Source organism: Camelus ferus, chromosome 14 (genome assembly GCF_009834535.1).
Source record: "Camelus ferus isolate YT-003-E chromosome 14, BCGSAC_Cfer_1.0, whole genome shotgun sequence".
Lineage (NCBI taxonomy): Eukaryota > Metazoa > Chordata > Mammalia > Artiodactyla > Camelidae > Camelus > Camelus ferus.
In genome coordinates this window covers 746,038-818,126 of record NC_045709.1, presented here as the reverse complement: position 1 = coordinate 818,126, position 72,089 = coordinate 746,038, and the positions used below count along the sequence as shown (strand labels likewise).

At 34.0% G+C, this 72,089-nt stretch overlaps 2 long non-coding RNA genes across 2 annotated transcripts in view; one reads left to right on the top strand and one right to left on the bottom strand.

Annotated features, from left to right (window-relative positions):
• The first annotated feature begins 37,000 nt into the window (after positions 1-37,000).
• On the top strand, positions 37,001-58,310 carry LOC116668479. Its single transcript, XR_004325584.1, has 3 exons — positions 37,001-37,087; positions 45,369-45,372; positions 58,297-58,310. It is a non-coding gene; the product is annotated as an uncharacterized LOC116668479 (long non-coding RNA).
• An 8,251-nt stretch (positions 58,311-66,561) lies between these two features.
• Positions 66,562-72,089, bottom strand: part of LOC116668478 — a 6,641-nt gene continuing 1,113 nt past the window's right edge. The window contains exons 2-3 of the long non-coding RNA XR_004325583.1: positions 70,189-70,190; positions 66,562-66,573 (exon numbers count right to left, since the gene is read on the bottom strand). This is a non-coding gene — a long non-coding RNA (uncharacterized LOC116668478). The remainder of the gene's footprint in view (positions 66,574-70,188; positions 70,191-72,089) is intronic.

Sequence of the window (72,089 nt, the reverse complement as noted above, 5' to 3'; positions counted from 1 at the left end):
TTGTATATAGAAATGATCTTCAATGGGATTTGCTGAACAGTATCACTTAATCAGTGTCTCATCACTTCATATCTAGAAGAAGTGGCAATGTTTGGAAATACAAATCTTTCTTTCTCCCTTCCCAGGCCTCTTACAGAGAAAAGTGAGCAAAAGACATATTTATTTTTCCACTGATATAAAACTATGTATCATCTTTAAAAAGAAACATCTATAATCACTTTCATCACAACTGATAATTTTTCATTCTACTACATTAATTTGCATAATACTGATGGTTACATGAATATTGTACATACATACACACTCACAGAACTAATCTGTATTTGCCAATTCATTATTGGAGAGCTGCAATTGGCAGGATCCTACATGAATGACTGGCATTACATTATTTGAAAAATTATAAATATTACACATGCCAAAAATTATGGTAAAGGAATATCTGTTGCTAAAAATTGTGTTTTTATTATAAATTCATGATAAATTACAAATGCCAAAGTGATATGTAAAGGAAGAGAAATATTACCAGTAGAGTACATACATCTGGGGCTCAGAAACAACTATTCTTAGCAGGGGAGGGTATAGCTCACGGGTAGAGTGTGTGCTTAGCAGGCAAGAGTTCCTGGATTCAATCCCCAGTCCCTCCATTAAAAAAAAAATAGACAAATAAACCGAATTACCTCCCCCCTTAAAAGAAACAACTAAAAAAAATAATACGAAGAAAACAATTATACTTGTAGTATTAATGTGGTCATGATTAGTACATAAAGTAATTTTAAAAAGGTGCATTAATATGCTATCTTGGTCAAATTTCATTTTAAAAAAATATTTAGTAGCAACACTGAAGACTAATTTTGAGACATTATAGAAAGACTCACTGGATGTCTACTATATTAATCCAAAAAATAGCATGGTTGTTGCAATAAATATAGATGAGTTAAATTTCCTCATTAGTCCTCAGCTCCAGGTTTAATTGAAAAAATATTGGCTACATTAAGAAGAAATTTAGAAGGCAAAATTTGTGGTACTTGGATATGGATTAGGTGTTACTTGTGAAGAGAGACTAGAAGAAGATTGCCATATTGTTCACACTTAAATATGAGCTAATGGACAAATTGTGATAAATTCTGTGTTTTCCATTAATTCAAAATATAGTCAATGGTTTTTCATCCAATTGCTTCTGAAAAAAAATCAGACACTACAACCCAATCTGTATTCATATTAAGAAAATATCTCTAATTATTGAATAGGAACATGAAGACATTATTTTCTTTCACTTTCCTGATGCTTTATTTGAAACTGTAGATTTATTTATAGAAATGGGTAATGTGGTCAGCAGAATAGGTGACTTACTATTGAGAGTGGAAATACTCTGGTCCCTCTCATCAAGATGTGTAATATCATACCTGGCAACAAGTGGGACTTCCTGGAAGTACTAAATCTGATGCACTGAAGCATCATCAAATATAAGATGAGTAGATCAATAGCCTAATAATTTATAAATTTCATCTACCAGATTATGATTCATATAAGTTATTAGAGGATCTTTATAGAGTTTTTTTCGTTAAACTAGATCTGAGGAAAAAAATATAGTGTATCTATCTCTGCTGAAGTGTTAGATTTACAACTCAAGAGTTGACAGAGTTCAAAGGACAAAATCTTCTGCATGGGTTGGGTTAAATCTACAATTACTGTAATACATGACCATGGGGTTAATGAATTCCCCTTTTTGCCCAAGCTAATTTCAGGTCTAGGTCAATAGATATGTTGAATGTTATAATTAAAAATAATTTGCAATTTTTAAATGAGATCATTTATGTAAAGAATATAATGTATTTATTTTGCTGGACAACTTTTGAATTACTAGTTATTTGAATTACTAATTATATCCATAGCTTTGGATTTTTATTATAATCCAATGTAACTGTTATATTTTACTATTACCCAATCTTGGTTTATGCTTAATTATGTTCTGCTTATGAAATTATTTTATAGTATGTCGCAAATATATAAACCTTTGTCAAATCGATATATGCTGACATCTCAAGTATTCAAAAATGCTTTAAGGTTCTTCTGTGGTATTATTACCCCATATTTCACTGCTCTGTATGTCTAGAAACACTTGGGTGCAGAATTTTAAGTGCCATTAGTCATGTCTGGTATTTATATAGTTATATTTTAGAAAATTTGATAAAAATTACAATCAAATGTAGGATTCATAGCTATTCTATAGAGAAAAACCTCAAGCAATATAATCACTTCTCACTATAAGCCTGGGACTAAAGACAAGACTTGCAGTGAATAATACATTTAGAATCAAGCTGTTGAATCAATAGAAAAAAATATCAGAGTATTTTATTTGTGTGATTTAAAAGAACTATTGGAATTATACAATAATATACAAAATGTGATCACTCTATTATAATCTCAGTCTAAACATACTTCTGTTTCAAATGGAGCTTAAGCTCTGGCTACATCAAAGCAACTAATTGAGAAAGATTACATTTTTCAAATAATCATTTGACAATCAAAAATTTTAGTTTTGTAACAACTAATGCCAATAATTCTTTCAGTGATATTTTCATCATTTTCATTGAATGAATTTAATTAAACATTCATACAAAATACCATGAAATGAGCATAAAAAAATAAAGGTTGCATGCGGCTTTTTGAATTTTTTTTAGTACATCCTGCACTATCATGTTCGTAAATTTAAAAAAGAAAAAGAAAATTATTTAATTATAAATTCCAAAACTACTATTCAATTTGAATGTTTCTTTTGGAAATTTAAGTATTTTTAAAAATTTCAACCCCCCCAAATTAGAGGTTACTAATCAAGAAGACAAAAAGATTGATTAAATACTTGAAGACATCCAGAGTCAAGACTTCTGACTTTATATTTATAGCACTGCACCCTAATTAAATCTCTACCATTATATAGTGAGATCCTTAACAGAAAGCACCCTATCTTATTGAGATAACTTTGCAATTCCCATCATTCTGTTTAAAATTATTAGATAATGATCTTATCACTCGGCAGATGGTTGTAATGTCTTTACCAAACTTTTAATAATGACATAGAGTAGAACAAGCATCCTCATTTGTTCTATAACAGTTGGAAAGTTATGGAACAATTTGCTAGTGAATAAACCCAGACTGACACTCTACTTGTAATCCACTTGGCATCCAGTCTTTTTAAATGTGAATTAATTAACAACACTGAAAATCAAGCTATTTTACACAAAACAAGCATTTCTGGCTTTCTCCAGAAGTCAGAATATTTGGCAGAAATTTACTCACATTCCTGGAGAGTAGCAGTGCACTTGGGGCATAAGAAATCTAAATAGGAAGTGGTGGTGCATTGGGTAAATAGGCAACTCTTACTCTGCTCTGAAGACTGCCACTGAATACTACGCACAACAGTGATTATTAACGAGGTGGTTATTAATTAGAACTGTATGACAAAATGTAAACAATAAAATTCAAAGATTTTATGATGATAAGATTCATGAATAGATCTATTAAATACAAACTGCACCCCACTCCTGCTAACTATATCCCCTGAGGTCCAGGAAATATACTCAGAAAGGCAATGAAAGCACATTGGTAAGGGGAGCATAGGCACCCCTGGAAATCTCAGTGATGAATTTCTTTGGTTGCTGGGGATAACGCTGATGAAACGGAGAGTATATTTTCCATGTAAATTATTGGGTACAAGATTGATAAGCATTCAGTTAGCAACACTCATCAGCAGAGGCAAAATATGCACATGCCCATAGTGAGGATCAAGCATGGAGTGGAAACCAGAGTATTTTGAGCCAGGATCTGTGCTAATGGCTAATTAATCATGAAGACATTAGGAATTAAATGTTTTGTCTACTATTTCTTAATCCACATACCAGTGAATAGTTCTGGTGAACAGAGTTCTGAATTAGACAGCACAACAAAGATTCTGAACCTCTCAATTAGCTCTTTTTTAAATTATTTTTTGAAGTATAGTCAGTTACAATGTGTCAATTTCTGGTATACAGCATAATGTCCTGGTCATGCATATATATATATATATATATATATATATATATATATATATATATATATATATATATATATATATATTCATTTTCATTTTCATTTAAGGTTATTACAAGATATTGAATACAGTTCTCTGTGCTATACAGAAGAAATTTATATTTTTAATCTATTTTTATATATAGCAGGTTAATCTTTGGAAATCTTAGACTCCCAAATTTATCCCTTCCCACTCTCTTTCTCCCCTGTAACCGTAAAATTGTTTACTATGTCTGTGAATCTGTTTCTGCTTTGTAGATGAGTTCATTATGGTATCACTCATATGTAGAAGCAATTAGTTCTTAAATGTACACTAACTCCATACACCAAGATCCCATGATTAAAGTGTCTTTGAGAACACATCCTGTACCACTGCCAAGTGATTAACTGCCAGATATTTTCCAAAGGGATCTAAGAGCAGCTTCAAAGGTGAATGTGCACTAGGAAAACAAAAATACCTAGAACGTTTCAGGGATTATATGACACTAGTTGTAAATTAATGCCAATACCTGGAAAACCAAAAGACTACTATTGTCCTCTGGTCAGAATGGAGATTTAGGGAGGTCAGATAATAAATTAACTTTTAGCCCAAGTTAATCTCACAGTATTTCTAATGGATGTGCTGAGCCACCAAGCAATAATTTATCCAGTTCCTGACAACATGGAACTGGATAAATAATTATTTTCCTGGCAACTGAAAACTCCCTCATACTGATATCCCGATCTGTATAGCAAAGGTTATTCTGTTTGCAAGTGTCAAATGGAAACTCTTTGAATTGCCTCACTCAAACAAAATAGCCTAAAGCAAAACCACATCTATTGAGTGATTGCAAGATTAGGGTGATCATTAAATGTTTAAAAAGATGCAAGGTGATGGTTTCTATTATATATATATATAATAGAATATATATATATATTATATATATATATACACACACACACACACATATATATGTATGTATTTTTTTCTCACCTCTAGGAGTAGTGTAAAAACCAGCTAGTTTCTGGAGAATTATTGCATACATAATCAAGTGATGCCTCAAATTGCAGTTACCATTCCATATGTGCTATCCTGTTGTAGCAAATAATCATATTCTCTGGCACTGGCATACAGCTATTAACCTGGAAAGTGGAGTTTTCTCTATACCAATTAGTGAAAATGATCAGTAGCAGTTTGCCTTTATGGAAGAAGGGCACTATCTTAATCCAGAAATATATTAATTTTATTTCTCTGAATTACAAGGTAATCCAGAAATGATCTGTTATATGGATGACAGGATGTGGTGAGATGTGTGATTGACAGAGGTATGATATAAGCACTTTGAAAGCTAAGGGACCTTCTATATTGCACATTTCTGAAGGTCCAATTGCTTGCAGGTTCCCTAAGGTAAAAAACAAGTTGCTGTACCTTGAACCACAATCACTACAAAGAAGCACAACGGTTGCTGGCCTCTTCTAATGTTAGTGGTAACACATTTGACAAGTCAGTGAACTATTCCAATTCAATAAATGAAAGAAAAAAATTAAGGCTGCTAGTCATGAGTAGGTCCCAAAACAAGAAGAGAAAGTTTAGCCTTAGATCCAAGTATGTTCACAAGTATTCTTGCAAGCCTACAGTTTTTGAATTTTTGTAAGTATAGCTTCTCTCTCTCTCTCATTGTGGTAAGAACATTTCACATGAGTTTGCCTTCCTAAAAAAAGTGTTAAATGTAGAATACAATATTATTAAATATGGGCAGGTTTATCTATTTTGCATAAATGAAACTTTATACCCATTGAATTGCAACTTCCCATTTCCCTATTCTCAAGAGTTTGAATGTTTCATATGCTTGATGTAAGTGGAATCACGCAGTATTTGTCTTTCTGTGGTTGGCTTATTTCACTTAGCACAGTGCCCTCCAGGTTCATCCATACTTTCACATATTGCAAGATTTTCTTCTTTTTACAGACTTGTTTTTTGCTTGTGCTTTTTGGTGTCATTGTCAACTCCAATGGCACAAAGTGTCTCTATGTTTTCTTCTGAGTCTTATAGTTTTAAGTCTTATATTCAAGTCTTGTATCCATTTTGAGTTTTTCCTTTCTATGTTAATTAACTAGAGTTATTTTGTTTTGTTTTGTTTGTTTTTAATGTATATGAGTGTATAGTCATCCCTAGGTGTCTGTGGGGGATTGGTTCTAGGGCCCACCACAAATAACAAAATCCATGGATACTGAAGTTCCTTACATAAAATGGCATGGTACACAATCTGTAGTTGATTGAATTTGTGGATGTGGAACCCATCCATATAAAGAGCTAACTGTAATGAAAAAACTCCATGTATAAACATACCCGTGTTTTTCAAACCTGCATTGTTCAAGGCCCAACTGTATATAATTGTAAATATCAAGATAAAAACCACAATATAAAAATCATTTAGGGAAAAATGTTATCCATGCAATTTTTCTCCTATAATACCAAGCATGGAAGGGGAAAAAAATTTGACTTGTTTTCTTAATATAAAAATAGTAATCATAAGTTCATTTGTCAGCCCTTTGGTTTTATTAGCCATAAAAATATTGCTTTGTTTCAGATTTTACTAATAAATATGGACTGGAGACAAAGACTGTGTATCTCTAATTAACAGTCATCCCAGAAAACATTTCTTTACCAAGAGAATTTTATTTACTCAGATGTTTTATGTAGTGTAGCAATTAAAATCTTTTATGATAAAACTGAAGGCAATGAAAATTCCTTAAATCATAAGACTAAAAAATAAACATAACAGCAGATTTATGAAGGAACCTCATTGTCAGATTTACATTTGTACTATATCTTATAAAAAGTTATCTCCTTTTTTGGGACAAAAATAAATTACCTCAATGTTATTATGGAAAAATTTTATAGACACTCAAACTCTAAAAGTTTAATGATATCTCCCTGTGCATTGTAATCATCAATCTTTCATTGGTTCTAATTATTTGTCATATAAAACTCCTTCCAATCTTCTCTCTGGAAGCCATTTATATATTTCTAAAACTTTTATTTGCCAAAATGTTGTTTCATTTATCTATCTACCTCCTCTTTTACGTAGAGTATTATTAATAAAACACTGACTCTCGCTGAATATTTGTCTTAAATTAGCATTAGCTGGATATTTTTTTCTATATCATATTGTGGCAAAAATCATTCCAAACTAATGACTGCATACCCTGTCAGCACATATTTATTCCGTTCCACTGCACAAAGTCACTGAGTATTCCTGACCAGACATTAGCAAATTAAGAAGAGAGAGAGACAAATTAAGACTCATAGAAGAACCTGACTCAGTTTTGGTACCTACTGCTGCTTTGTTGATAGTCATTTATTTTTGAGATTATCTTTGAATACTCTGTGATATGAGTATTTTGACTTCAATGTCCAGTTATAAACTCTAATCCTAGCAATAAATTTATGAAAAAGTTTAATATAGTTGAAGGCAAGACAGAAATTTATGAATAGCTAAAAACTTCATGGAAGATCCTGACAAAATATATTTCTTGTGAGCTTAATAAAATGCATTGATTTGAAGTAACAATAATCTTAGTTTTAATTGAATTATTTAATTTTTATTTTGGATATTAAGACTATTAATTCTTTAGAAATTTACTGTAAAGTCTATTTGATTATAAGCACATTTTAAAGGTTTTTTTGGCACTGTAAAAAAGTCCTAAAAAAAGAAAAAAAGAAGAGCATTGCATTTTGGGTTTTTTTTTAATGAATAAAATGTCTATTTATGAAAAGACATAAGAAACCAGCTTCACTCAGGAATGAGTAAATGCATTTGTTTGTTTGTTTATTTTAATTTCATAAATCTGGTGAAGGCCATTGTGTTCTACATTTAGGAAAATCCCCTAAACTTGGCTCTTAAGGCTTCTCCACGGGAAGTCAGCTCTCAGCTGCCTGCTCTTTTGGGGTCCAAACCTCAGGTTGGAGAGGTGCTGGAATCCCAACTTTGGGTTGTGAAACCATCACCTCCATGCAGGCTGGGTTACACTGGGTCTTCCTAGTATGATTGCATATGGGGGCTTCTTGGTGGACTCCTGGACCAGAGATGTATCCCCTTGACCTCTTAATGCACAATGATGCTGATGATGTCAAAGAGAAAATTTGCTGGGGTAGCAGGGGTCTCTGGACTTCCTGGGTAAGGCTCCTGTCAGCTTGTACATGGATGAGGCTGACTACTTGGACAAGTGCCTGGTCTTTGCTTAGTTGGGGGCTGCCTGAATAGAGAGCCCCCAGAGATCCAGGTCACTGATTTTGGTCACCATGACTGTGTGGCTGAGATGGTCGCACTGCACAGACTCTGTCTTTGTTGTCACCAGCCTGTTCAGCTCATCTGCCTCCCCCAGTGCTCCTCTCTCTCTGCCAGCATCTTTAAGTGAGGTAAGAAGACCAGGAATACTCAGCAAATTTTTTAGATGATTATATCATCTTGGTTGATATAGTCAGTCACACTCACACTCCATTTCACTTATACAAGCAAAAGTAATGTGAATTTTGCCATCATCTAATTATTCACGTCTGTTGGAAGGAAAGATGGTTAAAGAGACAGAAAAAATAAGGTATATGGAAAGAATGAATTATATGCATCGAGTAGCTAAATTGAATTCACTACATATTTATACTAGACATATCATCATTTTCCCTTGGCATTCTAAGCTAAATTATATCATTATATTATTAATAAACCTAAATAAAACATAGCAAGCAATTTTTCATCTGCATTTTGAAAACTCTATATACTTTCTGAGCATGCTTAAGAAGAATGAGAATTACTGATAGTGATAATAATGCTAAAAAATAATACAAAGATGTGCTTTGCAGGATTTATTCATTGCCATTGTTCTCTGTATTTTGATGAAAGGTTTTAATATATATTTTAATCAGTTGAATTTCCTTAAAAATGACAACCATGAGGGTGGTTTGATCAGAGGGAAAATAAGAGCTAAAACCAGAAAGTTAAAAACATTAGATATAAGGTAATGTTATATCAACGATCTCTTTTATTTTATCTGAAAAGAGAGATAATTTACATGAGTGCCAAATGGTTATATAATTTTTTTATTGAATGGTTAAAATATAAAATATTTGAAAGTAACCTACAATAATTTTAAATTCTATTTATTAATTCATATTTGATTAAATGATTAATATGAAAAAGTCAACTTTAACAAATACTAATGAACTTTTGAACTGTATCTTGAAAAAATAATAGGTTAAAAAAAGGTTATTATTGATGCTATGTTTTTCAATGCTTCCAACATAAAAGACAAACATTGGTAATATCAAGAATGGAATTGAATCAATTTTTGATTATGTTTTTAAAAATAATTCAAGTAGTAAAAAGGGTAAAATGATTTTATGAAAAGAATGTATACAAAAGACTAAATAGAGATATTCAATAGTTTTTTAATGTGAAAACAACATTCAAAGAACTGTTACTTATATCTCTAAGATTTGGATAAGAGACTATATATATTCTTCGAAAACATTTAGGAATAAATTTAACCAAAGAGGTGAAAGATCTGTATACTGAAAACTACAAGGCATTGATGAAAGATGTTGAACAAGACACACAAATAAAAATATATCCATGCTCATGGACTGGAAGAATTAACATGATTAAAATGGCCATACTATGCAAAGAAATCTGCAGACTCAGTGCAATCCCTATTAAAATGCAGTGGCATTTTTTAACAGAATTAGAAAAAAAAAATCTTAGGATTTTTATGAAATCACAGAAGACCCCTAGTGGTCAACCAAAGCAATCTTGAGAAAAGTTGGAGGCATCCTACTGCCTGATTTCAAGCTGTATTACAAAGCTCTAGTAATCAAAACAGTATGGTATTGGCATAAAACCATGCACATAGATCAATGGAACACAATAGAAAGCCCAGAAATAAACCTATACATATTTGGTCAAATAATTTAAAACACAGGATCCATGGAGAAAGAATGGTGTCTTCAAAACATGGTGTTAAGAAAACTGGATAACCATATGCAAAAGAATGAAAGTAGACCCCTACTTTACCCAATACAGGAAAATTGACTCAAAATGGATTAAAGACATGAATATAAACGTGATACTGTAAATCCCCTAGAACACAGAAAAGACAAACTCCTTGACATCAATTTTGATTAGTCTTGGCATTGTTTTTTATTTGTTTGTTTTTGTTTTATTTTGTTTTGTTTTTTAGATTTAACACCAAAAACTTAAGCAAAAAAAGCAATATAAACAACTGGGATTGCATTAAATAAAAAAAATCTGCACAGCAATGGAAACTGTTAAAAAAATGAAAAGGTAATCTGGAGAAAGAGAGAGATTAATATTTGAAAATAAGAGATTAATATCTGAAGTATATAAAGGAGCATACAACTCAACAGCAAAATAATTAATAATAATAATAATAATAATAATAATAATAATAATAATAATAATAATAATTTAATTTTTAAAAGAACCATGGGTCTTAAAAGACATCTTCCCAAAGAAGACATACAAGTGTAAACAAGGATATGAACAGATGCTCAACATCACAAACCAGGGAAATCCCAATAAAAACCACTAATTATTAGAAAAATGTAAATCAAAACTACAATGAAATATCACCTCACACCAGTCAGAATGGCCATTAATAAAAAGTCCACAAATGAGAAATGCTGGAGAGGATGTGGAGAAAAGAAAACCCTCCTACACTGTTGGTGGAAATGTAGTTTGGTGCAACCATTATGGAAAACAGTATGCAGATTCCTCAAAAATCTAAAAATAGACTTACCATATGATCCAGCAATCCCACTCCTGGGCACATATTCAGAGGAAACTCTAATTTGAAAAGATACATGCACCCTGATCTTCAGAACAGCACTATATACAATAGCCCAGACATGGAAACAACCCAAATGTCCATTGACAGATGACTGAATAACGAAGTTGTGGTATATTTATACAGTAGAATACTCCTCAGCCATGAAAAAGAATAAAATAATGTCATTTGCAGCAACATGGATGGACCTAGAGATTGTCATTGTAAGTGAAGTAAGCCAGAAGGAGAAAGAAAACTATCATATGATACCACTTATACATGAAATCTAAAAAAACGGCACGAACTTATTTACAAAACAGAAACAGACTCACAGACATAGTAAACAATCTTATGGTGACTGAGGGGAAAAGGGGTAGGAAGGAGTAAATTTGGGAGTCCAAGATTTGCAAATATTAACTACTATATATATAAATAGATAAAAACAAATTTCTTCTGTATAGCACAGGAAACTATATTCAATATCTTAAAATAACATTTAATGAAAAGAATATGAAAAGGAATATATACATGTATATGTATGACTGGGAAGTTATACCCTACACCAGAGATTGACACATTGTAAGTGACTATACTTCGGTAATTAAACACACACACACACACACACACACACACACACACACACACACACACACACACACACAATGAGTTATCACCTCACATCTATTAGGATAGCTATTAACAAAAAAGTAACAAGTGCTGGCAAGGATGTGGAACAAAGCAATCGTATTCTGCACTTACACACGTTCCTTTAACTTACTGTTGTCAAAAGAACAAGGTTTTTTTTATAAATAAAAAATAGTGTTAATGAAATGAAAAATAATTGAACATATATCAGAAATGAAGTGAACTATTTACGTGCATTTTAATTCATATAATGGCAAAAGTAAAATTCCCCTTTATTTTCAAGAAACTGTTTGCAATCTTCTGAAAACTATATCTAAAGTACCTTGATATATCTCTCTTCTCTTTAATATAGTTGGAATTTATTTTGAAGATGGGCTTAGCTTATCTGTGACCTAGGTCATCTTGAAAAGTACAATGTGCTCTTCAGGAGCTTTTAAATGTGATTTACCACTAAAAGAATACTGAATATTTTTATATGAACTTAACATTTAAAAAATCTTCCTAATTTTTAAATAATACAAGATAGTAAGTGGACCCTAGAAACAGATATGTTTAAATCTTCATCTTAACTCTAAATTGTTCAGTGTCATTCACATTATTATTTCCACAAGGAAGACCAAACTCCTGGTCAAGGATTAATAGCCTGATAAACTATTGATTATTTTCAAAGTCTCTCTAAAGACAGTTTATCCAAGTGTTCCAAGTTCCACTCTATTTAAGCCAAAGTACAGAATCAATGAAAACCAGACTTATAATTTAGAAGAGTAGTTATAAAATGGGTTAATGATCTATAGAACATTTACTGCACTCACTGTCTGAGGTGACAGTGATATCATACAGGATTAATTTGTATTTGTTTTTATTTAAAAATATATGATTTACTCAAGGGTTATTACATTAAAATTTTTCTCTTAGGACTCCTGCCTTTCTCAGTAAATGTATTTTTGAAAAATACACAGTCTAATTTGAAAAAATTCTATACCCATTGTTATCATATTTCTAAAAGTAAAACTGGGAGGATATCTACTTCATTTGTAATTTTACTCATCACTAGATAAAAGTTTTAGCAAGCTCTTTGAGAAAAAGGTAATGTTAATCATATTCTGAGGACAAAATGCTAGCTCTGAATTACTGTTATTATTATCATTTTTACTTACAACCAGAAATCCACTTAATCAGTCACTGCTGCAGCATAGATTTCTTTCTGTGAAGAGAGAAGCAGATGTAGACCTCCGAAGGCAATGTAGAGGTCAAAAGGCCATTTAGAGTGTCAAGATTTCTGTGCTCTTATGTGAAAAAAGATGAAGTCCCACCTCCTACCACTTAGACAACTTTTCTACTCTGTGTATTGTCATAATGGCCCTTTATGACAATTTGAACAAGTCTGTTGCATGAGAAACTTGTATACTTAAGGCTCGCTTCTGTGCAGTGTTGCAGTTGCTTAAAAAAGAAAAAAAAAAAATCTATTCTCCTTAGGATTCCAAGTCTCCATAAATCTAGATTTGACTTGATTTCATTATCCTGTACATGTATTAAGCAGGATGTAAGCTTCTCTAATAAGATAGCTTTTGTGTAATCAATAATAATGGTGGTATTTTTCCTATATCATATCAGGGGAGCTTTGACTCAGATTTAATATTTTTTCTTCAGTGACTAACTGTAATACTGAGCATATGTGGTGCAAAAAAAAAATTCAGAATGTGTTTTTCTTTTTTACTTCTAACCAATAATCAGCTTTTCCAGTGGACTTATTCCATTGCCAATATATATGGAAACATAGAACACTGCTTACTATGTGATCAGTTATAAATAAATAAGAAACCTATTCTCTATTTATCAAGATACTAACTCAGAGAGAGGTCAGAGGGTAACTTTCTTAATCCATGTTCTAGTGCCAAGGATGGAGAATTAGGTTAATCCTCCAAATACATAATCAGAAACCAATATCCTGTACAGATGTGACCATATTTTATCCTGTGGAGTGACGTACAAAGATAAAACCCACATGGTCAATCACTATTAAGACACATAACAATTATTCAGAAGATAAAATAAAGCATCAGGAATCTGCATGTTGATTACTAAATAACTTTGTTACCTTATCTGCCTTTTGCTGCCATTGCTGAATGGATAGGACAGTGTAGGGTATAATCAAAACAACTTAACTCTTCCAGTGCTCTCCATAGCACTAGTCTACACTGGACATATTAGATATTCACCTTAAAAAAAAAAGTGTTTTTTTCCTCTACCATCTACATATTAAAGCTCAATGAAAGCAGATATTTTTACATTTATAATCACTGCTATTGTTCCAATAACTGTAATAGTGACTAGTAATTAGTAGGAGTTCAATAAATATTTGAAGAAGGAAGGAAAGAAAAAAAAATTCCCCAATTTTGTGGGGAAAATTAAACAACAAACAAGTGCCACATTTTAAAAGAAATACTGCAATAAACATATTTTATAGTTAAGTATATAAATATGTTTGCAATGTATATGGGGAGTTGGATTAATTGATTAATTTCTGTGCAATTCTAGACTTTATTTACATTGTTGCCCTTTGTATTACATATGTACATAATCAGTCTGAAAAAGAAATAAACATCTATTCAAACCAGACTAACACTGATGGAATACTAGACAAAATTCTGTTGGAAAGATACATGGATGTGTCACAAAAACCAAAACCAATGGCAAAAAGAATAGTCAGTTTTACAAGAACTGAGAACTGGAAAGTCAAGAACCAAGATAAGTAAAAGGAACAGTTGCATTAAAAACAAATCTCATTTTATTTGATTTTTATATTTAATTTTGTTTTCTCATGGAATTTTACTTGTTTCAACATAACATCTTTTTTTTAAATTATGGTTTCCATCTGTCTGGGGCAATATCATGTTGGTTTATTTTCCTACTTCTCTCTTTGAACAAATTAGTTATGTTAGGCAGTTGGACAAGTTGGGGACACCAGGAAGATAAGGTGGAGGAGAGGGAGGGAGGTTTGGAAAATGGTGGTATGTCTGCCTTCAGCTTAAAGAGGCTTTACTTCCTCTAATTGAGAGCCAGCAAGAAACCAGTTGGAACCTGACAGCCACAACTGTGCAGTGGCAACAAGGATCTAACCTGACTGTGACCCAATGCTCGTTGTAATATAATTAGCAGTTCAGTGTAGGTTCCCCCTCCCTCCCTCTGTAGGCTTTTCTGTGTGCATCATGGGTAAGGACATGTGAAAAAGGATGAGTGTGACTAAGGACTCCAAGGCAAGAGCTGTCCTTCAATCGAGAGATCCACCTCTAAGCAATGGTATAAGAGAAGGAACAAACCAAGACCTCAGCTATCTTCTCTTGGACCAGCCTGCCTTCTGCTAGTGGAGCTGTAACTTTCACTTTGCTAATAAAATCTTCAAAATTTTTGCTACTCAATGTTTTTGTCTCCTGTCTGAATTCTTCTCTTTTGAGCAAGACAAGAGCCAAGGATTTTTCCCTTCCCCTTTTGGAGTTACAGTTATACTTCCCACATGCTCATAGAATAAAATTGTCCCAAAGAATGGCCCTGACTAATTCAGCCCAGGCTACAGTTATTTACACTGGTCACCTAGTAAGATGAAACAGAGAATTATATGGGCTATTGCCAAAGTTGTATTTATGCTGGGACGAATGTACTTATTCTTATGTGTTTTATTACTTTACCCTGAATTGTAAAGATTGGTTAATTCCATTCTTCTCTATGTACTGTAAATTCTCTTGTCTGAAGAAAATGGCCCTTGCATATGATTGCATTATTGGATCTTATCTACTCACAAGATAGCTTTCTATATTTTCAAATTTAGTAGAAAAAAATTACTATTAGCGTCTCAAAAATATCTTCAAATGACTATTTTGGTTTGTCCCTAGATTAAGGAAAGTGATTTTTATGTTCCACATCTCAGCCACACACCAAAATGATGAAATCATTAACTAACATCTTTCTTCTTGAGACATCTTGCCAGTTGGTCAGAGCATCAATACGAAGGGGATATAAACCAATAAACAACATACAAGTCAAAAAATACAGCTTGAATTTTATTTCCTTAGAAAAACTTGAATAAAATGTCTAAGACACTCATCTTTTTACATGCAAAATGAAGATAACATATTCATTCTACCTGCTTGAAGTTAGGAAACCATGATAAGTTATATAAATGTAAGGTATAGTTACTATTATTCATCTTGTTAAACGTGACTGTGTTGTTATTTTACATCTTTTTATACTTATGGATTAATATAGGAGAGTTAAAGCTTTATAATTTTTTTTGAGGAAAATGACAACATATCCAAAACTGTTGTAGTTTCGCCTAACCACATCTACAAGTAATCTTTGTTCAATAGCATATTATGTGCAATACATTTTAGTTACAAAAGTTATTTCTTTCATTAGTAAAAATAAGACAAGAGCAATCAGGTTAATTGGTGACTTTTAAACACTAACTAGGAGCACTTTCTTTAACATAGTCAAGGTACCTATTTACTTTTAATTATTTACGTTTATTAGAACTTTCCAAGTAACTATTAAAGCCTTTGCACCAGTCTCCTATCAAACAGATAGTCCTAGTGATATTATTGCCAGGAAGGGGAATTCAAATTCCATTATCTCCCATTATCTTCCAAGGCATTTAGCTTCTGCTAGCTTTAATTAAGTTAAAACCTGTTTCCCTTGCATTACTGATTAAAACTAATCGAGTTTGTTGTTTAATCCTGTCTAGAAAGTCTTCTCTTTCTTAAACAGGTTTATTTACAAATAGATTGTTTTGGAGGGGAAGTCTCTACAATATTGGGACTAGATTTTATTTTGTCAATTTTAATTATATATTCTTTGGATTTATCTCATTGGGACAATTTCACATTCAAATCCTCAAGAATTTTATTTATTTTTTGTATGATTGGGCAGTGAGGATTGTTTAACAGTGATTAAACTTAATCTTTTCATCTTGATGGAAAAAATTGGCAAAAATGAAAAAGCATCCATTTTCAGTTATTTCGATTCAGACAATAAAGATTGGCTTGATTTATCTTTTATTCATTTATTATTTAAAAATGTATTATGATGGCCGTAAACAAATTATTAACAAATGTTTAAGGATTTTAAATTGTAAAATATTACTAAGATATTAAATATTCTATCCAATATTTGCCATAAATATATCTAGAACTAAACTTTGTATGAACCAAAAAAAAAAAAAGAGGTAAAATAAATGACTCTTTTCCTTATTCTGAGTTATGAAAAATAAGACCTCAAGACCAACAAAATGCTGTTCCAAATTTACAATTGATGCTGTTTTACAAATTTTTCAGTTCATGTAGCTCAACCATTGTACTGTAGCCAAATCTCACAGGAGTTCTTTTAATCTTCTGCATCCGCTGAGAAGATGGCAAGAATATAATCCTCAAAGCAGAGAAGGGCTAGGATAAAATGCAAGCACCAAACTTACTCGTCCGCGGTTCACAGTAGGCTGAAATCAACAGAGAGTCAATCTAGGGTTACTTTTGCCTTCAGCTCTGTCCAAGGGCCGTTAGACCTCTGGCAGAAAATATAACTTAGAAATAGTCAAGGGGAAATAAGATCTAATTCAGACCTTTTCAAGCTAATACTGATTTAATTTTCCTTTCACAGCTATGGTGGTACGAATACTACCATAGGATATAGATATAATGATATCTTGGCAGTTTGAGATTGAATGCTCAGTTTCACACTCAATTTTCTTGCCCCCAAATGACCATACCTTATTGTCCTTTAGGATGTTACTAAAAGATAAATGTGGATCTTGTGTGAGCTTACTAGTAGGTACAACTAATTGTATAGCTTACCTAATGCAATAGAATTTTATTGAATTGTATCCATTTTGGCATTCACTTTTTTAAATCTTTTTTTTTTAATTTAAGTATATATAAAATAGATGCATTCACATTTATTACCAAACAAGGGTTTGTGTGCTTGACACACAGTGAGGCCAAACAAACCAAAATGTCAGAGTTTAGAGTAGAGAAAGGTTTATTTCAGGGCCAAGCAAGGAGAACAGGAAGCTTGTGCTCAAAAAATCCAAACTCTGTGATTGTTTTGGGGGAGAAGTTTTATAGGCAAAATTTGGGGATGAGTGTTGTAATGACTTTCTTCTGATTGGTTCATGGTGAGTTCAGAGGGTGGTGTTCCAGGAGTCTTGGGCTCAGCCTTAAGTTGCCATCCTCCACATGGATGAGAACCTTAGTTCCAACAAAAGAACTCAGAGATACAGTTCTGTATATGCCTTGAGTAGGTACCAGGATCCTGCTTTTATAGCTGCACCTTTGGTTTTTAATTGCTCCTCCTTTGTTTCTGGATTCCCTTACTTCCCTGACTAACAACTATCTGAATCTGTCTTTTGAAACTCAGGAAAGGTCAAGGAGGCTGAATGAAGCCTGTTTCATACAAACAAGAAACAGACAGGATTTATACCAGGGAGGGACCCACGGGGTCCTGTTCCATTTCACCTTGAATTTCTAATGTGAGAAAAACTGAGTTTCTTTAGTTGAAATATACTATCACAAAGAAATATCATTAATAATCTTAGTCATGGACATGATAAATATGTAATAGAAAAATTAAAGAATGACATCTTAATTTGGTAGCAGTGTAGCATGTATGATTATGTCTACCCTATGCTTGATAGGGAATGAGAAAAGGTGGCTTATAAAAATGTTTGAGACTATTGCATGGCAATACACTCAAGTGTGACTGTAGAGATATCAAATTTTATCTCTTGAGAATGTAAAAAAACTTCCTTTGATACTTGGACAATGGAACAGCAGTAGACTATATCTAGTGGTGTGTTGGTACCTTGCTCTCAGTCTTCAATGTTGTTTGATATAAATGAATTTTTTTTAGTATATATTGGTATGGGCTATGGGAAATACCAGTGCTATTTCAAGACTGATAATAGTGATATTATCAGGAAAAAGGAAATTTCAAAATTTTGAAATGTCATATAAGGAGAAATAAAGCAGTACAGTGACATTCTAGTTATTACTGTTTTGTTTTTTTTAAAGGAGAGAAATTCTGTGCACTAAAAGGAGAAATTGTTTTTGGTGGGAGGTGGTATTTGTCATCTCAGAAAGTTAAGAAAAACGATGAGAGAGGCAAAGAATTGGTCCGTATCTAACATTTTTCATCAAGTGGCAAAAGCTTGAGCATGGAAGCTGTCAGTGAGCAAGGAATTTCAGAGTTTAATTATTTTGAAAAAGTATTCTTTCTCATATAATTATTTTAAAAAGGACTTTTACATATAATGATTGTTAATGATAAAAACTTAAAAGATCAAATATACAATGTGTTCCTTAAGCACATAAAATTATGTGGATTTGCCTGACCATTAAGCAAAATCATTGTTTTGTTTTAGAATGCTTATGGCTCCCCTCACTGAATATTTTAAAATATATTTTTTCAGACTTTGAAGATATTACTATAAACACAGCAAAATAAAACTGGATTACTACAAGATAATTTTCAGCAAGTCAATGATGCAAATAAATCTTCACAAACAATGGTTCATATATTACTTCCTGTATCAAAACTATATTCTCTGATTTGCCATTTTGCATTTTAAAATATTTATTTTTAAGTAATGTACACATTATAGATATAAATACATCTCTAAAATCACCTTAAGAAATATCATTATGAATAGGCAAATATTGAAAATTATAGTCTCGATTTGTTGGTAGAACTGATGCAGGAAAACAGATGTGGAGCATGAGGAGGGCTGTGTCCCAGGTCTCGGTTGAGCCCCTGGGATGTGCCCCGCCAAGCATGGGTCCTTGGCTTCGCGCAGGAAAGAATTCAAGTGCAAGCCATCATTGAGTGAAGGTAGATTTATTCAGAGAGATACACTGAAAGGCAAGAGAAAGGCCATGAGGTGTGGGGATTGAGTGCTTAGATTAAAAGTAGGTACACACTCCATAGACAGAAAGTGGGCCATCTCCAAAGAGGGAGAAAGAGGAAGAGCTGCGAGTCGTCATGTTGCTGGCTTTCATGGGCTTGGTGGCTTCAAATGCTAATAAGTGGAAGGAGCCAGTCTAAGGGGAAGGGGCTGGGATTCCTAGGAATTTGGCCATTTCCACCACTTTGACCTTTTGTGGCTAGCCTTGTGACTACCATGGTGCCTGTGGGTGTGTTATTTACCATATTAATATATTACAATGGGTGTATAATGAAGCTCAAGATCTGCTAGAATTTAAATCTCTCATCATCTTGAGCCTCAAGGTCTACTGGGAGTTGAATCTTTCGCCATTTTGATGTTAATTGCTGTAGCATTCTTTGAATGGTTGTGTCCTGCCCCCTTCCATCCTGTCTCAGAACCACATTTTCTGCATTTCTCATGAAATGTTTTGCTAGGACATGTAGTGCTCTTGTGTTCACGTTGTATTTCTCAGAGCCATCACAGCTAGATAATTCCCTGTGTATCACTGAGTGACGAAGATCCTGTGTTGAATTTTAATGGCTCCAGTTCTAAGTAGTTCAGTGCAGAGTAAAGATCTATCCTAGATGGACATTCCTTCGAGCAAGTACCACACACCGCAGTCATTCAAAAGCCTCCGAGGCCAGTGGCGCAGCAGTATAGGGCTCAAACTGGCAACATGCCTGCAGCAGCATTGACTTTTGATTTTTGCTGGTGCTTGTTTTCTATTTTTAATGTTACACCTGTGTGTCAGAATTCAGACTGTCATATAGTGGCCAGACCCAAATGCAATGAAATCCAGGCTCTACTATAACCCAGCTTCATTTCCCTTCCTCACCTTAAGCATATAACTTATCTCTAAGAATTGTGATCGCCAGATCAGTGCTTAATGATTTATATACATTTTGAGGGGATGGTGAGAGGAAGAAGAGAAAATCATCTTAAAAGGCTAATTTGCAGTGAATAAAAGTGCTACTGAGATGGGGGGGTGGGGGGCAGGGCACAGCCACTCAAGGCAAGGCAGCAATTTAACACCAAAATGGTGGAAGATTCATCTCCCAGTTGACCTTGAGGGTTAAGTTCGTGGGAGGTTTGACTTCTAGTAGATCTTGGGCTCCCTTAAATGCTGACTGTAACAGCCTGATAAATAACATGCACTCAGGCGCCATGGCGGCCCCAAGGCTAACCGCAAAAGGCAAAAGAATGGACGTGGCCCAATTCCTGGGACTCCCAGCCCCTTCCCCAGGGTAGTTGGAATGGTCCCACCTGAAGGCTATGAAGCTACTGAGCCCATAAAAACTGGCAACACCATGCCTAGTGCCCCTTTTTTCTCTCCCTCCTCTGTGGAGACGGCCCGCACTCTGTCTATGGAGTGTGTACCTACTTTTACTTTAACCTCAGCACCCAATTCCCACACCTCTTTCCTTGCCTTTCTCTTGCCTTACACTCTATGCAGTATGTATCTCTCTAAATAAATCTACCTGTACTCAACTGTGGCCCTCACTTGAATTCTTCCCTGTGTGAAGCCAAGGACCCGCACTTGGCAGGGCACATCCCAGGGGCTCAACCAAGACCTCAGACACGGCCCTGCATCACTATGTGTCTTTGAGCCCGTGGCTCTTGTCTACCTGTGCTTGTTGACTGATCTCCATTTCTAATACTCCTGACTGAAGATCTTACTGTGCATTAAAAAGTAAAGCAGAGTATGAGACATTCAGAATGGATCTTTGATAATCTCAGTAATGAAAGCATGAGGAAATGTCAACACCCCTGCAAAAACTATTTACTTTTTATTAAGCATAATGGACTAGAGATCAACCAATAACTTAGTGTAGCATTGAGAGAAATAGTTCATGGAATGGCAAGCAGAGAGTTATATCTTTAGATATATTTGAATGTATATAATTACATGAGACAAGAAACACAGCAACATATCACCCACATGAACTCAGCTTAAAATAAAATTCTGAAAGATTGTTACCAAAAAAAGTTCATGCGCCCAATTCGCAGGGAGACCAAACAAACCAGAACATCAGAGTTTGGAGCAGAGAAAGGTCTATTGCAGGGCCAAGCAAAGTGAACAGGTGGCTCATGCTTGAAAAACCCAAACTCCCTGATGGTTTTCAGGGAGAAGTTTTTAAAGGCAGAATTTGGGGTGAGGATTGCAGGATGTGTGACTTCCTTCTTATTGGTTGGTGATGAAGTAACAGGGCGGTGTTCCAGGAATATTGTGCTCAACCTGAAGTTGCCACCCCTTGCCTGGGTGGGGGACTTAGTCCCTGCAGAACTCAAAGATACTGTTATGTATATCCCTTGAGGAGGAACCAGGATCCTGCCCCAAGGCTGCGCTATTGTTTCTCGACTGTTTGCCTCTTGATCCTATATATCCTCCCTTCCCTAATTAGAAACTGTTTGAATCTGCCCTTTGGAACTCAGGGAAGGTCAAGGAGGTTGAATGAAGCCTGTTTCCTACAAACAAGAAACAGGGGACATGGAAAGGATACACACCAGTTTCCAGTCTGTTTCACGATCAAAATAATTGTCTTAATACCCAATTACAAAAACATAAACAATTTTACCATATCTTTATTCCTCAATTTTTCATGTGAAGTTTATTTAGTATTAATTTAAAGATAATGCTAATTAGCTTAGTAATTCAGTTTCCACTCATAAAAACTCAAAGCTCAAGAAAATAAAAGAGGAAAGAAGATGTTCAGAGGGAAAACAAATTATACAATAAGGAAATGATCACTGACAAAAAGAGAGGAACACGAAAAATAAAAGAAGCAACAATTAGATGATTCTGCACACCAGGTTAAGTGGTTCCACACCACACCGTCGACCTCAAGGCTGTAAGTGCAGAAATTTCAGCACAATTACATAATTGCTTCTCAGAATAACAGCTCTGAATATTCAAGAAAGATTTCTATGCTTTTCTCTGAAAAATTTAGAGGAATATAGTTTTCTCTATATATGCATTTATAAAATGGAAATCATTTTTGTTAATATCATCTAAATTTGAACATAAATATTAAAATGCCTAGCTGAATAATGATATTAAATAGAAAATTTCACAAAGGGAAAAAAGAAGGGAGGCCAGTCCAAAATTCTCTTAAAATTTATTTACAAAAAATAGTAAATTTGAAAAGGTTTCCAATTTATACATGATACTCTATAACATCCACATTTTTGTAATTAGAATATTAGAATAATTCATAAAAACTTTTCTCCTTGCTTGGCCTTGCAATAAACCTCTCTCTGCTCCAAACTCCAGCATTTCAATCTGTCCTCACTGTGTGTCAGGCACATGAAATTTTGTTCAGTAACATTCTTCCATGTGTAACATGTTACTAAACTTTGTTTGATTTTCTTTTATTAATGTCTCATGCCAATTTGTTACCCCAAAAGTTAAAGACCCCCAGTTCTTCTCATATCCTAAAGACAACTTTGCAATCGGGAGACAGTGTGCTATGTAGCGAAAGATTTTAAAAGATTTATTTAAAAGGACAGGACAGGATAGGAAAGGAAAGGAAAGGAAAGGAAAGGAAAGGAAAGGAAAGGAAAGGAAAGGAAAGGAAAGGAAAGGAAAGGAAAGGAAAGGAAAGGAAAGGAAAGGAAAGGAAAGGAAAGGAAAGGAAAGGAAAGGAAAGATACATCTCCAAGTATGGGAAGTAGGCTGATGTGGGGAGGAAAAGCAGTGAGTTTTGTCTCCCCTTTCTCTTATAACCTCACTTAGTCCCTCACGTGGTCTTTTGATTGATTGACAGCTCTTGTCCCTGAAGTGCTTAGTGTTGCTTGGCCCCTATGTGCATGTCCTTACCCATGGTGTACACAGAAATACCCATGGGAGGTGAGAAACCTAAACACAATGTTAATTATAATACAGTGAAGATTGGTCATATCCAGTTAAGTCCTTGCTGCTACAGTGCAGTCGTGGCTGATGGGTTTAAACCAACTTTTTTGTTTGTATGTTTTCACGGGCACTCGTTAAAAAAAATAAATAAATAAAGCCCCTTTATGCTGGAGGCAGGCGTAACATCATCTTCAGGACCAACTTCCTTCTCCTCCACCTATTTGCCTGGTGCCCCCACTTATATAACTACCTAACAAATTTGACTCTTAGACCAGCCAGAAGAACCTAGAAGAATAGAGGAAAGTTTCTTTCCCTCCCCTACAAAAAAAAAAAAAACCTCCCACATGTAACCCCCTGAGAAGAAAGCATCTTGAGCTGAGGGTATTTTCAGGGGAACTGTGTTCTGTTTTCATATTAAAGCAGAACAGAGGTAAAATGTGCAAAGACAGAGTTATTAACTGCAGAGCAAGACCCTGGAAAGTGGTGATTGCTTGGGAAAATCCAGTGTTGTCATGGAAATCTCTGTAGCAGAAATCCCCCTCAAGATCACCTCATACAAGTAGGATGCCTGAGGCTGGCTCCAGGCATTGTTCCACTAAAGGGAACAAACAATATGATCAGGCCTTTCATGCCTTCTCCTGGTTCTGTTTTCTCTCTAGACCCTGGTTTCAGGCTTTTGTGCTGTAAATGTCTTCTTCCCTGTGGTTAAGGGAGAGAGTCACCAGAAACTACTTCAAGTGAAGTCACTTCACATTTACAATAATGGATCCTAAAATGCAACGAGTAAGTTTTCTTAATGGTTCTTGCAGAGAAAACTTGGGAAGGAATTTGATTAGTCTGACTCCTGTCACATGTGTCTATCTGAGCAGGTATCTGTGGTCTGGGGAATATGACACCATTAGACAGTCTGGAGTTAAATGCTCTCTCCTTGAATCTGTTTAGGAACAAGGCACCATGGCTGACACCTCCACCAGGTCCAAAAATGAGACAGGAGCAATTCTGCAAGAGAGGAAATGCCATGGCAGATACAAGTTTTGTGCAACTCTTTGTCTCTTGGAACAATGGTCCTGAAGGGAAAAATAAATGTTCCAAATAGGAAAGGATATTTGGCACTTTACGTAAGACCCCAAATGCATGTCTTATGAAAGCTACTGAGAGATGAACCATGTAAGTTTAAAAATGTATGAGAAAACAGAATTAAAAACAAATAAGTTTGATTTTTTTAATAACCATGGTATTTCTAATAACCAAATTAAACTACAATGGAAACTGTGCAGGACCTTGTGGGATCCTCCTGGGGACAAATCCTTTCCATGTCCCCTGTTCCTTATTCATAGGAAAAGGCTTCAGCTTCCTAGACCAGCCCTGAATCCCAAAGTGAAGATTTAAACAGTTACTAATTAGGGAAGGGGAGGGAGGAACAGTCAAGAAACCATAGTGCAGTGATAAAGTTGAGCCCTGGTTCCTCCTCAAGGAATATACATAAAAATATATATTTGAGTTCTTTTGCAGGAACTAAGGCCCCCGCCCAGGTGGAGGATAGTAACTTCAGGCTGAGCACAAGATTCCTAAAGCGTATGAATTTTTAAATTTTGTATATATGTGTATATACATATGTATATGTATATACATATGTATATGTATATATACACACACACACACACACACATATACACACACACACTTATTTATTAAGCTTACCTGTTAATGGAAGAGAATCTGAAAAGAAACTATATATATATGTATGTATATTTATAATTCATTCACTTTGATGTACACCTGAAACTAACATTATAAATCAGCTACACTTCAATAAAAAAATTAAAAAAAAAAAGATTCTTGAAGCACTGTCCCAAGACCTGGGACACAGCCCTCTTCATGCCCCACATCCGTTTTCCTGCATCACTATTACCCCATTGCCAACCAATCTGAAGAAAGTCACACAGACTGCTGTTTCACCCTAAATTTTGCCTACAGAATCTGTTCCCTGAAAATCATTGGAGAGTTTGGATCTTTGCGCACAAGCTGCGCATTCTTCTTGCTTGACCCAGCAGTAAACCTTTCTCTGATCCAAACTTGGGTCAGTTTGATTAGTCTCACTGTGCGTTGGGCACATGAACTTGCGTTTGGTACCACAATGTCAATAACCATTACTTCTGATTGATATTTATTGAGCACCTATGGTATGCCCAGCATGTTATCTAGTTTATCTCATTCAATTTTAAATGGAAGCTCAATGGGATAAACTTTATTATTACCCCTATATAACAGATGGGGAGACTGAAACATTTCTATCTTTATTAACTTGCCCAAGTTCATAACTGGTGGGGAAAAAAAAAAAAAAAAAAAAAACGAGACAGAGAGATAGTAAGATTCACAGTCAGATTTTACACCAAATGTCATGTTTTTAACTAAATAGCCCGTTACATTTTTAGTTCCTCAAAGCAGGAATTGTGCTTTTTAAAATCTGTATGCTCAGTGCCTATAATTTCATCCGGCACACTGTCTATGAATACGTGCTTGTTTAATGACTACATAAATGTGGATGCATCTTTCAACTTGGAAACCTCAAACTTTCCCTTTTGAAAAATTCTCAGCATGAAGCTTCCTAAGAAGTAAAGCAGTGTTCGCTTCTTACTTATAAGCCCACAGAAAGAAAGCACAGCAGGTATCTTCCCTTAAAATAATACTAGATTCATTTTTCCCTTCTTGCCAAACTCTGAACTGAGGGACTTCAGTACTGCATTGGCCCTTAAGGCCAAAGAAAAACCTAACTGAGGAGTTTGTATTCCAGTGGAGAGGAGGAAATGGGTAATAAACAGTGAACACAGTGTAGGAATGCATTAACTACTATATTAGAAAACAAGTGCTAGATGGAAAAACACAGACTGGGTAGGGGGACCAGCCACGCGTGGGGCTAGAGAAGGGAAGGCAAGTGATGATATTAAACCAGTCTGTACCACCCACGAGCGTGTAGTCTTGGTTACTAATTGCCATTAAAGGGTCAATTCTTATAAAAATACATAAATTTTCTTAGCTTTGATTTAAAAAATTCCTTTTAGTGGTCTCATTTTTGCTTTATATTTTAATTTAAACTCATTTTATTGTATCAATGCAAACATAATAGCATATCTTATAAAAATCTTATGAACTGGAAAATAATTATCACTGAATTTATAATGTAGTGCATGTATAAAGATAAGAATTCCACCTAACATTTACATAGTAGTGGCTGAGATTTGAACTGTTTAAGTAAACTCAGTTTAAATGCTAGCACACTGGATAGAAAAAAAGGAAAATGTAAGTTTTAGCCATCTTTTCAATGCTGAATTCCTACTGACCTTAAAGAAAGAGAAAAGCATTATTTTTTGTTTCCATCAAAAAAAGTAAAACAGATATATATTCTCATTCTGCAGGGCTATATAATGAATTAAGGAAAGGGTTAATATTTTCATTTTTTGAGGACTATAGAAATATCATATTATTCATTTATTAAAGAAAACATTTAGCCCAGGAAAACACAAGCTGGTAAAATGAAAAAAAATCTAGGGAATCATAAAAAGAATCATAAGAAAAATCACAAGAATGTTCTTTTGTTATTTTCTCAAAGAATAGTAACTGAGAAAGCTCCTTAGTGGTTTATGGTTTAGACACTATTAACAACAAATTTGTAATTAGCACATAGTGATTATATAAATACAGATGCAATCACTATTTTTGAGAAACTTGAAAATATAGTTCTCTTAAATATTTACATCTTATCTGGCAAATTTATTTACTTTATTAAGTTAAACTGGGAGAAAAAAAAAAACTGTAGATAACTAAAGAAACGTTAGCCAGATGTTCTGTGACTTCTGAGTTAGGGAAACTTAAATGAATGTTCTTTTTGTGTGTGTGATTTATTATCACGATCATCATTCATCATTTTAAGCTTACCTGCCAAGTTTTTTTGTTTTTAAAAGTGACTTTTCATATATGAATATGTGCTCACTATCCAGCTTACCACCATGTAAGGAAACATGTTAGAATTACAGTTCACATAAATTGGTATCTCTTCACAATCCTAACGATGTCCCTGATTATTATGAGCTCTTGATAAAATTTAGAAGGATTATCTGAATGAGTAAATTTATGCTTTAAAATTCGCATATTTCTCAAAAATAAATATGAGGAAGAATAGCATTAAATTTCAGAACTCTAAATTCAAAGGGCATCTCTATCACTTATTAATGACTTTTTGAACCTCATTGAGCTTCATTTTCTTAACCTCAGAAAGAGCAGAATAATACCTAACTCACAAAGGTGTCCTGAGAATTAAATAGGCAATGTAGCTGAAATTGCTTTGTAAATTTCTAAATATATTATGACCGAATGGAGCTATTACTTTCCCAACCAGTGAGCAAGTTTTTTTTTTTTTTTTTCCCCTACAAAAAACGTAGTTCTTGGCATATAGGTGGCGTGGAATAAAAAATTTTGTTGAATATTGAATAAAAGTCCTCTGTCAGAAATAATTCTAAACAAAGCTCTCTGATAAATGTTTCACACACACACATTTTTTTTCAACAACTCATGCATGACAGTTTGCTAAGTATAGAATATATATGGCAAACCAGCAGTTGACTTTAAAGGGGAAAAACATTGGAAAAAAAGAAAATAAAAGGTTACTGCAGAGCAGTTGATCCATTCTGTCAAAATGCCAGATGTCTCTTATTCTTTGCTTCTGGATATTATGAAAGCTGGCTTCAAGGCTCCTGTGCCTAGCTCTTCCTCATTTTCTTTTTCTCTCCCTGCCCCAATCAGCATGCCGGCTGCATTGCTCAATTACTGGACAAATGTAACTTCCTGTCCTCCTCTGCTCAGTCACTTTTATAGCAGCACTAACAGATGTGATCATTAAGACCCTCAATGAGAAATCATGAACTAAGTATATTCTTTGCCCTTCCTGCTTTTCAATCTTCTTTAAAAAGATAAGCCATCTGCTTTAACCCTCTTAAAATTGCGAGTTTCTTTATAACGTCAATCTTGCATTGATCTTAATAACAAATAGATATTTAAACCCCAAGTTCAGAAGGTTAATTTTACAGAGCTATTTGCTGGCACTGAAATAAATTAAATTTGAGCACCATAAGCTGGATCTCATATTCTGGTAATAATATATTTTAATCATATAAACAGTAAGGATTGTTCCTAATAAATTTTACCATATGTAATTTTAGCAAAAAATACTCTTTAGAAGTATATTGGAATGCTTCTGGAAACACTAAATAAATATTGTGTTTATAAAAACTTCTGGCATAATAACATTACACAGGCAGTTGGAAATACTAGCTATCTTTATATTTACGTGTAAAAATGAGGAGTGCTAGTCTATTAAAACTAAAATACCAAGCTGAACTAAAATACAGGGACATGGATCTTAAATATATATAGTAGATTATTAAAATAAAGGAAAACCTCATTAATTCAGAACTTATGATAAGCAATAACATCTGTATTTTGTATTCCATTAATGCCATTGATATACAAAAATAACTTGAAAAGAAAATATGTTATTATTCCTTCCCATTAATACTGTGAGTCCTGAAAATAATAGTACTTTTTCTACAAAATGAGCTAAGAGCTTTGAGGGCTGGGTATAGAAAGAAGAGGAACTACTAATTGCTCCTGTATTTGTTATTGCTGTAACCGACCATGCAATGGCTCCTACAAAGTAAGACACTTGAGTATATTTCTCATAGCAGTAATAAAAAGCAATTTTGCTTGTATTATCCACTGTTACAATGGAAAAATCTCAGTTCCCCTTCTGCATCTCCTTTTTCTTTCTTCTCTTTTTCTGTTCTTTTTCTTTTGAAACTCTAAGTCTGAGAGGACCTGAGGGTTTCTTTGCACCCTAGTACTGCCCAGAGCAAGGCAGTCCATAAGTTTTTGGCTTAAACACACTAATAACTCAAAAAAGTTTATCTCAGGGCAAGACTTCTCTCCTAAATAATGGATATCATCATTTTAATGTCTCCATGAAATACTGATTCCCTGTCCCCAAAACTCACTCTTTATGTTCTTATATATCTTAATAAAATATAACTTTACTCACTCTCAGGTTGTTTTGTTTTATCCTTTGCAGCTATTCTCTTCTAATATAGGACACATTTCTACATCAATTTGCCCATCTCCACTATGCCCTTGAATCTACAAGGGAGCTTAATGCACATTTCTGGAATAAATGGGAACGAGAATAAGAAAGAATAAGACTGCTGATTGGGCTTTAACAATACAGAAGTCTATAAAATACAGTCCTAAACATTTTCCTATGCCACTGTAACAAATTTAGCAGCTTAAAGATGACTGATGACTTTTTTTTGTATCTTCTATTTCTATAGGATAGAAGTCTGATACAGGTCATCTATTGTTTATAAAGTCAGCAGGGCAAGGTTTTTTTCTGGAGACTTAAGGGGAGAAACTGTTTCCTTGACCTTTCAACTTTCTAGAGAATGTCCACATTGCTTTGCTACTTGTCCTCTTTCTCCATCTTGAATTCCAGCAACATGGCATTTCTTTTACCATTCTGCTGTGGTCACATTTCCCTCTAATTCTCACCTTCCACCTCTTCCTTACACTTTTAAAGTCCTTTGTGATTACACTGGGCACACCTGGATAATAAGGAGTAATGAACCTATTTGAAAACTGAATTTCATCTATAACTTTAATTCTCCTTTACTGTGAAACCTAGCATATTTGCCTGTTCTGGGATTAGAATGTGGCCATATTTCAGAAAGAGAAATATTTCTGGGCTACCACAAATAGCCAAGAACCTGATTATAGTATGAAATATGAAATCTAGTAAATAAAATAGTTGAATGTTAAAAATCATAGATGGACTATTGTGTTTTAACATAAATTTGGGGGACAGTTGCCCTCCCTTAGAGGAAAAGAGTATGTTAGATCATAACTTAACACAAGCTTTCAAAATAAACACCAGCCTAGAATTGTGTGGGAAAAGTGGAAAAAATCATACAAGAGTATATTTATAAATACTTGGAATTAAACAGAATATTCAAAATATACAAATTAATAGATGAATCATGAAGGGAAATTTATAGAATGCATAAGTTAGAAATTTTAAAAATCATGGTTGGTTATACACATGATTAAAAGGCACAATCACAAATACGAAGTATAATTTTAGACAAGATTTTGAAACCTTTAATTTATAAAGAAAATTTGAAGTTTACAGGAAAAATACTGAGAAAACATGTACCAAAAAAAAAAAAGTAAGTTATAGAAAAAGAAATTAAAAAAAAAAAAAAAAACTAACGAAAGAAGTTTAGCACGGCAGTCAATTAAATAATGAAAAGAAACCCCTCCCTTTTTTATGGGCTTTAAAAGACAAACAATTTAAATATGATAATACTATGTATTCATTAGACTGTAGAAGAATAAAAACTAAGAAGTTAATGTGGAATTTTTATCAGACTTTCATGATATATTTTCAAATATGAAAACACAGTAAAACGATGTTTTTCAAACCAGCTGTATTTTTTAATACAACTTGGTAAAATTAACTTTACAGTAATTTTAGTTGACATAAATATCTACCAAATGTCTCAAATGGGGTGGAGGTGGAGAGGATTCTGAAGTAGTATTTTTGCTTTTCTCTATTGTGGGAATTACCCTCTGAAAACAATCATAAAATTTATTACTATGATAATTCTTACTACTGTTAAGGACAAGAAGTAACAGATAGGAAAGGGGATAGAAGGAATGTGTAGATTAAGGGTTATTAGTAGGAGTCCCGGGGGCTCTGAGGCTGCTCTGAGATGCTTCCTCCAACTGCATTATCAAAACAACCAGCTTAAGGAGAATAATAGGCTATGCTACTTCCTGCTAAGCATCTAAATATATAAATAAATAGAGTTAATTTTTAATAACCAAAAGATCTAAAATGCATATAAACATCACTGTGACTCCATAACAATATCTCCTAAAGTTTTTAAGAATATTCTTTCATACCTAAAAATAGATTAAACTGACTTTCCTCACTTGCAGTAAACACTTTTCAGAGTCTACATATTCTGATGTTGGGCTTGGGGTTTTATTGGCAAATAAATAAATAAATAAGTCAACAAAACTTATTTTAATCCAATTTTTTTCTCTATAAAAATGGTATGATGTTGAGGGAAAAATATCTATAATTTGCCCTAAATCAAATTCACTCTAGAAACTTCCAAAATGTAAATGATTATGGAAAAGAAAGACTGTTTTCATTCAAGTCAGACATAACCTGGAAAAGTTGTTGATAAACTTCAGTTTCCTTAATAGCATCTGTCCAATGCCTCTTGCTTGCTTTCTTCCTTTTCTGTCTAGTACACTTCATTCTAATTATGAAATCTACCCTTTCAGGATCACCGTTTTCCTTGGCATCTGTGAAGAATTGAAATTCATTTTTAGAACTAAGAATGCCTAGAAGTCATAGGCAGGTTGAGATAACAAGTTGGGTATTTTGTCATTTTTCCCTGTTATTTATTATTTTGCCCTTATCTCCCTGAGCAAAATAAAGTGCACTGCTTCCAGCTTTTTCAGCCACAATAAGAATGGATAAAGCTTTTTGAAATAATATGTTCCCTAAAAATTATGTTAGAATAGATTTGGGGGTTTTTGTGTTTGTTTATTTTGGGGATTTTATTGCTGTTCTTTTATGTTTGTTGAGCAAAAGACGAGATGAAAATGGCAAGAAACCAGAAAAAATTGAATTTTTGGACTTTAAGATCTATACCGTGTCAAAAGACTTACAGTTAGTAAACATCTAAATTCATCCAAGTGTAGTCAATTGTCCATGATACGTCTATATGTGATACATAGTCCAATGCTATAATTTACATACCTTTTACATATTTGCATAATATACATATATTACTTTATCTTAATAATTAAATAAATATGTTGTCAGGAAGGGAGAAATTTCTGTTCCCTCTTTTCTTCTTTTTGGTTCTTTTGGCTGGTCAAATAATTAAAATGACATAAGACAGATTAACAGAGGAAAAACATATTTAATTCCATTTGTGTGGGAAACCCACATGCATGTGAAGTTCCAAGACAGAAATGTAAAATGAGGTATATATGCCATCCTGATCTAAGGAATGGAACAGGGATGTGGGGCTTCCAAGGACAGGCAGGTCATTCACAGAATGATAAAAATATGTGCAGGTGGTTGTTAGTTCTATGTTTGCCTTGCCATACAGATGAGACCATTTAAGTACAATTTATCACTGGCAATAACTCTATTATAGGGAAAAAATGCCTAATTTAAATTCTTCCAGGTAATTAAGGGAGGCACAGCAGTTTCTTTTGATCCCCGGGGTCTTCACTGTCTTTAGCTCACAATCACTCACATGCCAGAGTGTTACATCTTGGTGAGGGTTGTTCTGAACTCTAACAATATTTAAGTCTAACTTAACTTTTCTTCTGTCTTTACACTTTAATATGTGGATTAGTCCTAAACTAACTGAGCACTTCAGTATTTCACTTCTCTGGGCCTTTCTTAGATGCAAAATTGCAAATGAGACCAAGAGAAATTTAGAGTACCACTTGTGTGACCGATGCAAGTGACCTTAGAGAGGAATATCCCATGGGCTCAGGCAGGGCTACCTGTACATCTCTCCCAAGAGATGTTTCTTTGTGTTTATAGCCAAGAAAGACATTAATGAACCTCTACTTCTTTTCTTTTTTACAAATCCAGAAGAATTCTTTAGTTTTATTTCCTTTTTTTAAATACCCAACTCACCATTTATATTTTTTTCCCTTGGAGTATCACTAGATTCATGGATCTTATTTTATTCAATGTGTTTTAGTTAATTACAGTGATTGTTCTTTTCTTTTAATTTAAATAATTTATTTATTTTTAATGGAGGTGCTGGGGCTTGAACCCAGGACCTCATGCACACTAAACAAGCACTCTATCACTGAGCTATACCCTCTCCCCAGTTTTATTTCTTTTTTTTTTGAAAAGGAAACTTGATTTTTTTTAATATTACACATACCTATAAGAATAACTTTTTAAGAAAAGCTACTGACAAGTGTTTCCATATAATGTTCTTTGTCTGAAAGTGATTTACAGGTAGTAGAGATAATGATCAAATAGGCGGATTTCTGTGCACTCCCTGGGTGACTGTTCCCTGATGTTTGGAGGGCTGTGACACTCCTAACCAATTGATCCCGAGGTACTTGACTTATGAACCAGCATCTTTCCCCTCATTAGCCTTCCACACTGCAGGCTTATCATCCCATCCAAGAGGGCTAAAATAATCATTATTACATATCACATTGACCATGTCACACAAGTCTTTAAACAAGCTGGTATTCTCCCTTCAAACCAGGTTTGAATTGGTCACCTGGAAGGCTAGGACCTCCTGGGTGATTGTTTCTGCCTGTCTCATCTTCCCCAATGAGTTTCTCTTCTACCTTCCAATTTAACACGATATAATGACTGGCGATACCTAGACCTCTCTGTTCTTTTCCTCCCCTCTCCACAGTCACCCCAACGGTTTGGATTTTTATCTTGTATTGTACAAAAGAATGAAAGAATGCTTTACAGTTACTAGCAGCCTGTCCTCCAAATTATTTTATAATCTTTGTTATTTTCAGGGAATTATATTCACTCTTCAGAGAAGAGCTGATAATACTCTTCCTTCTTTGCCTTAACTATAAAATTTATTAAAACATTTTTTTTCTCCAAAATGCTCAGTGGAATAGGTTTCTTTTTGTGGTGCACATGATTTAGCATATCCTTCCCAGGGGGCACACACAGGTACCCTACCCATAGGCCAAGAGATGCCTTTTCTTTGAAAAGCCAAATTCGCTCTGTGCTACTACAGAGACTCTTTTGGGGTCATTTAGAAGCAGGTAAAATGTCAACTTTCTTTTTTTAAAAAAAGCTTCAGTTATGCAAAGGTCAAGTTATCTCTGCATTTAGACAGAATAAATAAAACATTGTACTCGTTATGTTTATACTGATAAGACATCCAGCCTCTGAAAACAGTTAAAGAAAGGAAAATGTAGAGAAATGATGAAATAATAACAATTCATTAGGGATTTCTTTCATTAAAGTATAGAATATATAAAGGTGAATGCTATAGATATAGATGATAAAAATATGTTATTAACAATGATGCAGACATAGGTATAAAAATATAAGACAATGGTACATATATGTGCAAAGTCATAGATGTATATCGAAAGGGTGAACAGTTAGAGAGATAGTTTAGAGAGACAGCAAAAAAGGGGATAAGAAAGAGGAAAAAGGAGATGATGAGAACCACAACAAGATGTAAATGTTAAACTAAACTTGGTAGAGGAGGAAAAATTATTTTTTCTCTGCTTTCTTAACGTTTGTGCCTGAGACCCGCCCTTGTACTCAAAGATTAATGAGAAAAACAAAGAGAAGTTGATTCACGTGTATACCTCCTGTATACATGAAAGATACCTGGGAAACCTGAGTATGACCCAAGTCACCACCTTAAATAAATGTCTTCAGCTAAAGACAAAAGAACGGTTTTGGAGGTCAGTTAAAGGAAGGTGTCAGAAAAACCACAGTGAACAAAGGTACGGCAGTTCAGTAGATTTAAGGCTCTGCCTTTTACATTGATGAGAGTTTCTTAAGATTTAGAATCATCCTTCTCTTTCTGGTACAGAGAGGGAGACATCCTTACAAATAGAGATGTTCCTTACAAAAAAGTAACTTCTGTTCTTTTTTTTACTTTCTCTTGTGTCTACAATTTGGTAAAAATTATCAGTTCAAAATAACCCTGATGCCAATATATGCCAATCCTTTTATTTTAAGAAGGCATGTTTTTCTGCCCCTCAGCCTTATAATTTTATACATGGGGAAATAGGAGCCAAACATTAAGAGACTGCAGCCATGCTGCAGGCATGGCTAGGTAAAGGCCAGCAGAAGTGTGTCTCTGTGTTATACTGAGTGTGTTAAAAAAAAAAACAAGTCAACTGGACCAAAATGGAGTCACTTGTGTTAAACCCCATGTCACAATCCAAGATTTAATTATAATTTCAAGATCTCCCAGTAATGGAATCTTAAACCAAATGGAATCTTAAACCAGTTAATCAGAAATTACCTGGCCAGCGCTAGCAGGCCACAGCCTGATAGACTGCAGGCATCCTCGACAAAAAGTGACCTTCCCACAGCCAGTCCACTTTTTCCTACTAGAACTTCCTTGTTCCATTGCCTTCTGCCCTTAAAAGTCTTTCATTTTGTGTGGCTCCTTGGTGCTCCTTTCTGTCTGCTGGACGGGATGCTGTCTGATTCATGAACTGTCAAATAAAGCCAATACAATCTTTAAATTTTACTCCATTGAATTTTGTTTTTTAACAAGTGTAAGAGCAGTAGTCCTGGAAGCCAGCTGCTGGAGTTGGAATCATGACCGACTTCCCTCAAAGCATACAACATTTGCTAATATAATTTTCAGCTAGTTACTTAACCTCTTTGTGCTTCAATTTCCTCATGAAATGGGCATTACAGCAGCACACTTCTTTCATGGGAATGTTAGGAGAATTAAAGGTGTGAAATGCTGAGTGTGTTCTTGGCCTTTTGGGCACACCCTCAGTACTGTCCTCATTAACTCTCTGGACACATGAGTCTCAATCTACTTTTTATACCCATTTAAGGAATACAGCTTCTCTATGTAGTTACATACTTGGAAACTTTTCATCAAGAACCCTGCAGAGGATCAAAATATTGAACTGGTCAAAAATCACTAAAGGCTTTACTTAACATTTAGCAATATTAACTTAAAATATGTAAAAAACTTCTTTTTGAAATGATATTAAGAAAAAATGACTATTTTCAGTGAAATGAAATTTATATTAACAGTTAATCATATTTATAAAATGTTAATTTTATGTTACTATAACCCAAATTGGTAACTTTCAAGTTTAATTTTTTTTATATTTTTCACTATTTGTTGGCAGAGACAGAACATGATCAGAATCAGCATGAACTACTATCATATAGAGTGATAATCTGGGCTCAAACCTTTTTTTTTAAGTGTTTCTTTTCCCTTCTCTCTCTTTGCCAGCATCCTTTAAGATGAATAATACTTTCTCTAAGGCAACATTTCTACATCTAAAGCCTAATAGGCCTTTCTCTTTCTTTTGTAGTCTTTGTTAAAAGCCTTTATAATGGAGAGTACCTTTCTTTGTGTCCTGCATTTTCCCTTATCTGAAGAGAAGGCTGCCTGCAGGCAGTCCTTTTGAGTACTAGGAGGTTGCTATAACCTGCTTTGTGATTAGATTACCAGCAATCTGCTTCTTTCCCACATAATGCATTTCTAAAACACTAATGAAAGAAAAATGAGCCAAATAAGAACTTTTTCCCAGGTTGGGGTGAAGTGGCAGGTGGAGCTTTGCTCTGTTCTCAGAGAGAGAACAAGTATAATATCTCACTTTTACTTCAATATTATTTTGGGATATTGTATGTGATTTTATTTGAATTGATTTTTTTCTTTTAGTTTAGGAAATGCAGTGGACAGGCTTAAGAAGAATGCCAAATTGAAGCTAGTAGATTGCCAAAGTTGTTAAAGTTAATGATTTATATCTTTCACAGAATTTTTTAGCTTGTGGACTTTCTCTAATATTTATATTGTCAACTGAAATAAAATTACACAACATGAGAGTTGTGAGTTGAGTTTTATTTGGGGCAAAAAGAGGACTATAGCCTAGGAGACAGCATCTCAGTAGTTCTGAGGTGGGGTGTGTGTGAGGGTGCTCAGTATTATATATGATTTTACTGAAGAGGGTACGTGCAGTCAAGCACACATTTAGACAGAGGCTTGCTGCTAAGCACAAGGAGCAGATGTCACTGTTAATAATTTTAGTGCTTTTTTAGATATGAAGAGATGTAAGAATTGAGGTCATAAAGTCTTCTGAAAATATCTAACTATCTGAAGGCTTGTTCTGCCAGTTTTCCCACAGCATAGGGTGCCTCATTCCTGATCTCCACCCTGAACTTTTTTTCAGGGTGTGTCGAAGGTCTGAGGGTATAGTGGCTTTTGATTTAATCCAGGCACAGTTAGATGACAAGTGCCAGCATGATCCAATCCTTGTAGAGTCAAATGGCAAGTGCCAGTTTTTAGTTAGCAGTATCATCGTTGCTTAACCTTTAGAAAAATTTTTTTTTCTACTACTTGGTGAGAGTTCAAAAACAAAATGCAATAAAATACACAAGTAATTTCACTATGGATAACTACTCTACCAAAAATGTCAAAACACAGGTGTTACTGGTTTATGGTTAAGGGGAACATAATACCCCCAAATATGCCTCACTGACATATGGATTATTTTAAGAAATAGCAGAAATAGGAAAAGCCCTGAAAACACAGTAGAAGTTACTTACATTTATAAGGGAAATCTTCATTTATAAGAATGTCTCCTTCTTTGTACCAGGAAGAGGGGGAGGAACAAATTTCTAGAAACTCCTATCAATGGAGAAGGCAGCTACTTAAATCTATATAACAATTTTACCCTTGTTTACTGCACTTTGCCTGATAACCTCCCATACCTGGCTCCTCCACCACATGTTCTTTCATCTTTATCTTGCAAAGGTATTTAAGGTAGTGGCTTGGCCTATTTGGGGGAGTTATTTACTTTTTCTGGGTATCTCCCATGTACACAAGAGGTATATATGTTATTAAACTTGTGTTTGTCTTTCTCATGTTAATCTTTTTTATTACATGGGGACCTTAGCCAAGAATGCAGAAGGAAAATTATTTTTTGCTTCCCTACAGTTGTACCATGAAACTAATGCACAAAATGTTAGTTTTTCAGTTGATACACTGATGTTCAAATTCTACACAAAATGTTAGTTTTTCAGTTGATATATTTATATTCAAATTCGGCACGTGGAGGATTGAGAAGTGAATGCTCACAAGTGGCATTTGATGTTCAATTTCAAGAAGAATAATAGTACCAGTTTTAGGGGAGGGAAATACCAAATATTCTTGGGTCAAATGATGAAATTTCCTTGAGAGTATGAAAAAGAGCTTGAATTTTATAGAACCAAAGATAAAGTTAAAGAAATGCATTAATTGTTTATACAAAAAATCTCCTTTCCCACCTCTATTATACACAATATATATAATATAGTTTAATTTAGTTTATTGTTTTTACTGTTAATGGTGAAACAATTCAGGTGAAGATGGCAATGGAATGGATTAAGTGTGGATTTGAAATAGCACAAGGTACCAAGAGAGCAAAATATTCAGATGACTCTGGTATTGTATATCGTTAATCACAAGCACTAGATAATCAACTGCCAATGGTCTCCCAAATGCAGTGGTGACTTGACTCTGTGTTATAAAGAGGTACCGAGTGCTACCTCCTCTCATTCTTTATAGTCATCACATCATTTATCTTGGTTAATTCTCTATCCCTCAGACATATTTCACAGTGTCCCATTTTTAGCCTTTCCAAACATCATGATATATCACTGAAAAATACTGGTAATAATTTTGTCATTCAGACTATTTCCCAAATATTGCTGGTACTCTCCCCTTCCATGGGCATGTATTTCATGTGTTACTCTTTGTGTTTTGCTTTCTATTAAGTGTTTTTTTTTTTTAATTGAAATATAGTCAGTTACAATGTATCAGTTTCTGGTGTACAGTATAATGTCCCAGTCATGCACATACATGCATATATTCATTTTCATTAAAGCTTATTATAAGATATTGAATATAGTGCCCTGTGCTATCAAAATAAATTTGGTTTTTTTAAATCTATTTTTATATATAGTAGTTAACATTTGCAAAGCTGAAATTCCAAAATTTATCCCTTCTCATGGATTCCTATTGGTTGTTTGACTATCTTCCTAGTTACAATAGGAAGAAATATTCTCTGGAAGGCTGGGACATTTAGTTCTCACTGTGATACCCTGCAGAGCTCTTTTCTCTCTGAAAAGGTAATGTTCAAGTTGGCCCATGCCCCATCCACAAGGGTGTCAGAGAAACTAAGATGAACACCATCCTCAAAGATACAGGATGGATATACAGTGTGAGGAAATAAAGAATGAAATTGAGTTGTGTATATATATATATATATATATATATATATATATATATATATATATATATATACACACACATATATATAAGTATAAGATGTGTGACATTTATATAATATAAATATGTATATATTATTTTATATAAACATGTATAAAATCAGTGATATCTTAGAAAATGAGTTTATGATTACTGCTGCACATATTATCTCTTTAAGTGAGTAAAATGCATTTCCTACAAGGATTTTCCAGGATATAACTTTGGGTAACAGTGACTTTCTGCCCCTATATAACAGAAATCTCATTTCCTCCAGTTTCAAATAAGATTTTTCTCACTATCCTGTTTAGCCATTACCTATAAAATTTTCAAAGTTCAAAATTTTACCGTGTGTTCAATGCATTTAATGCTTTCATTAACACTCTCTTCAAAATTACACCTTTTCCAGATTCTGACTATGGAATGATTTTAAAGCTTACTCCCCCCCATTTTAGTTATTTCCTTTGGCAGTCCCCAACTCTCAGGTGCCAAATTTTGTATTATTCATCCATTTCTGTGTAATAAATTATATTAAAACTTAACAGCTTAAAACATTACCCATTTATTTTTATTACCCATTTATTAAGTGATCTGGTTCAGCTTATCTGATTACTTCTGGCTCAAGAACTCTGTCAATGTGGGCTGTGATCTCTTCTGAAAGTTCTACTGTAAGGACAGGTGTCCTCTTCCAGGCTCATTTATGTGGTTATTTGAAGATTACAAGAATGTCCAAAAGGCTGCCTTCCAGCATGGCAGCTGGCTACCGCCAAGGTGAGTGACCCAGACAGAACTAGAGAGTATGTGGAAGTTGTAAGCCAGACTCTTACCATAGCCTAATACTGGAAGGAGCATACAATATAATATGATTTCTATCACATTCTACTAGTTTCAAGTATGTCAATAAGTCCAGCCCATACTCAATGGAGGGGACAGCACAAATGTGTAAAGATAACATCTGGGGGCCATCTTAAAGTCTGTCTACTACAATTTTACTGTAATTTTGATTATAAACTTAACATATAAACTAATTTGGGGAATACTGACATCTTAAAAATATTTTTTCTTCCATCTAAAGGTAAAGATTTGAAAATCAGGGAAACACTCCCTAAATGTTCTGTGATTTTCCAATTTATTTATTTATTTTTTTTAACCTTCTGGAACTCTTCTCAAGGTTATAAAACTCTAAAATCAGTCATTTCCCAATCTTCCTTCCTCGTTATGCTGCTGAATTAGACCACAAGCATTTGTTTTATGATACTCTCCCTTATTCATTATTTCTCTAGAGCTACTGATTTTCTAATTTTTATTCCAACCCTATATGAAATATACCAAAAATAGACTGCATCAAGGGCTTCTTTTAATTACTTGCAAAATGGTGCAGTGTGAGCAAAGGAAAAAACTAATAAACATTTAGAATGACCCTCTAAACATTGTAACACACTTGGTTACTATGTTTCCCATAACAGCCAGGGGCTGTTAACATGGAAACTTTCTAACTTGTGGTTCCAATCTGGAGTAGAGTCTTAGATTCTGAAGACAGTTTCAGAAACCAAAAGCCTACAAGTATTAATATAGCCTTCTACACACTAAGGAATAAAGAATGTCTCTATATGCTAGGAAAAAAATTGATTTTAGATTTCAAGGATCATGTAAAACCACCATATGACAAGCTTCATTAATTAATTAAAAGGTTAACCTGTAACACTAAAAAGATACCCACTAAGCAGGCAGTGTAATCTTAAGTATTCATTGACTCATCAAAATGCCATAATAATAATTTATAAAATAATAATGTTATTTTATTTATTTATTTATTTATTTATTTATTTATTTATTTATTTATAATTTATAGAATAATTACTCTTTTATAATAATAAATTAACTTATAAATAATAAATGCATTTATAAATTGTAAAATATATATTGTGCAATTTCTATACTTTATTAATTAAAAGGGCATATCCAAAATGACAGAGTATTTTGTGATTCAGTCCCTAAAAACTAATGAGACTGAATTCAACAATTCCTTTTTTTTTCATTTTAATGATTTTTTAAAACATTTTTTAAATTGATTTATTGTCACTTTACAATGTTGTCTCAAATTCCAGTGCAGAGCACAATTTTTCAGTTATACTTGGACATACATATATTCATTGTCACATTTATTTTTGCTGTGAGCTACCACAAGATCTTGTATATAGTTCCCTGTGCTATACAGTCTAATCTTGTTTATCCATTCTGCATATGCCTGTCAGTATCTACAAATTTTGAACTCCCAGTCTTTCCCTTCCCACCCTCCTCCCCCTTGGCAACCACAAGTTTGTATTCTATGTCTATGAGTCTGTTTCTTAATGATATATTTTTAAGTTCAGATCAATTATAAGTGAAATTCATTGCTTAGAACACATTTACAATTTAATTTATTTCACATTTTTCTATTTTTAAAGTATGCCTCTTCTAAAATAATTTGACATCAATTGAGTTTAATTGAAGCTTATTTCACTAAAATTTTTGGAAGAAATATTTGTTTTTATTACAGCAGTATTTTGCCTTTTGATATGAAAGATCCCTTAAAGCTTATTATACAACTGAATCCCAGGGAAGTTCAGTCACTTTGACAAATTCACATACAGAATTATTAGCAAGTCTAATATTAAAAACAAATTTACATTCATACAATTCTTCCTAATCCATACTTTTGTGTATATTAATTTATGTGTAATTTTTATGAGGAAATAACAATAAAAATTAAATGCTCTACAAATTGCTTTATACTATTAGCTGGCAATATGTTCAATCACATGTGAACAATGAGAGAGAAATATCCTCACATATTAGTGGGTTACATTATTTGATATAGAAGAACATGGAGTGTCTTTGAAAGACCCTCCTATTGTGCATGATGTACGTCATTATCAGCTAAACCAAAGACTACAATCACAGGTGAGTTCATGCACACTAGAAATTTCAGAGATTTTCCATTATTTCAAAGTACAAATTCCATCATATTGTTCTACATACAATTTCCAAAACACATTTAAAAAAAAAAAAACTGTAACCTATAAATACTGTGTACTGTAGATCTACAAAGCAAGTAAGCATTGTGACTACTATATTTATTATGGTGTCAAAGTTGAAGTTAATATTTTACAAAAATTTTCAGACTAAGAGTCCTACATGCTTTGTACGTGGTTCAAGACATGGGTTAAGTTCTGCTAATAAGTAAATTATAAAATTAATTCATGAGTCTCAATACCTTAATTTTCACTTCCACCTTTTATGTCTCCCAATATTTGTAAGTATTTCATAATTTATAGAGAGATGTGGTAATCTTTATTAAATTAGTAAAACTTCACTCTCTTAGAAAGAAGCCTGTATTTTGCTTCATAATACATAAATAAAAAGAGAAAGTCCTTTTGTTTTTTTAGAAGCCATGAGTAATAAATTTCTTTAGCTGAGAGCATAATAAACAATTTCTATCTTTTGTTGCCCACTGGAACCAAAGTGAAGCTATTTAGACCTCATGAAACAAAACAATAAGATATTTATTTTTAAGTACCTTATAATGCAATACATTTTCCTCAAAACTAAAGAGCATTTTCCATTTTCTTCATGATTACCTTATATCTTATTCTTAATATCAACGTAATACAAAAGGTAAAAAGGTTTTATATTTCCCCAGGAAAGATAGAAATATTTGCTACTTATTTCCACCCTAAAGTTGTATTGTCATGTCCGATGTACTCTTTAAAATGCTTCTCACAAAGCAGAATCGAGAATATCCAGTTTCAACATACACAAATCAGTGGGTAAAAGATGTTAAAAGCGCTGGCCACATAGTGTGTTCACTTTCAAGAAAAGTACCTCACTTACTTTCATGTCAGACACTCGGTTTCTCTAACAGCTGACAGTTTCCAAATTGTACTTGTTGATTGGACAAAATGAAATCTTTTCTGTTAAGTTTGATTTAAGAAGCGTAAGGTGGAATTTTATTAAACTAGATCTAATGGGACTGATGTGCTTACTTGATACCCTCAAAGCTCAATTAATATCTTTAGTGGTATTAGAGCTAAGCTTTAGAATAAAGAATATTTCAGATACCATCTGAGCAAGAAAATGGCATTCCTTCTGTCTGAAATAAATTAACAGCTGTATTTCTGAATGAAATGCTCATTTGGAATATATCTTTACCTTTTAGGAACTTTCCTTGCCTCTTGAAAACATTTTTTTATGTTAATGACAGCACTAGTTCTTAAAAATTAACTCTAGAATTTGGCACTGCAAGTTCTTTTGATTTGGTCCTGCTTATGACAGTCTTACAACTGAGCTATAAAGAGTATTTCAAGTTCAATTACAAGTTACAGCACAACGTCCACCCGTGGAAGGCAACCTTGGGAAAAAAAAAAAAACATAAACTAAGAGTGAGAATGAGTTAAAGAGCCAAAGGCAAAAAAGAAATGAAGATTAGAAATAAATAAAATCTACCAAATCAAGGAAGCAACCTGTGATAAACCAGTTTAAACAGGTTTATAAACCTAAGATGAGACGTTCTCCTGGGAAAGAGACACAAGGAGCAAACAGGTTTAGAAGAGTTGAAATTCCTTGGTAGAATGATGAAACCAGCATTAATGTAACCAGTTCTTAGCAAAGCTGCATTGGTCTTTGTTGAGAAATTTGTTCAATGCGAATTTGGATAAGCAGCAGCAAGTGATGAGGAGGGAAACTTAACAAGAATCAAGTGATAAAAGGCTGAATATGCTATTAAGTTTTGATGGTAAATTGAAGCCACTACAAGATTTTAATATTTTATATGTTTTGAAGTATAATATTTATAATTACATTTTAGTTGTGTATATTTTAGTTTTTATGAAATTGATACAGAAATGATATTAAAAACATGATTTAATAAATAGCTTTATAATGACAAGCAATGGTATCGTACCCCATTCATCACCCCTGTGCTCTGTAGAGGACTGTATTTTAAATTGTTTAATGTATTTTTATCTTTCTCAGTATCTCCATTTTACTAAATACAATCATATATTTTCTGTCTGTTACAGTAAATAAGAATTTTGCTTATTTTAATACTATTCACCACACCCAGCCAACACAAACTACAAGGTAGATATATAATTAATGTTGTATCTTATACTATCTCCTTTCCAAATTTAAAGAATGCGTTCACATTTGTTTCTTGATCTGCATAGTACCTAGTCTTGTTTTATTAACTGCAGAGCTGCCTAATTAATAATTAATTATTAACTAATCAAGTAATTGCCCTACAATTTTCTACAACAGCTATCCTGGGTAGCTTACTTTACCTTGTTTTGCCTCTGTTTTCTCAATTATGAAAAGTTGGTAAGAATAGAACATAATTAGAGTGGCTGTTCGAATGCTATGATTTCATACATTTAGAAAATAAAGTACAGACACATAGGAAGTATGTAGTAAATATTAGTGTTGGGATTTCCACTCTTTTATTGATTTTAATTAGCATGTCTTACTACTAATCATGGATCATGTTTTAGTTGTTAGTGTTTTCATCTGTGATATGTGACATAGTGATGTATCTAACAAAAGTTTGGCCCTGAATTCCATTACATGATGGTTTATCTTATAGTCAATTGACTCTTAATTTCTGTGAAAATGTTGTCTTATTATTACTGATATTTTTGAGTCAAATTTGAAATAAGCAATATTTTGCATATTATATATACAGCAACATTATATTGTCACAATGTAAATAGTTTGTATAAAGTTATTCAAAATGCTGTGATTGAATTTTCTTCTTTTCCACTTGTAGTTTTTAAGTCTTTGCACCTTATTTCAAATTCTGAATCTTTAGAATGCCCTTTTCCTTGGGAGACCTTCCTCCTGGAATTCCACCATCATTCTGATATCATTTTAACTGAGTTCTTATTAGGAGAGTGGCAGAGAGCTGTTCATGGAACATCATTTCACTACAGCTCGGCTGATTTGATCCTTTGTTACTTCAACTCCATAAGGAAATTTTTATATTGCTAAAAGACATCATGTCTAACATGCCAAGAAGTAGATTGTGAAAAAATTTTAAGACTTCTTTATATGTATAAAATGTCTTAATTTTGTCTCTATTATGATTCAGTATTTTAACTACATTTTATAATTCTGTGTTAAATATCCTTTTTGTGTTTTTTAATTGCTTTTTATCATCAATGCTGTTAATGGGAAGTCTAATTCCAGTTTGATTATTATTTATTTTCATAGTAATCTGTTTGATAGTGGGTTATTTGGGAGATTATTTTGGTTTACTATTTTTTTTTTATGTTTTATTCCAGGAAGCTTTCATAATCATCCCTCTATTTGTGCTTTGAAATGCCACAATGTATGCATAGAGATTTGTGTGTGTGTGTGTGTGTGTGTGTGTGTATGTGTGTGTATGTGTATGTGTATGTGTTCCATGAACTCACTGATCCCTTTTAATAAAGAATTTTATCTTTTGGTTCCATGAAATTACCTTGCATTTTCCTCTCTGTTTTTTCTTGTTCTTCCTAAAAACCTGCCTATTAATAGACTGCTCTATCAGATACATTTATGTCCTACATATACTATTATTAATATCTTCCCAATTTTTTTGATTGTTCCACTTCAAGGAGGTTCAGCTAACCTGTGGGTTTTAATTGGGGACAGACATGATCAAATTTGTGTTTTAAAAACGTAACTGGTTGCACTGTGACCCTTTTTACAAAGGGCTTAGCAGGGGAATTGAAGATAGCCAGAGAATAAGCTCAGATTAGTTTCATCCTTCATAAATCTTTCTTCTTTCCCTTTCTAACTCTGAGAATGCTAATTCGTGCCCCACTGATGAAAACTTTAGCAAAAATTCAATTTGTATAAAATACTTCTGATCGATCTAGAATTAGTATATGTAGCTTAAGCTAAAAAAATGATTTCTTGTACTAGTAAGAATATATCTATACATAAACTTGTAAGAAATGTGTGTCAGATAATTATATCAGCTTAAATAATATTTTAATACTATTTGAATGTCTAAGTAGGAAAAAAGAAGCAATTTTATTGGAAATCTGCAATCTATGGTATTATATGATGCTGAGAATAAAAGTATAAATCACAAGGAGTTCATAGTGAATTGAGGCACTAGATATGTGAATGAATAAATTTAATGAAATATTTAAGTGCTTTAAGAGAAACATATAAAAGTAATCCTGAAATTCAGGAAATTGATGCAGATGATTCCTTGGTTTGGTTTGTGGAGTTCAGTTAGGAGGTGAAGCAACTTCTGAATTAGTTAGCCTTTTATGGATTGATAGGAATGTATATGAAGCTGGAAATCAGATACCATGAATCACCCATATAACTCCCATGATAATCATAACCCTCATTAATTAAAAAGGTATAGCAAACTCAATATATTTTTTATTATGTTCCCAGGTTCTTTCACTGATGGGTTTATGGAACATAGTGTGGAAAACTCTATTTGAAGAGTAAAGGTGAAACGAATTGTTAAACAGCCTTGAATGTCAGGTTGATGTCTGAATTTTATAAAGTTGAGTTCAGGTGAGTTATAGGAGATTTTTTAAAGAAATGTGGTATTATTATATCTAGAGATATAATTTGCTATATTATTTCAGCTTACCACAGGAACCATGTAATTAAAATTACCCCTAAAACATAATTTGCCATCCATTCAGCTTCTCTTACTAAATCTAAAGAGAAGAATCAACACAATCTTGGAAATAGGCACCCTTTTGACATTCCTGCTTTCAACTTTGATCTCCAGATAGAATTGCAAAAAAGAATTGATGATTAAATCTCTTTTAATAATTAGAATCAGATTAGAACCATTGCAAAGGATGCCTACGATGATACGGTTTTATTACTGTCTGTATAACCAAATGAGAGTTTCACTCTTTAACTCTCAGTAGAGTTGATTTATGCTAACACATTAGCATTATTTTCCTAAATATGTATTTGAAAGAAGATTGCCATGTAAGGCATTGCTGGACTTCATCTCTGGAGAAGAGAAGTAAATATCAACAAAAATGCTATAGCCTTGACAGAATCAGGAAGAAAACATCATTGTTCAATATGCTATTGCCTTACTTTACTAATAGATTTCATATGGAGATATTAAGAAAATATAATTTACTGCAATTTCATAACTGGATGTCAGATGGCATTACTTGGGCTAATCAAATGCAATTTTCAATTTCTATCTGCCTACTGTTTATTCCATCTGTTTGCTTGGTTCTTGCCATATATCTTAGCATGTGAAAGCCACTTATTCTTTTAAATTTTAAACTTTAACATTTATTTTTAATGTGTGCTTTGCAATTGTAAACTTGGGGAAATGTCGCTAAAATTTTTAAAAGTTGGTCCTCAGTGAATATATTTAATGCATCACATTTTATAACATAAGTATGGGTAATACAGTATTCTGAAGAGATTGTTCACTGGATGTCCTCTGGCCATGAAAAGTCTAATCATCTCCAGATTCAGGCATTTATGCTGGCATCTGACAGGAAAGGACTTTTCACGTTTCTCCAACTGTGCCTGGGATCTGCAGGGCTTGTAGGAGGTGAGAATGAAGGCAGGGAGATTTGTCACTATTGACTTCAGCACACTGGAGAAATATTGAATTTGGCTGTTGAACATTTCCTTAGCAGCAGCCTCTGCTCAGCGTTTGGGATCATCTCAATGCTCTCTGGTTAAAACATTCTAGCAGAGGACTTAAAGGGGCTATTGTCTACCAGGAGGCAGTAGAGAAAGCTTATCCCACTTTAAGTGTATGCTATTTTTAGTATTTACAGTTTATATGTTCACTATTTGGTGTACTTTTAAATTTGGTTATTTTATATCTGTATACTATAGCAATTTATCACTTTTCAGCTCTTAATCATATGGAAAATGTTTAAAATAATTTTTATCTAGGCAATCAATTTGTATTTTCTCTAATTTCTCTATAGTCAATGGTTAGTATTTTTCTCCTCTAAATCCCCCAATATTAATTTTCTTAAGCTATTCTTTCACTTTTATATTGGATAAAGATGAAATTTATTAATAAATGTATATCATCCTATATGAAAGAATAAACACTGTGCTAGGGTCAATTTCTTCACAGTTATATCTTTAAAGGTCAGATAAGTCAATATTACATTTCAAACAGATTATTTTCCTTTTCAAATTTAATATGATATGTTACCAGTGTAAGTGGGGTATTTCAGTCCACCCAATACTGAACTGATTGCTGTGATAAACATAGGAAAAAATGTCCTGAGTGGTTAAGGGTATATAAGGTATTTTAAGGATAATAGCTGACATCTCTAACAGACAATCTGTCTTCAAAAAAAAATGTTTTCTGTAGGGCTTCTCAGTTTTTCTTTCCCCCTGATGAATAGGAAACCACATTTGAGGGACACTCATTGAATTATTTTCTATTCAGTAAATTCAAATTATAGATCCATGGAAATTTAGATATGAAAGACTACACATTCAAGCCTCTATGTTAGACTAACCTTGAACTACTTATTTAAACTTTTTAAGCCTCAGTGTCTTCATTTACAAAATGAGTAAAATAATAGCTATGTTATAATGGTGCTTGTGTGAGGTACACAATGAATGTGATACCCAGTGCCTAGGATAAAGAGTTAAACATATTAAGTGCTCATCTCATGGTGTTTTCCTCTTTTTCTCATTCTCTTTGTATAGGGCAAGTGGTGTAATCTAGTGAAAAATAAAATAGGAATATTTCATAAAAGTTCAGCAATGAGAATGTGTTTATCTTGGTTCTGGGTCTTCTAAATAATATTGAATGCCAGCCATGTAAAAACATAACCAAATTACCCATTGGATAGGATAACACTGAGTTTATTCATATTAAGTAAGGGAAAGAACTTATTTGTCTTATTTTAGTAGCATCTCTGAGAGAAGGAAAATAAATTTGATATATCTGTGAGGTTTTAGAGACTGATTTAAGGTGCTTTTTTCAAACAAGGGATTTGGTTCTATAAGGATCATAACATAATGGTTCAAGATTGGGGGGCACAGCAAAATGAGGATTTTGATGACTTCATAACAATCATGGAAAGAAAGCAATTGTTTGCTGATGTTCTTTTCAGAGTTGAACAGTTTGATGTTCATTTTGGGGAGAAGGATTATTAAAAGGATCAGTAAAATTATTCTGAAATTTCCATTCTAGACAAGACTTTTTTTGTAATAAGAAAGTTATGTTGATAGAAACAATGGAAAATAAATGTTATGTTAATGTAGACAGTTAGATTCTTGCTTTGGAATGGATTTAGGTCTCATTGTCTTCCCTTGTAGTCATTCTGCAGCCTGAACGAAATGATGTATCATTAATACATAGGGGCAAGACTAATTCAGCTAATCACAACATGAAGTATCATGTTCTCGCTTTAGGTTTTCTGTTATGGTTGTATGATGGTGATATATATATATATATATAATATTAATAAATTATATATTATTCACTCTAATATATATTTAATAATATATAATTTTAATACATAATTCTTATTCATTTTTTATGTATAATTTTTTGGTACAGCTGTGAACATGTTGAAGATAATAAGCTGAAAATTTCAACATAGATAACTAATAAGATGAGGATTATCATCAGAGTTTATATCCACTTCTCAGGCAGGTCCCAAGGGTACCAGAATAAACCAGGAGAATGGATCCATCCCATCTACGATCTGAAGTGCCTGTAGAACCAAATATGGGGTAATTCACAAATTAATCAAATTTTATTTCTTTCTTTGATTTTTGAGATCTTATTGTAATAGTAAAAATCCTGGTGAATATTGAAGGGATGTAAAAAGGACATTCTACTTTCTTTAAAGCCAAAATTATTTCTAAATTGACTTTCCTATGAACCACTGCTGTTCAGCTTCATGAATCTCCAGACTGAGAGGTCTTGACTCTGAATGGTATGGTCTAACTCTGATATTCTCTAATATATAGCACTTTGGACTCATCTTACTTTGTGGGTACATAGCTTAAGGAAAACATAAAACATTCCAAAATTTCCCTTGGATGGTTAGGATACTGGTTCTCAAATCAAAACCCAGTTTTTTTTAATCTTTCATAAACTATTATCTAATATCATTTTTTCCCCAAAAGAGTAAATTGATGGTAAAAAATTGGACCATGGTTGATGTCAATGAATATCTTGGGGAAAGGAATTAGTTTACCAAGTTTGTGTCTAGTCAGCAAGGAGAAGCCAATTGTCTTTTGTGCTCCAGATGTCTAAGGCCAGACATTGGAGGTAATTTTTATTGGCCAAAATACCCCTGTAAAATTTCTAGATAGTTCTGTAATGTTAGGGCACTACCCATTTAGAATGGCCTAGTGCCAGACAATTAACTTGTAATGGTGAGATCATTAGGTAGCTCTAAAGCAAAAGAGAAATTTGTCTTATAAGATCTGTGAAAATGAAACAGACTCCAAATATTCACCATCTGTTCTCTCTTTCTCTTCCAAGTTCTGTTTCTTCAAAGTTCAGTTACAAAAGCTAATTCCCACATAAGGTCCTCAAGTCATATTTAATCAAAGAAAGTAATCTAACTTTTTGTGTATGATCAGGTTTTTAGAGTTTTAGACTTTGGGATGTCTGTTGTGTTTGCCATCTATAAAGTCATGCATAGGTAGAATCCAATTAACCAGGAAATTGACTGATACATTACAAATAACTAGTATTAAAGGAAGACGGGTGGTTCTCAAAAGAAAAAAAATGTGTGCACAAATCCAACAGTCAGTTTGTTGTATGGTGAAGCCTGTTCACAAGCCAATTGTAGCCAAGTATTGAACTTATGCCAAAAATTGTATAAAGAGTTAAAAAGCAATATTAAGAATTGAGGCTTGCTTTATGGTTAACATAATTAAAGGCAGCCTTAAACAAACAGAAAAGAAGATAGCCTAGCAGATGGACAAAAGAATGAAGATGATAAAATATAACAATCTGTGATTTTGCTCAGTGAATCTTCAGTGAAAGCTATTGATGACAAATTGAAATTACAATGTAGTAATCACAGTTTAGGTATAGAAAATTGGAGTCGAGCAGCCCATGAAGATTTGGTCTCAGAGAAATCTCAGCACCACTGTGAATTATAACTTTCTTTGAACTGTTTCAGACCCAAGGACACCACCAGCTGTATTCAGAATACCTGCCAGCTGCAAACTTATGGTCTAAAGTTTTCTCCTTATAACCATGCAACCATATATGATCCCAACCAAACCATACTAAACAAGCACCCTTACTTGCCAGCTTTGATTATATAACAACTTGTTTAACTAATTGTAATTATGTGACTTTTGCCTTTAAATGCCTCCCCTATTTTGTAGTCAAGTGGAACATAATACAAGTGCTTTTTGACCCTGTGTCTCCCAGGCTGCAGTCCTAACAAACCCTGAATAAACACCATTTTATTTCAATCAGATCTTCATTTCTGACGTTTTAGTTAACACTGTCTACTTCTCATGTGGTTGTTGAATTGATCCAAGTGTCTTGGATGGAATCTATCTCCTTACAAAGATCATATACTTCTGGAGTTTTCCAACTAATCCTCAACCCAAAGGCTTTAGAAAGGATTATCTTTCAGTGGTTCAAGAATGCTATATATGCCTTTTTAATTGAGAGACATAGACCCCTTTCCATCAAAGTCTGAAGTCTGTCTTTGATAACTTTGATATCTTTATTATCTTTATGTTTCAAGAATGGGTCTCCAGGTTTCAGGTTATGCAAGGCTTGTTTTAAAAAAAAAAAAAAAAGTTGAGGAAAGCCTTCTCATAGCCATTGAAAGCAGCCCTGGGTTCATTGCTTAAGTCCCTTGTAATTTTGACAATGTATTCTTGCAATCATATGGTGTCTAGAATTGGAGATGATACATCTAAACACATGTATCTGCCTGTTACTCTCACATAAAGGGAAAATTAATAATACCCAGAAGGAGCTGATCTCATGTCATTAATCCAATGGGAATACTTTAAATGCATGAAAGTTGGAGAATATTTGAGAGATTTGCTACTTTCACTTTCAAAATTACATTTGTTCTTTCTACTTTTCTTAAAAGTTCAAAACTTCGTTAAGTTTTTGTTGCAACATTTCTATAAAATAAACACCCCTGTCACTAGAGAGCACTTGAGGGACAGAAAAATATTTCTTGTGTTGGTAAGACAAAATCAAGTAATTGCCATTTTTTAAATGTATTTTTTTTTATTTTCATTATTTTTAATTTAAATTTTTTTTCAAGTTAATTGTCACACTCTCAGACAATAAAAGGATACAATCTATTTTCACAATTTGAAAATTATGACAAACACATAGACAAAAATCACTCAGGTGATATGTAATCCATTTAGAGGTACTCAAAGGATTACTGAGGTCTGGGCTCTTGAACCTCATCCCTACCTTTACAATAGTACCGAAATTATGCTGGTAACAGATGAGACATGCACCATAGACACCCCCAGAAATTCTAGCAAAGCTTTCCTCCCAGTGTTGATTGAATACAGTAACCATTTTGTTTTGTTGTGATAGGAAATTTCATGTAGAGTCTCACAATCCCACTTGTGGTACCATTGCCCCTCAGCAGTTTTTTTGTTGTTGTTGTTGTTGTTTTTGATGTTACTCTCATTCAACTCCATTCATATTTTTCTCAGTACCTTTTTCCCCTGACTCTAGGACCAACTGCTGGTATATTAAAACAGTCTTTAAAGCTTTTAAAAGATTTTACTCTTTGGGTATGTAAGTAGGAGGTTAATAAGTCTGGTCTCTTTAGCAAAATGAGCAGCATGTCATTTTCTGTAGACTCCAGAGTATTTCCTTATTTTCATTTCTTAAGAAAGCTTTAGAGAACACAAAAGTTCTTAAATGGATTGACTACTCTTAGATGAAGGCAAGAATCTTCCTTATTTTTAAAAGCATTCCAGAATTATGGTCCATTTTCAAAAGCTTATCCATTGACATTCTAATCTCCAGTTAACTGACAAGTTTTGGTGAGCTTTTGGTGGAATTCTGCTTCCGGGGTAGATTTTGCCTCTAGGGCAAGAAGTCATATTCTAGGGGTGAAGTCAGATCGATCTATCAGAGGGTATACACACAATGTTTTTCTGTTTCAATCTCAAGATATGACTGATCAACTGAAATTATTGTTCATACTTTCTAAAGGTTTCCTAGTAAATCTATCAGAAACACAGTTCATAAACAAGAGGTTTTAAAATTATGAGCTTTCTTTTTCATGTAATGAAATAAAATTTCAGAATTTGAAACATTCCAATAATGAATAAAAATGTGTGAAGGAGCAAATAATTGAATTTCATAGGAGGTAAGCCTGCTTGCTAAGAAATGTGTATTTTCAATGAGTGACCATTATAAAACATGAGGGGATGATCAAGTTGAGATGTGAAAGTGAAATTGCTAAAATGAAAATGCTGAAATGAAATCGGCAGAAGCCTCTGCTTATTTAACAGCTCTGACTATTACTTTTGGACAAAGTAGATGATATGGCTTGTGATGTGGGGTTAAAAAGAAAATGTAATTAGCTATTGGTTTATGGTCATTCCCAAAACATTAATCAAGAACACTGAGGGCTAGTATCTGCAAATCGCAAACTCTGAATTTATCCCTTCCCACCTCCTTTCCCCCCTGGTAGCCATAAGTTTGTTTTCTATGTCTGTGAGTATGTTTCTGTTTTGTGAATAAGTTTGTCTTTTTTTTTTTTTTTTTGAGATTTGCAGATACTAACTAAGGTATATAAAATAGATAAACAACAATATTATACTGTATTGCACAGGGAACCATATTCAATATCTTGTAGTAACCTATGGTGAAGAAGATTATGAGAACGAATGTATGCATGTTCCTATGTGACTGAAGTATTGTGCTGTACACCAGAAATTGACACAATATTGTAGACTGACTGTACTTCAATAAAAATATACTAAAAAAAAAAAATAAAGGCCTGTCCACAGCTTTCATATATAAATAGTTAGAAAGGTTTATGATAATTAAGTAAGCCCATATTAGATGTTTGAAGAGCTAATTTAACTCTTATACACACACACACACACACACACACAAATCCTCTTTAGGATTCCAGAGAAGAGGCTTACCTAACAAGAAACTTGAGTAAGTCATACACTGCTATAGTAATTTCAGAAAAACTGGAGCCCATTGCCTGTAGAAGTTAATAAAATCTAGGAATTCCTTTGTCATTTTGTTACTGATCTGGGAAAACTATGAATGGCCAGTAGTCAGCCAAAAGTAAGAGATATATCTCCTTGGGATAAGTTATGCTCTAAGTAATATGAACTTAATTTAAACTTAGTTTAAGCACAAAGGTACTGATAAGTCAGTGTTCAAAATAGCCATTACCTCATTATGAAAAGAGATGTCTTCAGAAGTTTCAAGAAGACAACTAGGAGAACATTTAATTGAGAAATTCCATTGGCCCAGTAAAAGTCTCACAATTAAGTTAGTGGATGTGGGCTCAGAAAGAAGGAAGAATATTTCTTGTTTAAAGATTAGAGGTAACAGGTTTGGGCTGGGACAAAGGGAATGTCTGAGGAATATGATTGTTAGAGATAATCACTATCCCTACCTTTTCAAAAATACATTTTTTTTATTTCACTGATTTTCTATTTTTTTACTATTACTTGAACAATTTTAATTATTTATTTATTTTTGTTGCTATAACATTAACTTTCTTCTCATTTTCTAATTCTTGTAGTAGAAAGTCAATTATTGATTTTAAAACTTTCTTTTTTTTCAATATAGACACAGTTATAAATTCCCCTGTGAACACTGTTTTGCAGCATCTTCTAAAGTTTGGTATGGCGTGGTTCCATTTTTTTCATGTCAGAGTATTTCCTAATTCCTCTTGTTATTTCTTCATTGACCCTTTGATTATTTAGGAGGTTGTTTTTAATTTTCACATATTTGTGAATTACCAAAATTCACATCTGTTGTTAATTTTTTATATTTTCATTGTGATCGTAACACATAATGCATATGATTTTAATGTTTCAATTTATTGAGACTTGTTTTATGGTAGAGATATCTTCAAGGCTTCAAGATCCCTCAAAACAGTTCTCTCTGTTGTGCTACTGGTTTTTGTTTATCATATTACTGAGGTGGGAAGTGAAAAAGTATGGGGAATAATCCCAATATAAAAATTACAGAAGTGGCTGTCTTACCGAGGTTTAGTAATTTCATTGGATAGATGACTTTCAGCTCAATCTATGGCTTTGATTAATTGCCAGAGTTTTGCTATGGTTGATCATACTTGTCTTGCCCATAATTTCGTTGTTATAGCAAGTCCACTGAGGTACTCACTCATCTGATCTGGAAGTTGCTTTCCCAAGGTGGTCTTTCAATATTTTAGGAAAATTCTCTTTTGGAGTTTAACAGAGAAGCGGGAAATTGTGGTGCTTAATTTTCTTAGTACCACCTTCACTGATCACGAACTTATTCTATTTTATTTTCTTAGTTAACACAGGAAACTTTAAAAAAAATCAACATCTTTTGTATACAATATCTAGTGACCTTGCTTATTGACTAGAGTGGGAATTTTTTTGTTGTTCTAATCTGTAAACCCGTTACTTGTCTGAATTATATTTTGTTTTGGTTCTAAGGCTCTTTCATAATGTTTAACAAAGTATTGTATGTTTACAAGGTGGCAATTTCTGATTCTTGCTTTTTTCCTTTATCAAATTTCCTATTTCTGACTTAAAGCCATAGTAAAACTTGAGGAAAGAGATGGGGTCACATATCTTTTAGGATCTACTCCTGCACATTGTCTATTAAAGTGTTAAAGAGCTCTTCTGAAAGTCTTCAAACGATTCAACCTTTTCTTGCTTAGAAGACTGAATCATAGCAAAACTATTTCACAGGAAAGACTTTGGAGATAGACTCCAAAATACTATGTTTAACATTTCCAGTTTTGCCCCAATGCTTCTAATTTCCTATTCAGTTTGGAGTCTTTTTAGGTCACTCTGGAAACTTCTCATTCTGTATTTTCCAACCAACTTTTGCAACTGAAATTTCCACTACCATTTTAATTAATTGATATATATCTAAGAGTCCTGGGCTATACATTCTTATAACTAATTTTCATCCCTCTACAAATTTCTTTCTATCTGGTACAGGTTTTGAAAAATCTTTGATAATGGTTGTCAGTTCAGTGCAAGCCCAGGTCTTAAAATTGTCCTACCTTGTTCTAGGAGTGATTTAACTTTAAGAAGTGATTGAGTTCGGGGGCTTTTTTTCATTGCCAAGAGGAAAAGAGAGAGAATTAGGGGCAGAGGGGCATGAGCGAGCAAAGAATGAGGGAAGAGATTAGAAAGCATTCAGCTTCTGGTTATGAAGTAGAGGATCTAAAAGAGAAATAGTTTTAGGGTTTTTTTCACATTCTTTGTCAGCTCAGTTCAAGAATAGCTTAAGGAAGTCATTTGGATCTGAATTTTTTTTAAGTGCTCTTGTGCAAATACAAATGTAAGATGTTTTTGGTGTGATTTTTTTCCCCATCTTTTGTTCTGAGCAAGAGGGTCAAAGATTCTTAGTAAACAAACAAAGAAATACCTAAAGCAAACAACTCTGTCCCCTCCAAAAAAGTCATTTAATGTTATTTATCAAGGAGTTGAACAGTTTCATATATATGCTTTGTTGTTGTTGTTGTTGTTGTTTCCCAGAAATTCCTGGAAGAAAAAATAAATTTGCTTACAATTTGAATATTTCTGTTCAAATGATTGTAGGAATAAGAATATCATGTTGTTGAAGCCAATGGAAAAATAAAGTTACATTAAAGTAGAAAGTAAATTGTGTATCTGTAAATGGTTTCAGTTCTCAGGGGAAATATCCAGTGGATAGTTAAACATAGAAATATATTGCATTTTTTTCATCACCAATTACTTTTTTTTAATGAAAGTAAAACAGAAAATATGACTTTAAATCATTTAAGGACAATATTTGGGTAGCTTTGCTCTGTCATGTAACACTTACCAGATACCTGCTTTATTTGTAGAACTTTCAATTCAACAAATGTGAGATATAAATGTTTATTATGGTAATTTTACTGTACTCATTCTGACTGTGCATGAAACCACTTGTGAAATACATTGTTAACCTTCAGTGTTATTTTGCAAGACAGTTGGTTAAACATAAAGTTAAGTGTGGTGTGAGCAGGGTTAATGAAGAGATAAAAGGTAAGGTCTTGTTCAATGACAGTTTTGTTAAAATGAGCTCTTTTGGAGATTGCCACTGTGCTGCTGACTGACCTTCATGGCATGGCTAATTGCATAAATCTCTGAAAGCTTGAGGCTACAAACATCTGTATGAACTGCAGGAACTAATGCCCTATATATTTAGCCATCAAATGAAATAAAATATTTTGCTATTCCTAGGGACTAGAAACTTATTTGTAACATATTGCATCCTGCCCAACATCATTCTAAGTTCCCATGTCTGTAAAATGTAGATAAAATCATGCCTAGTTAGCAGGATCTTTGCCTTTAAGGCACTTGGGATAATGTCCACCATTGTTAGTTTCTTAACTATTACCTTTAGCACTGTTCAAATGAAAGGGATTCTGAATTGATCACAATGTATGTAAGTATGAAGACTCTGGTTCCCATGGAATTTCTTAAGGAAGAAGGTCAAAATTCTTATGTCTTTACAAGTTCATTGTATTTCTCACTCCTGATTAACCTTGCTAATTTATGAATGGTTGACATTCACTCACCTAATTTGAGACTCTAAGAATATTTGATATAAACTAAAGGAAGACCAAATTCAATGGTTTTCTTCCGTGGTTACTGTCCTTTTCCAGTCTCAGACTGTGAGGAACTGTGCTGTGTCATATGATCTTCTTTGTTCCACAGCACTTTTTTTTAACAGAGCTTGTAAACAACTAGTTTGGACTAACATCATTCTCCTAGTAGGACCATCAGATCCTATACGCTCTTAGTGTAGCCTCTCTCTCTCCCGCTATCTAAGTAATAGTAGCAGCTGTAGTTTTATCATCATCATTATTCTTAAAATTGCCAGATTTAAATTGCCACCTTTGAGACTTTCAATTGTCCTCACTTCAGGAATTGCCTGGTGCAAGTCTGACCTTCCTAGCCAACAACTTAGACACACACCTACCACTAAATAGCACCATTTAACAATGTTATCTCACCTATCATTCTTCAACAACTAAAATTCTATTTAAAAGAAATAGTGAAGTGCAATAGAATGAACTGTGGACCTAATGCTGGAAAAGTGGAAGATTTATTCACATCCACAACTCAACTGTTGTTATCTAAGGCAAGTAGAGAGTCATCTGAGACATTTTTCTTGCCTTCAAATTGGGACAATCTTGTTAGGGTGATGTTGTGATGCAGAAAGAGGAAGAAATCTTTCTGGAAAGTGGGGCACTTGGAAGGATTAAGTTTTGAGGGAGAACAAAGTGGAAATCATTATGCAGTGAGACCTTGTGTATGATTCTCCACAGAGGTGCTGCTGGGTTTGGGTAGAACAATTCTTTGCTACTCTGACTATCCCATATGGCAGACCATGTGGCTTTATCAGCTCCCACCCCATCAAATGCCAAAAGTGACACCTCTCTCCAGTCATCGTGACAACTTAAAATACCCACACTTTTCTCTTGGATAAGCATACTTTCCAGGTTAAGAACCTCTGTTCAAGATAATTGGAAAGTATTTATCAACTGAAATGGGGGTCCAGAAAGAGTGAAATGTGAGTCCTAGAGGAAAGATTTTTAGATTGGATTAGTAACGTATTACTTGAGAATGAAAACAAACCATTAGAGAATGCTCTTAAACTGGAATTAGATGTTTAGGCTTTCTTTCTTTTCCTAGGAGAATGATAATGGAATGCCCCAATTTATAAGAGTAGGTATGACTTTTAATGAATAATCTGTGGAAGAGGGTACTATGGGAAAAAAACATAAAGATTTGAAGAAAGAGTAACTAGAGGCTGCATCATTATTTGTCTTTCCTACTAAGTATTCAGTCTTCATGAAGACAGAGACCTGTTCTAATATTTGTATCCCTAGGGAATAGCAGAATGCCACAAACATAGTAGATGTTCAACTAATAATATATTCAATAAATGACTATTTGAACAAATAATTGATGAGTTTAAATTATTGGTACTACTTTATGCTAATTCTCCCATTTTTGAGGATTACTTTTTTTTTCTTTTCCCATCTTCTTTTTGCAGCAAAGCTTCACTCTTGGATGTGTTAAATGAATTGGTCCTCTATTTCCTATTTCCTGCTTTCTTGTCTTAGGTCTTGAAAAAACTATATGTTCGCACTTTTACCTACTTGTGCCCTTTGTTTCTCATCTTTAGAGACTCCCTTTTGAAGTATTGGTTCACTCAGCTACCTTGAGATACCTTCTGAGGTCCCAAGGGACTGCTCATGATATTAAGGATATTTTCCTATCCTTTCCTATTGAGTCCTAAAGCTTGACAGTTTTGCTCAATTGTAATGGATAAAATCTTTGAGATAAGTCACACTCTAAGATTATATTTCTTTTGTTTTCATTCATATGAATTAATTCACCAGAATCTTTTCTAAATACTTAAGGAAAAGATGGTATCGAGGAAGAAGCTCAAAAGTCAGCAAGGAGTCCAAAGGATAATTTACTGTGACTATGTTTAAGGCGTCTTAGCTTATAACAAAATATGTCTCTTTTTAAATTTTCTGACAATATCAGAACCATTGAACAGTGTAGGAAAAAAGTGCTTGCTTTCAAATTAAATACCCCTCAGGACCTGGTTTGAGGGGTGGAGGCCTATAAAACTACTTCATTTTCTTTACCTCAACACAGATAAAAATGCTAGTTCATCAAAAATAATTCTCACCCTTAAACAAAGCTGCCAAGTGATAATTCAAGTATCTTGCTATTTTCAACCATATTATAGAAAGTGGAGGAGCAAAGGATAGAAGGAATAATTAACAGCAAATAATTCCACACTATCTGGATTTGTTAGCATAGTGGTATCTTTTCTTTGTAAAAAATATCCTCTACTTATTTAGTTTAATTCATATTTGTTAGCCTGTCATAAAGCCAGGTATTCAGTGTTTTTTTTTTCTTTTTATCTTTTCCATTTTCTGTTCTTTTTACATTCTTTTGCACAGCAGCTACTTAAATATGTTTTAAACTTATTATTAAGTTTGTTTTACCCATTTTAAACATTTAATCTATATTACAGTTAATTTATACTCACTATGCAAACTCTCTTAATTGCAAGGTGAGTTTAAAATATTTTATTTTTCTTTTGTTTTAACTGTTAATGTTTAACTGTTAAGGTTGTCTATCTTTATTTCTCTTCCCATATTTCAATTTTGTCATCCTGAAAAGACAGTATAGCAGGTTATACAAAAAGCATTCTTGTTGAAAATCCCCAGTAATGGTAAGTGAGCAGTCTGATTCCAATGAAATGAGTGAATCTTATGAAAAGGGAATTGCTGTATACCTTATTTTACTGTTATCCACACCTCCATACCTCCTTTTAGATTTGGGTGTATATATGTAATCTGAATACGGGTTCAGAATTATGTATATGAATGATACCTTCACCAATCAACAGTTCATTGTCCCTAGGCTATAATATTGCAATACTGATATTAATTATCCATCACAATTATCTCTACATGTAGAATCATATTTACTCATCAGCTTTCATTGGATGTAAAATCCATTTCAGAATGAGTCATGTTAGGTGAATACATAACATATTGTCCTATAAAACGTGCATATCCCATGCTGAAGACCCATTGTTAATTGAACTGCAAATTATTTCTGGGTTGTACTTCTTATGGTTCTGATAAATGCTGTGAACAGTTTTCTCTTAGGGGCTAGGTATATTTAGGCAAACTTTTGACATGCAGCAGAGGTGTCTTGAGTATGTCTGTAGTTAATACAATGGTTATTATGAGGCTACTAAAGGCATTGCAAAATCTTAAAAAGCGGGAACCTTCAGCAAAGCAATAAATAATAAAAATCTAACAAAGAACTTGAGTAATAATGTTTTGAACTTGTTTTGAAGTAGTTTACTTGAGCAAAGTATGCCAGAAAATACTTTGTGTTGCTAATGGAAATATTCACTCTGTGAATTTTATATTATTTTATACATTTGTCTATCATCTACCATGTAACAATTCAAGTATGCAGTTAATATTATAGTATGTAATATTATATATTTATAATCACCCTGATATTCTTATAGAATATAAACCACTTCAGTGTTTTAAAGAAAAAAAAATGGTAGCCTCAGTATCTAGATATGAAGCTTCAGTTGGTCAAGAGAAATAAGAAACATTTAATTACTTTAAGATGTGACATTTTTTAAAAAAGTGAGTGAAGGCCACAAATGGCAAAATATCCTTCTTCCTTATGGGTGAGTTGTATTCCATTACATATATATGCTGCATCTTCTTTATCCATTTGTCTATTGATGTGCACTTAGAATGGCTCCATATCTTGGCAATTGTTAATAATGTTGCTATTAATAGTGGGGTGTATGTTCCTTTTTAATTAATTCTTATTTGTGGTTGGCTTGATTCCTTTGATAACTACATAAGTTTAAAAAGCTAAAGCTGTAAACGTGCTTAGAAACCATGAACAGTACATATATGTAAATTTAAAAATATGTGCAGTAGATAGTGTATATATATTTACATGCAATATACTGTATATGTGCAGTCAAATTGTAACAATTCTGCCTAATAAAACTGAAAAAAAGATGTGAAATAATAATTTTTTCTTTGAGGGTACTTTATGATGTAATATGTAAAATATATATTTAAATTGTAGAAAAATAAAGTGTTAGTTCACTTTGATAATATTTTGCTTTTTTTATTTCTTAAAAATCAGTAAGTTCAGAAAATATATTTCTTCTAGCTTTTATTGAACTCTTTTAGATACATTATTTATCAGTACAACAAAGATTTTCCCTCAGTTCATTGATCAGTACATTGTTGAGGGACACTCAGGAATTTGTTTCATTTGGTTAAATTGATAGATTTTACTTTTCTTTGAAAGATAACTAAAGACAATGTCTTTTGAAGAAATTTGTGAAAATAAAGATGGAGAACTATGCAGTTATTTGCACCTGTTTGGTCTTCAGGCCAAGTTTCAGTGTTTCAAGTCCTAATATTCTTTTTGCCCAAGTTTTCAGTAATCAGTACTTTAAGACAACGTGTTTTGGCAGGAAGGAGAGCTCTTATGTATTAATTCTCTAAGACAAGTAAAACACCTACATCTGGAAAATACAGCCTCCTCCACTCAAGAAGCCCAGACTACATGTCCATCATGAGCTACTAGGACTACCTAAGGGAGACTTTTGTTCCAAGGTGACACATATGATATCTGGCAGAGATGCGAAGGAAATGGGCAAAGACCAAGATGACTGAAGACTGTAAGAAAGCATCATAATTTTAATTTTTGAAGACTCTCTATATATTTTTCTTTTGGAAAACTTGATTCTTTTTATTTGTACTTATTTATTTATTTTTAAGTGAAGTATAGTCAGTTTACAATGTGTCAATTTCTGGTGGACAGTATAATGTTTCAGTTATACATATGCATACATAGATTCATTTTCATATTCTTTTTCATTATAGGTTACTATAAGATATTAATTATAGTTCCCTGTGTTATACAGAAGAAACTTGCTATTTATCTATTTTATATATACTAGTTAATATTTACAAATCTCAAACTCCTCCTGAAGAAAACATACATATATATATTTCTATTAGGAACAGTTAAGTCAAAATCATGAAAGCTCATTTTTCCTAATCTCCCCAGTGGTGCTGTACTCCATCATTTGAGGGAAGTGATTACAAATATTTACTCCGGAGTCAGACTGCCTTATAAGTTCTAGATTTAACACTTTCTAACTATGTGATTTGGGGTAAGTAATTCACCCTTATGCCCTGATTTCTTAATATGTAAACAAAGAGATTGATAATCTCTGTGCAATAATAATCTCTATGTGTATTTTTATTGATTAAACATGTTATTATGGGTAGAATACTCAATATCTGGCACATTGTTATTATTCAATAAATGTGAGTTATAAGATACGACTTTCTCTTTGAAACTTGTAAACTTCCAAAGGAGTAAAGCATGTTATATAAATCATCTTCTGTCAATAAAACGATGACTGTAGTTTGAAATTTCAATGTCACTATGAATCATAACCAACTAAGTAAATAAAAATAGTAGACGATATTTCAAACTCTCACTAAATGCTTTGCTACAGCTAAGAACACAGGGTGGCTGAAGTAAAGTTAAGATGTGATAAGTGTATAACGTCTGTCTAGAATCAACTACAATCATTACAAATGGTTGCATTATTCAACACTTTTTTTTATGTTATTAAAGCACTTACTGAAGACCAAAAAGAATCTAAACTATCCCTCTTATATTTTTATAGTGGGTAATTATTCACTTGTCATTAGCATTTAGAGAAGCTACTGAGTCAGATATCATGCTACTTACTGAGGCATCAAAGGTGGAAAAAAATAGAAAGTCTAATCTTCTAAAGGCAGCATTCATTGACTGATGGATACATTGATAGACATATAACAAGCAACTATACTATACCAGATACAGGTGTAAATATTGAATATACAAATGGATGTAACCTCACATCTTGCTGTTCAGTAAGACATAGACCAATTGCTGATAGACAAAATTATGCTAATATATATTTCAGCAGAACTTAATATACTAATTCACCGAATGTGGAGTTGACCAGAAAAAGGAACAAATAACTTCAGGCTGAGAAGATTATAAACAATTCGACAACATAGTTTGAAACAGGAGTTATACGACCTCTTCGAGAATAAATACAATGGTCCAAATAGTACACTACAATAAAGCACTGCTATGGTGTTAAAAATATATACACAATAGTGACCCTGAAATTAAATGAAGACAAACTAGTTAGGTGAATTACATACTGCAATAAACATGGTATTTAAAAACCTAGACACCAGTTTTTTTTTCTGATCAACGTCCAACTCTATTGTAAAAAACAAAAAGAAAAGGAAAATATGTTTACATAAGTGCATCATCTATTTTTACAAAGGTAATTTCTAAATCTTGTTGAAAAATATGGTACATTCTCATTAGATTACTTTCTTAATAAATTATTTCGTCAAGTACACGAAACTCAATTATTTACTAAACGGATGTTTTGACTGCCACAATGTATAAAGTATTGTCTTAGATATTTTGGACCACAAATATAAAAATATATAAATTCCTTCCCTACAGACAAAATTGGAGATTAAAGAAATAGTAATACATTTAATGGCTGAGCTATTTCCATTTATAACTTGATTTTATATTTATTTAGATTTTATGGCATAACAAATACTGATTTTGTCTACTCTAAATAGAATTTTTTAAAAAATAATTATTTCCAGTCAACATAACCCAAAGATATAGTGACTTTCCTCTGAGCTGTAGGGGTGAAACTACGATTATAAGGATTATAATTATGCCAAGTAATTGTGAGACTTTTTTTAAAACATTTTTTATTGATTTATAATCATTTTACAATGTTGTGTCAAATTCCAGTGTTCAGCACAATTTTTCAGGCATACATGGACATATACACACTCATTGTCACATTTTATTCTCTGTGAGCTACCATAACATTTTGTGTATATTTCCCTGTGCTATACAGTATAATCTTGTTTATCTATTCTACAATTTTGAAACCCCAGTCTATCCCTTCCCGCTCTCCGCTCCCTGGCAACCACAAGTCTGTATTCTACGTCTATGAGTCTATTTCTGTCCTGTATTTATGCTATGTTTTTGTTTGTTTCTTTGTTTGTTTGTTTTTATTTTTGTTTTTTAGATTCCACATATGAGCGATCTCATATGGTATTTTTCTTTCTCTTTCTGGCTTACTTCACTTAGAATGACATTCTCCAGGAGCATCCGTGTTGCTGCAAAAGGCAATATGTTGTCAGTTTTTATGGCTGAGTAGTATTCCATTGTATAAATATACCACCTCTTCTTTATCCAGTCACCTGTTGATGGACATTTAGACTGTTCTCATGTTTTGGCTATTGTAAATAGTGCTGCTATGAACAATGGGGTGCAGGTGTCATCCTGAAGTAGGGTTCCTTCTGGATACAAGCTCAGGAGTGTGATTCCTGGATCATACAGTAAGTCTATTCCTAGTCTTTTGAGGAATCTCCACACTGTTTCCCATAGTGGCTGCACCAAACTGCATTCCCACCAGCAGTGTAGGAGGGTTCCGCTTTCTCCACAGCCTCTCCAGCATTTGTCATTTGTGGATTTTTGAATGATGGCCATTCTGACTGGTGTGAGGTGATACCTCATTGTAGTTTTGATTTGCATTTCTCTGATAATTAGTGATATTGAGCATTTTTTCACGTGCCTATTGATCATTTGTATGTCTTCCTTGGAGAATTGCTTGTTTAGGTCTTCTGCCCATTTTTGGATTGGGTTGTTTATTTTTTTCTTATGGAGTCGTATGAGCTGCTTATATATTCTGGAGATCAAGCCTTTGTTGGTTTCATTTGCAAACATTTTCTCCCATTCTGTAGGTTGTCTTCTTGTTTTACTTCTGGTTTCCTTTGCTGTGCAGAAGATTGTAAGTTTCATTAGGTCCCATTTGTTTATTCTTGCTTTTATTTCTTCTAGGAGAAAATTTTTGAAATGTATGTCAGATAATGTTTTGCCTATGTTTTCCTCTAGGAGGATTATTGTGTCTTGTCTTATGTTTAAGTCTTTAATCCATTTTGAGTTGATTTTTGTGTATGGTGTAAGGGAGTGTTCTAGCTCCATTGTTTTACATGCTGCTGTCCACTTTTCCCAACACCATTTGCTGAAGAGACTGTCTTTATTCCATTGTATATTCTTGCCTCCTTTGTCGAAGATTAGTTGACCCAAAGTTTGTGGGTTCATTTCTGGGCTCTCTATTCTGTTCCATTGGTCTATATGTCTGTTTTTGTACCAATACCATGCTGTCTTGATGACTGTAGCTCTATAGTATTGTCTGAAGTCTGGGAGAGTTATTCCTCCAGCCTCTTTCGTTCTCCTCAGTAATGCTTTGGCAATTCTAGTTCTCTGATGGTTCCATATAAATTTTATTATGATTTGGTCTAGTTCTGTGAAATATGTCCTAGGTAATTTGATAGGGATTGCATTAAATCTGTAGATTGCTTTGGGCAGTGTGACTATTTTAACAATATTGATTCTTCCAATCCAGGAGCATGGGATATATTTCCATTTTTTAAAGTCTTCTTTAATTTCCTTCATCAATGGATTATCATTTTCTGTGTATAATTCTTTCACCTCCTTGGTTAGACTTATTCCCAGATATTTTATTACTTTGGGTGCTATTTTAAAGGGGGATGATTCTTTACTTTCTTTTTCTGTTGACTCATCGTTAGTGTAAAGAAATGCCACTGATTTTTGAACGTTAATTTTGTAACCTGCTACCTTGCTGAATTCTTCAATCAGCTCTAGTAGTTTTTGTGTGGACCTTTTAGGGTTTTCTATATATAGTAACATGTCATCAGCATATAGTGACAGTTTTACCTCTTCTTTTCCAACTTGGATCCCTTTTATTTCTCTCTCTTGACTGATTGCTGTGGCTAGGACTTCCAGGACTATGCTGAATAGGAGTGGTGATAGTGGGCATCCTTGTCTTATCTCAGATTTTAGTGGGAAGCTTTAGAGTTTTTCACTGTTAAGTACTACGCTGGCTGTAGGTTTGTCATATATAGCTTTTATTATGTTGAGATATGTTCCCTCTATACCCACTTTGGCGAGAGTTTTTATCATAAATTGGTGTTGAATTTTATCAAATGCTTTTTCTGCATCGATTGAGATGATCATGTGGTTTTTGTCCTTTCTCTTGTTGATGTGATGTATTACATTGATTGATTTGTGTGTGTTGAACCACCCTTGTGTCCCTGGGATGAACCCCACTTGGTCATGATGTAGAATCTTTTTTATGTGTTGTTGGATTTTATTTGCTAATATTTTGGTGAGGATTTTGGCGTCAATGTTCATCAGTGATACTGGCCTATAATTCTCTTTTTTTTTGTAGTGTCTTTGCCTGGTTTTGGTATCAGGGTGATGGTGGTTTCATAGAATGAGTTTGGGAGTATTCCCTCCTTTTCAATTGTCTGGAAGAGTTTGAGAAGGACTGGTATGAGTTCTTCTTTGTATGGTAGAATTCCCCAGTGAAACAGTCTGGTCCTGGACTTTTATTTGTAGGGAGGTTTTTAATTGCTATTTCTATTTCCTTTCTAGTGATCGGACTGTTGAAGTGGTCTGTTTCTTCTTGATTCAGTCTTGGTGGATGGTATGTTTCCAAAAACTTGTCCATCTCCTCTAGGTTATCCAGTTTGGTTCCATATAGTTTTTCATCATATTCTTGTATGATATTCTGTATTTCTTTTTTATTTGTTGTAATTCTCCATTTTCCTTTCTTATTTTGCTAATTTGTGCTCTCTCTTTTTTCTTCTTAGTGAATTTGGCCAGAGGATTGTCGATTTTATTTACTTTTTCAAAAAACCAGCTTTTGGTTTGGTTGATTTTTCCTATGGTTTTGTTAATCTCTGTTGTATTTATTTCCTCCCTGATCTTTATTATTTCCTTCCTTCTGCTGCCTTTTGGGGCTTTTTATTCTTCTTTTTCTAATTCATTCAGGTGGTGGGTTAAATTGTTTATTTGAGATTGTTCTTCTTTTTTGAGGAAGGCCTGTATCGCTATAAACTTCCCTCTTAGCACTGCCTTTGCTGTGTCCCATAGGTTTTGAGTGGTTGTGCTTTCATTGTCATTTGTCTCAAGGTATTTCTTTAATTTCAGCTTTGATTTCCTCATTGATCCATTGTTTTTTCAATAACATATTGTTTAATCTCCATGCTTTCTTTTTTTCTCCTTTGTTTCTCTGTTGTTAATTTCCAGTGTCATGGCATTGTGGTCAGTAATGATGCTTGAGATAATTTCTATCTTCTTAAAATTGTTGAGGTTTCTTTTGTGCCCAAGTACATGATCGATCCTGGAAAATGTCCCATGTGCACTTGAAAAGAATGTATATCTTATTTTTTGGGGGTGTAATGCTCTGAAAATATCCACCAAATCTAGTTTTTCTATTGTAGTATTTAATTTCTCTGTTGCCTTGTTTATTTTCTGTGTGGAAGATCTGTCTAGTGATGTTAATGCAGTGTTAAAATCTCCAACTATGATTGTATTCCCATCAATATCCCCCTTTATGCTCTGTTAGTAATTCTTGTACGTTCTTAGGTGCTCCTATATTGGGTGCATATATATTAACGAGTGTAATATCCTCTTCTTGTATCACTCCTTTAATCATTATAAAATGTCCTTCTTTATCTTTCTTTATGGCCTTTGTTTTAAAGTCTATTTTGTCTGAAATCAGTACTGCAACACCTGCTTTTTTGGCTTCTCCATTTGCATGGAATATCCTTTTCCATCCTTTCACTCTCAATCTATATGTGTCCTTCTCAAGGACTTATATTTGTAGTTGAATTGGTATATCCTCTTTGTTCCTTTCTTCTTCCTTTTATGATTTGGTAATTTTCCTTTGTATTATCATGGATTTTATTTAATTTTTGTGACTCCCTTGTAAGTTTTTGGCTTGTGGTTACCCTTTTTCGTAAACCTATTAGCCCATTTCTATAAATGTTTTTATTAAACTGAATGTAACATGATCTCAAACCCATCCGAGTGTTAAAAAAATTTAAAAAAGAAAAAGAAATATATTCTATATTTCCCTGCCTCCCAGCCCACTCTCAGTGATTTGTATGTCTTCTTTTATAATTTCGTGTTTATTTTATTTGTAATTCATGAGTTATCACCTTTCCAGTTGTGAGTTTCTCATTTCTGTAGCATCCTGCTGCTTTTCTATTTAGAATAGCCCTTTCAATATTTCTTTTAGCATGGGTTTAGTATTGCTAAACTCCTGCAACTTTTTCTTGTCTGTGAAATTCTTTATTTCTCCTTCTATCCTAAAGGATAGCCTTGTGGATAAAGTAACCTAGGCTGTATCTTTTTTTCATTCAGGGCTTTGAATATATCTTGCCACTCCCTTCTGGCCTGTAGTTTTGTATAGAGAAGTCAGCTGAGAATCTTATGGGGGTTCCCTTGTAACTTACTCTTCGCTTTTCTCTTGTTGCCTTTAGAATCATTTCTTTATCCTTGACCCTGGCCATCTTGATTATGATATGTCTTGGTGTGGGTCTATTTGGGTTCTTCCTGTTTGGGACCCTCTGAGCTTCCTGTACTTGGATATCTGAGTCCTTCTTTAAGTTTGGGAAGTTTTCAGTCATGATTTCTTCAAAAACCTTTTCAATCCCCTTTGATCTTTCTTCTCCTTCTGGGACCCCTATTATGCGAAGATTGGGACGCTTTATATTATCCCATAGGTCCCTTATGCTACTTTCATTATTTGTTATTGGCTTATCTTGTAGATCTTCTGAATGGGTGCTTTCTATTATCCTGTCTTCCAGGTCACTAATTCATTCCTCTGCATTATCTAGTTGGCTTTGTACAGCTATTAGATCATTCCTCATCTCTGTCAATGAGTTTACCCATTCTACTTGGTTCTTCTTTATAGCTCCAATTTTATTTTTGACATATTTTATATCTCTAAACACTGTCTCTTTTAATTCCTTCAGTACTTTGATCACTCCTTTTTTGAAATCTTGATCTAGTAGGCTATCGATATCTATTTCATTGATCTTTCTTTCAGGGGATTTCTCTTGTTCTTTTAATTGGGAAAGGTTTCTCTCATACCTCTCTGACACTGTGGTTTATGGAGTATCAGTTATCTATTTTGGTCCTTAAGGAGTTTATCTGTCTAATGCCTATTTAGGAATAAGTCTTAGGAAAAAAAGAAAAAATAAGAGAGAGAGAGAAAGAATTTTAAAAGAAGGGAGAAAGAGGGTTTGAAAACAGTGTATAATGAATAATAGAAGAGCCAGTTGAAGCAGAATATCAATCGGGTTGAGACGTCCGTTTAAAACATTTAAAAAAATGGAAAAAGATGAAAAGATGTATTTGAAACCTGTGTCTAATCAATAACAGGACATCAAAACCCAAGAGAAATAGAAATGAATTAAGAAGTAAAAATTAAGAGGGTAATAGAAAATAGAACAGGTAAAAACAGATTAAAAAAAAAAAGGGGGGGGGTGTGTTTGTCGGTGTTCTCCTGGAGTCTGTGTGCTTTTAATGTGAAGTCTTTCTGTCTTCGTCCTGTTTTGGAAGCTCAGCTTGCTGCTTTCAGAGGCCCTCCGTTGGCGCCCTCTTCTGTGATGCTCCCAGTACCTGTCGGCAAGCAGATCGCGCCTCCTCCCAACACTGGGTCAGGTGCAGCCCTCTACTGTGGGCGGGCGGGTCGCTGCCCCTCTGGATGCCGCAGTCAGATGTTGCAGACTGGCCAGGTAGGAGGGCGGGTCGTGCCCCCTCCCAGCACCTCGGTCAGGGGCTGTGTTCCTGCCCGAAAGGCGGGGGGGCCGCCCTCCCTCTCCCGGAGCCGGTAGCTCCGCTGCTCTGTGCGGCTGCGCGCTCCGCCCTGGTCGGTGCTCCGCAGGTGGGCTCGGGGAAGACAGAGGGACTGCCTTGTCTCTGCTCCGGGCCAAAGCTCAGCTCCTTGTTTGTCTTTGTGGAGCAAGTTCTCTGAGGGACCAGGATGGAAGGATCCTTTCTGCCTCGGGCTGTAGACAAGTCTCAGGCTGGCCTTTGAGGCTGCTAAGCCCTTCCGTGCGGATGCAGGTTTCGCCCCCGCCCCCGCCCCCGCCCCCGCCCCCGCCTGAGTGCTAAGCCCAGGAGGATATGGCAGCTGTGTCTGAGCCCCGCCTCTCTTCCCCCGAAAACTTTCCGCGGGTTTTCAGAGATGGGGGTGTGCACCCTTCCCCCGAGAGCACATCAACCTTGCTGTTTTATGGAGGGCCCAGGTTGTTCTGCCCTGTGCACCCACAGCCACGGTGTGCAGCCCCTTGCGTTCCCCCGGGGCTGCCTCCGTGCAGCCGCCCCCGTCCTCCGCCCGGCTTGTGCAGCCTGGCCCTGCCCCCGGCTGCCGGCCAGTGTCTCAGGCTGGGTGTCGGGGGACGCTCTGTGCCCGTTTAACTTAGTTCTGTTAGTCAAGGGCTGCTCTGTACAGATCCGAGCCTCGGAGGTTCCCCCTCTGTCCTGCTGGCCTCTCAGTTGGAGAGGGGAGACCCAGCGAGCGAGCGCCAGTCCTCCTTTGCCGCTCCCTCCCCGGGGGACCCGTCCCGCGCTGCTTTGCCTTTTGTTCTTTCTTTTTTCCTTTTCTCCTACCAGATTTTTGGCGTCTCTATCTTTTGAAGAGGACGATATTCTGTCAGAGTTCCGCAGCAGCTCTGGTTGGCCGAGTGGGTCTGTAGATGTGGGTCTTGGTGCATTTGTGGCAGAGGGTGAGCTGCGAGCATCCTTCTACTCCGCCATCTTCTCTCTTCCCTGTGAGACATTTTAAATAATGTATCACCTGAATGCACATTTTTATCAGTTCATGTGCATGAGTGTTTGGTAGATGTAGTTCTCTTTAAACAATAAGAAAAAGGCAACTCAG